We start from the raw sequence: 72,089 nt of genomic DNA, 5'->3' as shown, positions 1-72,089 counted from the left end.
CTGCATCGGGCTCACAGGTCTGTGAGTTCGAGCCCTGCGTCGGGCTCCGTGCTGACAGCTCAGAGCCTGGAGCCTGCTTCAGATTCTGTGTCTCCCTCTCTCTGACCCTCCCCTGTTCATGCTCTGTCTCTCCCTGTCTCAAAAATAAATAAAACGTTAAAAAAAAAATTAAAAAAAAAAAAAAAGAAATGGTTAACAGAGTCCTGCAGAATGAAATGAAAGGACAGTAGACAGTAACTCAAAGCCATACAGAAAAATAAAGATCTCAACAAAGGTAAACACATGCAAGATTATAAAAGTTACTATTATTATAACAATGGTTTGTAATTGCACTTTTTGTTTTCTATATGATTTAAGAAACTAATGTATTTAAAGAAAATTTGTTATTAATGCAAAAGTTAGTATTACTTTAACATTGGTTTGTAAGTCTAAATCATATTGTCTATATAATTTAAAAGACTAATATATTGTGGGGCGCCTGGGTGGCTCAGCTGGTCAAGCACGTGACTTCGGCTCAGCTCATGATCTCCCAGTTCATGGGTTCAAGCCCTGCATCAGGCTCTGTGCTGACAGCTTAGAGCCTGGAGCCTGCTTCAGATTCTGTGTCTCCCTCTCTCTCTCTGCCCTTCCCCCACTCGCACTGTGTGTGTGTCTCTCTCTCAAAAATAGATAAACATTAAACACGTTTAAAAAAAAGACTATTTTTAAAAATCATTAATTTATGTTTTAGGGCACACAAAGTATAAAGAAATAATTTTGTGACATCAACAACCAAAAGGAAGAGGGAACAGAACTGCAAAGGAGAATAGTTTTTGTATGTTCTTGAAGTTAAGCTGATATAAATTCAAATTATAGTGTTATAATTTTTGGATGTTAAATGTAATCTCCAGTGTACCCACAATGAAAATAGTTATCGAATACACACAAAAGAAATGAGGAAGGAATGTAAACATTTCACTACAAAAAGTCAACTAAAAAAAGAAAACAGTTATATAGGAAATGAGGAACAAAAATAAGCTACTGAGTATGTAGAAATCAAATAGCAAGTGACAGAAGTATGTCCCTCCTCATCAGTAATTACTTTAAATGTAAATGGATAAACTCTCCAATCGAAAGACAGAGATTGGCAGAATGGACAAAAACACATGCAAGAGACTCATATGAGGTCCAAAGACACAAAGAGGTTGAAAGTGCAGGGATGGAAAAAGATATTCCATGCAAATAGTAATCAAAAGAGAGCAAAAGTAGCTTTAATAATATCAGACAAAACAGACTTTAATCAAAAAAGTTTATAAGAGACAAAGGAGGACAATATATATTAATTAAACTTTCAATACAGCAAGAATATATAATAATTATAAACATTCATGTACCTAGTGACAGACCATTAAAATATATGAAGCAAAAATAGACAGAATGGGAGGGCAAAATAGACAGTTCCACAATAATAGTTGCAGACATCAATACCCCACTCACAATGTGGATAAAGCAATCAGAATACAAGTAATGAAATAGAGGATTTAAAGAACACAATAAGCCAACTAGATCTAATAGACATACACAGAATGGTTAACTTAACAATAACAGAATACACATTCTTCACAAGTACACATTGGACGTTTTCCAGATGATGCTAGGCCACAAATGGAGTCTGAATAGATTTAAAAGATGATGATATTCTGTAGTATCTTCTATGACCACAATAGGATGAAATTAGAAGTTAATAACAAAAGGAAAACTGGAATATTCACAAAGGGGTGGAAATTAAACAATGCATGTTTATATACCCAATGGATTAAAGAAGAAAATACAAGGGGAATTAAAAAATACTTAAAGATTAATGAAAGCAAAACCACAGCATACCATAATTTATGGTACACAGTAAAAGTGGTGCTAAGGTGGAACTTTATAGCTATAAACACTTATATTAAAAAACAAAAAAGATTTCAAATCAACAACCTACTTTATAACCTAAGGAACTGGAAAAGAAGAACAAACTAAACTCAAAGCTAGCAAAAAGAATGAAATAATAAAGATTAGAGCAGAAATAAATGAAAGGAGAAACAAATAATACCAAAAGTGTATTCTTTGATAAGATCAGCAAAATTGACAACACTTTAGCTAGAAGAACTAAGAAAAAAATAAAAAGAGAGAAGACTCAAATTACTAAAATCAGAAATGAAAGTAGTAACTATTCTGTAGAAATAAAAAGGACTATAAGAGAGTACTATGAAAAATTGTACACTAAACAAGTTGAACAACCTAGATAAAATGGACAAATTCCAAGAAAAACAAAATCTACCAAAACTGAATCATGAAGAAATAAAATCTGGATAGATCTATAACTAGTAAGGAGTGAATCAGTAATCAAGAATCCCCACAAAAATAAAAGCTTTGGACTTGCTGGCTTTACTTGGTGAATTCTACTAAACATTAAAAGAGGACTAGTACCAATCCTCAAATTTTCTGTAACATTGAAGAGGAGGGAATGCTTCCTAACTTAGGCTATGAGGCCTATATTACCCTGATGCCAAAGCTGCACATGAATATCCCTTATTAGCTTTGATGAAAAAATAGTCACTAAAACACTAGGAAACAGAATTCCTCAGCATATTGAAAGGTTTATACACCATGACCAAGTAGGATGGTTCAACATATGAAAATTGATCAATATAATGTACCACATCAAGAGACAAAGGAAAAACTACCTGATCACTTCAATTGCTGCAGGTAATGCATTTGACAAAATTCAACAGCCATTCATGACAAAAGCATTTAACAAGTGAGGAAAAGAAGGAAACTACCTCATCATCATAAAGTCTAGAAATGAAAAATTAACAGCAAAAATTATACTCGATAGTGTACTCGATTGTACCCGAAAGCTTTTCCTGTAAGGTCAGGTTCCTTGTCAGGAACAAGTCAGGGATGCCTACTTCCACCACTTCTATTCAACATTGTACTGGAATGTTGCAGACTATGAGTCTAGAATTCTCTCTTGTCCAACAAGAGAGCAGACGCAGCAATGAAAACCAGAGAGGCTAATGTCCAGGAGGAGACAAGAGCCCCGAACAGAGGTTTTGTCTCCGTATTTATTGAGCTCTCAAGATTGTACATATGTGGTGAATGTGCAGAAGGAAAAGATGAGAGTGACCATTAACTTGTGTGTGTAAGAAGCAAAGGGTTTGGGGGGCAAATGGCGTTTGAGGTTGAGATAAAGCACAATGATATACTGGCACCAGATGGAAAGTGTTTTTCTGTAGGTGATACAGCCAATTAGCTATTATCTCTAAGGTTTAAGATTGCTGGAGCATGTAACCTCAGGGTTAACAAGGCATTCTTCTCACTAGCTAACCTTGGACACTTTTGCCCTGCAGCTGCTTTCTACCTCTACGGTAAGTCTTACTTAATGACTGGCCTTGGGCACTTTTGCCTGTGGCAGCTTTCTGCCCTAAGCCTTGTTAACCTATTGGTGTAAGCTATAGAATTCTTAAACTTATTTTCCACACTGGAAGATCTAGCCAATGCATTTAGACAAGAAAAAGAAATAAAAGTTATCCAAACTGGAAAAGAAGAAGTAAAATTATGTCTGTTTTGGATGATATTATCTAATATGTAGACATTTTTAAAAAAATTTTTTTAATCTTTATTTTTAAGAGACAGAAAGACACAGAGCATGAGCAGGGAAGGGGCAGAGAGAGAGGGAGACACAGAACACAGAATCTGAAGCAGGCTCCAGGCTCTGAGCTGTCAGCACAGAGCCTGACATGGGGCTCAAACTCACGAAATGTGAGATCATGATTCAAGCCGAAGTTGGACGCTTAACTGACTGAGCCACCCAGGCACCCCTCTAATATGTAGACATTTTAAAATCCTATAGAAAATGGTTAGAACTAATACGTGAATTCAGGAAGGTAACAGGACACAAAGCCAACAGACAAAAATCACTTGCATTTCTATGTGCTGACAATGAACAATCTGAAAAGAATTACAAAAACAATTCAATTTCTAACAGCATTAAAAAGAATAAAATACTTAGAAATTAACCAAAGAGGTGAAAAACTTGCACAATGAAAAGTATAAAACCTTACTGAAAGAAATTAAAGAAGACATAAGTAAATGGAAATTAAAGTGTCAATACTACCCAAAGTAATCTACAGATTCAATTCAGTCCCCAAAAATTCCAATGATTTCTTTTTCATACATAGCAAAGCTCATCAAAATGAAATGCCCAGAGTCTAAGAGACCCCCAAAAACGAACCACCAGAGTCCAGAGTCAAAGCTAAGCAGCAAGGGTCATTTATTGCAGGTTCGAACCTGGACCTCTGCGCCCTCGTTGCCGGTGACGCCAAGAGGTCCTGAGAGAGGTTTTTACACCCCTTTTATAGACAGGTACAAACAAGTCATGGGGAAATCAGGAATTTTCCACAGTTACAGAGCTGCGATTGGTTGGTGTTTAAAGTTGGACACTTAACAGTATTCGATTGGTTCCTGCCTTTAGGTCAGACCACAACCGGGGGTATGGGTATCACAATGATTGATCAGGAATACACGGATGTGCCAGGCAACAATGATTGATCAGGAGTACACGGATGTGCCAAGTAACAATGGTTGACCAGGAATATACGGATGTGCCAGGCAACAATGATTGATCAGGAATACATGGGCGCGCCAAGCAATTGTACAGAAGCGGAACAAGCTGGTTAAGCTTGGTTAGGTTTCAGTTTCCCGTAACTTAAGCTTTTAAGTTTTAATTTTCTCAGGCCTCTCATTCCCCCCTTTCTCAAGTACCTGAGGACCCAATCTTGGGTCCTACAGTGCTACCTAATCAAACTCGCTTTCCATGTCGAGGAGCTGATACTGTGGTCTAAGGACCATAACCTGAATGGTGTTTAATCTATCTCTGATAAAGTTCATTATTCTGTTGAATATAATAGGGCCGATGGTAAAAAGGAGGAGGAGGCCTAGTAGGAGGCCCAAAAGGGGGAGAAGGTAAGGGAGAAACCCATGGAGTGCTGACCACAGTGGGTTCTCGGCTAGTTCTTTTCGTCGGCGTGCGAGGTCCTCTTGGAGCTGTTTAATTTTGGTCCGAACTATTCCTGATTTATTGGCATAAAAGCAACATTTTTTTTGTAGGGCTAAGCAGATGCCGCCTTGTTCTGCGGTTAGCAGATCTAACCCTCTTCTATTTTGTAACACCACTTCTGCTAGGGAATCTAGTTGATCTTGCAGATCCTGGATTGTCCCTGACAAGGCCTAGACATCGTTAATTAGTTGCCGAGAGAGTCCCAGATAGGAGTGTATGGAGACTCCTAATCCCACTGTCCCGGTAGTTAATGCACCTGTAATTTCTAGGCTTGTCAGGAGGGGGATAAAAACCACAGCTCGTTTGGATCTGCCAGTTGCAAAGTTTAAACTAGGGATGGGCATGGGGGTTCCAGCGGATGGCTTTTCCAACTGAGCCACGGCAGCCAGCTTGAAGTTGTATATTATTATCACTAGCTTTTGCTGCCCTGTTACTCTGTAGGATAGCTGTAAAGTAGGTAGTGGAGTTGTCTGGCCCTATACATTGCTGATAGGAGTCATAACAAGAGCTATGCATCGACTCCTGGAAAGTAGAGCGAGGACATTCTGCTGTGGGGGGACAGGGGCTTAGGTTTGTCAACACATAACCACTGCTGTTTTGGGGGTCCCGTGATGTCATAGGTCTGGGTTAAGTGAGCAATTGTGGTCCCACAGTCTTGGGTTTGAGTGTATCTTCGCTAATAGTGACCACCCCTTCCTACAGAGCCGGCTACTAGTCTGTTACCATGTGGCAGGGTGAGGGTTCTAACTACGCCACCTCTGCAATCACAGGGCCTTCTATACAGAGCTCCGTACAATTTCTGTTTGTCAACGGGGGCATTTAGTCCTCCCTCCAGGAGGTTGAGGTTGAGGGCTAGTAGGACAAGGGTTACTATCTTGAACATGTCTAGGGGAGGCACGGCGCAAGGTTAGTTTGAGGGGGTTTTTTCTTACTCCGGTCTACAGTCCAAGTAGTATTTTTATCAGTGTGTCCCACGAGGTCAGACAGCGGGTCGACAGGCTTCACGTGGGTGTGGTGAATCCAGGTGGGGAGGTTATCTACCTTGATGGCGGTGGGAGTCGTCAGGATGATTTGGTAAGGTCCTTTTCACCTGGGTTCAAGGTTCTCCTGCCGGTGTCGCTTGACGAGGACCCAGTCTCCTGGACGATACTGATGAGGAGTGGGTGGGGGCCCCGTCTCATACAGTTCTTTTAGTTTAGGCCACACGGCCTCATGAACCCGCTGTAGAGCCCTGAGAGAAGACAAGAGGCTGTTATCTTGGTCTAATTGAATGAGGTAGGTATGATAGGCGTGGGTCGGCCAAACAGGATTTTATAGGGTGTAAAGCCCAACTTGTATGGGGAGTTGTGAACCCTGTACAGAGCGTAGGGGAGTAACTTTACCCAATTAGCGCCAGTCTCCATAGTCAATTTAGTAAGGGTCTCTTTTAATGTTCTATTTATTTTTTTTCTACTTGTCCTGAGCTTTGGGGCCGGTAGGCACAATGTAATTTCCAATCTGCCCCAAGTACAGAAGCCAATCCCTGACTTACCTTAGAGACGAATGCAGGTCCATTGTCTGACCCTATCATGACTGGAAAACCATACCTGGGCAGGATTTCCTCTAGGATCTTTTTGGCTACTATCTGTGCCGTTTCCTTCTTGGTTGGAAAGGCTTCAGTCCATCCTGAAAAAGTGTCTATGAACACTAGTAAGTATTTATAACCGTATTTGCCGGGCTTTACCTCGGTGAAGTCCACTTCCCAGTGGGCTCCTGGTATGGTTCCTTTTTTTCGGTGGCCTTGGGCTGTGGTGTGTGGGTGCGCGTTTTGGAGTTGACGTGTGGAACAGGCTGTCACAACCCTTTCTGTCTGGTCAGAGATGTTTCTTAATACCAGTTGAGATCGTCTGAGGAGATCCTGAAGTCTTCGGGGCCCCAAATGGGTAGAGTGGTGTATTTTTGTCAGGATTGCGTGGCCCAATTTTTTGGGAAGGATAAGGCGGTCTCTAGAGTCCCTCCACCATCCATCTGTAACTTGGGTCATGGGGAGCTTGCGCATCCAAATAAGATCATCTTCTGCGTATTCAGGCTCTGGGGGTAAATCTCGGGGCCCTGGGTCTGGTAGCTGCGCAGGGAGTACTTGAATGGGGTTTTGTGCTACCTGGCGTGCAGTCTGGTCAGCGAGGTTATTCCCTCGAGAGACTGGATCAGTTATTTTTTGGTGACCCAGGCAATGTACTATGGCCAATTTTTTTAGGGGCCCAAATAGCGGCCAATAGGGCCAGAATTTTATCTTTATTTTTGATGTCTTTGCCTTTAGCAGTGAGTAGTCCCCTCTCACAGTATATTGCCCCATGTATATGGGCCGTGGCAAAGGCATACCGGCTGTCTGTATATACAGTCACTTTGCGGTCCCGCCCCATTCTTAGTGCTTGGGTCAATGCAATTAGTTCTGCCCTTTGGGCAGAAGTCCCTGGGGGCAGAGCCTTTGCCCATATCACTTCAGTCTCAGATGTCACTGCTGCCCCCGCATACCTCTGTCCTTGATGGACGAAGCTGCTTCCATCAGTAAACCAGGTGACCTCAGCATCAGGTAACGGCCGGTCCTGTAGGTCTTTCCTTGTTCCATGGATCTGCGCTAGGATGTCGGCACCGTCATGGAGCGGGGAGTCCAGGTCAGGGTCGGGTAGCAGCGAGGCCGGGTTTAGAGTTCGGGGAGGGGTGTATGTGGTCCGCAAGGGATTTAACAGGAGTCCCTGATAATGGACCATCTGAGCATTGCTCATCCACCTATCGGGGGCTGCTTGAGTACTCCTTTGATGGCGTGGGGTGTGGTGACATGTAACTCTTGACCCAGGGACAGCTTATCGGCGTCTTTAACCATTAGGGCTGTAGCCGCTATTATCCGGAGACAAGGGGGCCATCCTGCGGCTACAGGGTCCAGTTTCTTTGAGAGATAGGCCACTGGTCTGGGCCATGGACCTAGATGCTGGGTTAGCACTGCCTTGGCTATGCCTTTATGCTCATCCACATATAAGTGGAAGGGCTTAGAGATATCGGGCGGTCCTAGAGCTGGGGCCGATAGGAGAGTTTTCTTTATCTCTTGGAATGCCTAATCAGCTTCCGCAGACCATTCAAATGATGGTTGGTTTTTAGAGACTGCGTAAAGGGGTTTGGCCATTTCAGCAAAACCTGGGATCCACAACCGGCAGAATCCCGCAGACCCCAGGAATTCCTCAGTTCTGGGTAAATAGGATGGGGGCCGCTTTGGTTTGCCATGGCTCTGACCCCGAGCGCAGTTGCTTCTTCTTGGGACAGTCACGAATCCAATGTCCATTTTTTTTTTTTTTTTTTTTTTTTTTTTTTTTACAGTAGGCGCATTGGTCTTTGTCTAGGGGGCGCCTAGGGGGGCGAGTTTTCTGCTTATCCTCTGGAGCGTCCCGATTATTATATACCCACTGAACAATGCGGAGTAAATCCTGGATCTGTTTTTCTTCTAAATTCTCTACTTTTTAGAGTTTTTTTTTGATGTCAGGGGCAGCCTGGTTTACAAAAGACAGATTTTCAGGGGCCTCAGGGTCCATGGGAGTGTACTGTCTAAAGGCTTCCATTAACAAAAAGTTGGCAGGCCTCTCTGTCTTACCTTGTATTACCGAGTACACCTTGGCCAAATTGGTGGGCTTGCGTGCTGCAGCCCGGAGACCCGCCATTAGAGTCTGGCGATAAATGAGCAGTTGTCCCCTACCTTCTGCCGTGTTGTAGTCCCAATTAGGCCGAATCAGGGAAAATACAGCATTAGTGAGGTCAGGGTTAACAGTGGGTCGACCATCTTCCCCGGGGACCAGCTTCCGCGCCTCAAGTTGAATTCTCTCCCTTTCTTCCGTGGTGAACAGGATTCGCAAAAGCTGTTGGCAGTCATCCCAGGTAGGCTGGTGGGTGAACATTATGCTCTCTAGGAGGGCTATAAGATCTCTAGGGTTATCAGAAAACCGAGCATTTTGGGTTTTTCAATTATATAGGTCACTGGTGGAGAAGGGCCAATACTGGAGTCGGGGATTGCCCGTTTCATCGGGGGGGTCCTATTTCCCACAGGGGTAGGGCTACAGTGGAGTCGGGGAGGCGAGAGCTTGGCTCACACTGGGTGCGCCGGCGAGTTTGGCCGGCTGGCCCTTTAAGGTTGGTTACATTTTCAATAGGGCTTGGCACGGCTGCTGCCTGTAGCCTCCCTGGTTCTGGCACAGCTGCTGCTTCCCACCCCCCGCCCCCGTTCCCCTTGAGGGGCAACCAGCGGGGCAACAGGTGGGGCGGCCGCTTCGGGCAGGGCCTGGGGTGCAAGGGGAGGGGGAAGATAGGGTGAAGGGTTTTTAACAAGATCTTGCCAGACGAGGATGTAGGGAACCTGGTCTGGGTGGCCCTGACCTTGGCAACTATAGGCAAACAAAAAGTGCCCTCAGTAGGCCAGCCCACCCCAAAAGTGGGCCACTCAGACTGGCAGAAAGTGATGAGTCTCGACCGGCGGATGTCCAGGCTTAGGTTATGGCCTCTCTCCCTTCTTCCAGCCTGGACATCCTTGAAATTAGCTAGAAGAAGGGAGAGAGGTGTACTCTGTTTCTGTCCCATAGCCTGTATAGGAAAAAATAAATGTTAGTTTATGTTCTGGAAGCGAGGTGGATATACCTGCAGGGGAGAGAAGACAAGTTAAATCGCAAGCGCGGCGGCAAACAGAAAGTGCCTTGGAGAGGAGACCAGATACAGAACGGGTGTCCGTAACCCGAACAGAGTTCTGATGGGCCAAAATAGTGCCCCAGACGGGAGCCAGAGGACGTCTCCTACTGGTCCCGACTGACTTCCCTATAGCGCGTCCGCCAGGGCTAGGTCAGTCACTGATACAGATCCCGCGCGGGAGAGCCAGAAACAGACAGACAACTGACACAGACACAGACACAGACATAGACACAGACACAGACACAGACAGAGCCGGCTCACTCACCGATCGGTCTCAGAAATGACCCGTTGACTTGGGGTCTGGTGGGTTTGGGGGGGGCCTTCCCGGCCAATGCACCAAATGAAATGCCCAGAGTCTAAGAGACCCCCAAAAACGAACCACCAGAGTCCAGAGTCAAAGCTAAGCAGCAAGGGTCATTTATTGCAGGTTCGAACCTGGACCTCTGCGCCCTCGTTGCCGGTGACGCCAAGAGGTCCTGAGAGAGGTTTTTACACCCCTTTTATAGACAGGTACAAACAAGTCATGGGGAAATCAGGAATTTTCCACAGTTACAGAGCTGCGATTGGTTGGTGTTTAAAGTTGGACACTTAACAGTATTCGATTGGTTCCTGCCTTTAGGTCAGACCACAACCGGGGGTATGGGTATCACAATGATTGATCAGGAATACACGGATGTGCCAGGCAACAATGATTGATCAGGAGTACACGGATGTGCCAAGTAACAATGGTTGACCAGGAATATACGGATGTGCCAGGCAACAATGATTGATCAGGAATACATGGGCGCGCCAAGCAATTGTACAGAAGCGGAACAAGCTGGTTAAGCTTGGTTAGGTTTCAGTTTCCCGTAACTTAAGCTTTTAAGTTTTAATTTTCTCAGGCCTCTCAAAAACAGTGTAGTACTGGCATAAAGACAGATATATTGACTAAACAGAATAAAATAGGGACTGCAGAAATAGACCCTCACATATATGTTCAAATAATTTTTGACAAGAATGCCAAGTTCACTCAATGGGGAAGGGACAGTCTGTTCAATAAATGGTGCTGGGAAAACTGAATATCCACATTAATTCAAAAATGGGTCAAGAACCAAAATAAGACCTAAAACAATAAAATTTCTAGAAGAAAATAGGACAAAAGTTTCATGACATCAGATTTGGCAATGATTTCTGATATGATATCAAAGGCACAGTGACAAAAGGAAAATTGGAGAAATTGGACTTCATGAAAATTTAAAAATATTCTGTATCAAAAGACACTATCATCAGAGTAAGAAGGTAACTCATAGGGGCACCTGGGTGGATTAGTTGGTTAAGCATCTGACTATGGCTCAGGTCATGATCTTGAGGTTCATGAGTTTGAGACCTGCTTTGGGCTCTGCTCTGGTGGTGTAGAGCCTGCTTGGGACTCTCTCCCCACCCCTCCACACCCCTGCCCATCCCCCACTTTCACTCTCTTGTCTCAAAATAAATAAACTTAAAAAAAACCCTCAATGACTTTCCATCTCTTAAAAAAAAAAAAGGAACTCACAGAATGGGAGAAAATATTTGCTAATCGTATATCTGATAAAGAATTAATATCCAGAATATATAGAGAACTCCTAAAACCAACAACAACAAAAAAACCTGATTCAAAATGACTTGAATAGGTATTTCTCCAAAGAAGAGATAAAATATGCTCACAAAAAGGGGTTCAACATCACCAGTTATTAGGGAAGTGCAAACCAAATCCACAGTGAGACACAACTTCATACCCATTAGGATGGTTACCATCAAGAAAACAGAAAAATGTGTGTTTGCAAGGATGTGGAGAAATTGGAACCCTTGTGCGTTATTGGTGGGAATGTAAAAATGTTTAGTCATTATGGAAACCGGTATGGTGGTTCCTCAAATAATTTAAAATAGGATTACCATATGATCCGATAGTTCCACTTCTGGGTATGTACTTTATATAAAAGAACCGAAAGCAGGGTCTCAGGTATTTGTACACCACTTTTCATAGCAAGATTATTCACAACAACTAAACTGTGGAAGCAGCTCAAGTGTCCATCAATGGATGAACGGATAAGACTTAAATGTTTAGTGGTAAAAGGGGAAGACATTCTGCAATATGCTACATATGGATGAACTTTGAGGACATTATGCTAAATCAAATTAGCCAGTTACTGAAAGACATATACTGCACGATTCCACTTATTGGAGGAACATAAGAGTAGTCAAATAATAAAGACAAAAAGTATACTATACTTTTGTTCTTTTGGCAGGGGGTAAGGGAGAGTTACTGTTTAATGGGTATAGAGTTTGCGTTTCACAAGATCAACACAGGGGATGGATGGTGGTGATCATCGCACAATGTTACCGTACTTGACACCGCTTAACTGTGCACTTAAAATCATCAAGATGGTAATGGAAGAAACACCAAAAAAGAAAAGAAAAAAAAAGTTTTGCTGCCTCTTTGGTCTGGGCCCAAAAAGAACCGAGCAGGTTTCACGAGGTTGCGGTGCGGCCAAGGAGAGGGACAGAGCACTCGGTGAGGCCCCCACCCCTTTCCCCCTCAGGCCTCGCAGGTCCCGAGCACGGCCTAAGGTCATCTCCTCCTGTTCGCAAGCTCCCAATGGCCCCGCAGCGGAGCAAGGCAGAAGTCCGAGGGGCAGGCTAGAGGCAGCTCAGGTTCACGGCCAGCCCTGCGGCCCTCTAGCGGAGCGGAACGCTAGAGCCGGGCTCTCCCAGAAGCTGGCGGGAGACAGGGCCCCTCCCCTCCCAGCCCCATTTGCTCTCCCCCCACCCCCTCGCCCCCGCGCGCCCTCGCGTCCTCCGGCGCCGCGGCCAATCCGAGCCCGGCTCCCGCCTCCTACAGCAGCGCGGTCAGGTGGCAGCAAGGCGGCTGCGCGCAGAATCCGAGCTTTGTGCCCCGCGGCAGGTAAGGCTCCCGTCCAGGAGTGGGGGTCGCGGGCAGCTTTGATAATGCCTTCGGGTTAGGAGCTTGGAGAGCGCCGCCCCTGGAGGCCGGCGCCGGCCCTGCGGTCTCGGTCCCAAGCCCCAAACCTCAGGCGCAGCCTCAGCGCCTCCTAATCTCGCTCCGCTGGGCCCAGAGGGAAGCTAGCAGTCCGGAGGCTTGGTGATCGCGACGAGCTCCCTCGGGAAGGGGCTTCCTCCAAAATGCAAGAGTGTTTAAAAAATCTGTATTTTATCTAAGAAGAGTTTATGGTTTCGGTTTTTACGTAGACTGGTGCTGCGTACATGTACGGTGTAGCCTAGGGGACTGAGGCTGAGCCAGTGGTTCTGTCGAGGCAGCTCCAACGTGGGGGAGACAGCTCGGCCCACAGGAGATGTGCGGGGCCGGGTTCTGCTCCTCGGGTACGAATCCTGCGCAAGCCCCGTAGCTTCTCGCCACACTTTCCTCTTGGGAAACTGGGAAGTATCAGGTATTTCACAGACCCCTGTGAGGGTTACGTGAATTAAGTGCGCTCTAAAAAACTAAGGCTGAGCTCTCAGCAGCAACAGGGTTAAATATATACACAGATATTTCGAAGTACTGATACCCTGAATTGTTTGACAAATAAATTAACGTAGTTTACGACAACATCACGTAGAATAGTAACACATAAATATAAAAAATAAATGACTAAGATACTGGGGACAGAGACGATGTAAGAACAAAATAAGTCTGGGTGAAAAAGAAAGTATGTCAGTGCTGTCCAATAGAACTTTCTGCGGTAATGGAAGTGGCCTATATTTAACATTTACATAGCTGTACGTGTCAAGTGGCTACCTTATAGCACAGGCAGGTCTATATTGTTTTGCGGGCTGAGTATCCTAGGACGGTTAACTTCAGTTACACAGTTCTAGTCATTTGGTAGTAAAGCATGCTAGAGACTTCTTCCCACCTTCCCTCTGGCAACCACCGCTTCGTTTTGTGTATGTAAGGACTTTTTTAAATGTTAAAAACAAAAAGTTAACTCCTACACGTTTTGCCTGTGTGGAAGCTTTGTGTTCCTTTGCCCACCCCCACTCCTCAGTTGTGCTGTGGTCAGCTCTTCAGTAGTTCATGGTTTCCTCCTACAGAAAGAACTAGTCTTTCAGTAAGAGGGAGTCAAGGTTCAGATCTTTCTGGGGGATCAGTGCCTAACAACATGTATGGGCCCAGAATGTCCTGATCTCAACCCGATTTTGAAACTGAGTTGCACATTGCTTGCAATTTGAATTAATAAGTCACTTAAAAAAAAAAAAAAAAAAAACATGGATGTATCCTTACAAGTTTCAATACAGTAGACGTTTATTCCTTAAAAGTATTTTGACTTCTGCTATCTCCTTTCTCTCTTATTATATCAAGACCACTTTAAAGAAAAGGTAGAAAGTTTTGAAATGGTGATGAGGAATAGGAGGAACATTGAGCAGGAGGGGCAAGAAGGTGGGATGGGGAAGAGAGTGGCTTAGGTTTAGAGGGAGTGTTCAAGAAAGCTTCCCTGGTTCTGATAACCCAAGCCTTGTCCCAGTTTACTTGTGTACAGTTCTGCCCATGAGAGAACCAGGAGAGAAGCTAATAACCTCCAGTTAACCAAGACAAACACTGAGGAAGCTAAGGCCAGAGGAGAAGAAAAAATAGAAGTGAAATGGGTTAGAATTATAGCATGTCAGCACTGAAAGAGAGCGTAGAGATCATCTAAGTTTGTGTAAAGTTCATCTGCCCCCATTCCTTTCTTGTGGTGCAGAAACCAAGGCAGTAAGAGGCCATGTACGTTGGCCTTGGTCAGAGTGGTAGTGGGTGCCCATGCCAGGTGTAGAATTCTGGGCTCTTGAGTCACAGGCAGGCTCTTATCCCCCAGAGGGATAACTTGTCTGTGTGTACCTCAGTGCCTCATATTTTGGGGTCAAAGCTCAAACTCCACCTCTGTTAAGTTAGTAGACCTGCCACAGTAGGGGAAAGGAGAAACCTACTTTAAATTGGTTTAAGAAGGTCTTTTATGCAAAAGTGTTGCCTTTTTTCTTTATCTTTCTAGTGAACCACTGCAGCCTGAACTATCATTTGTTATTATGTGGTAATTCAGGAACTAACTCAAGATTCTTCTGTTTTGTAATTTTTCTTAAAGTGCCTGCTCCTAGACAGGCATACCATATATTTCTCGATGAGAAAACCTATTAATTCACATTAATTTAATTTATACGTTTGATACAATTATAGGCACAATCCCAGTGAAATTGTTTTTTGTTTTTTTGTTTTTTTAACTTGACAAAGATATTCTAAAATTAATCTGGAAGTCCAAACAGGCAAGACTAGATAGGAATACTCTACAAGTTAATGAGAGAACTTAAACTGCCAGATAGCAAAACATTGTTAAGCCACAGTTATGTAAACAATATATTATAGGCATGGGAATAAAGGTCAGTGACACAGTAGAGGAAGTGAAAAAAAGAATAACTGTGTTTATAAAAAGTTATGTATGAATCATTGGGGGAAAGGATGAAATATTCAATTAATGATTTGGGAACAACTCAACTATTTGGGGGAAAAGTATAGTTAGAGTCTTATGCCATCACCACAATACTATTTAGATTGATTAAAATATAAAAGTATAAAAGAATTAAAAATCAAGGAAATAAGAATGTGTCTATAAGTATTTCTAAACATAATACTAAAAGTCAAAAACTTAAGTTTTTTTGGCCCAACTTAAGTTGGACCATTTAAATATTAAACCCTTGAAATAAACTAGCAAACAAACCTAAATCTTCTTGTTATAGGATTAGGTCTTAGATATTTAAGAATATATTAAAATATAGAATAAAATTCTCCCTGGCTTCTTTTCAAACCTTAACTAGTCTTGGCAAGACAGTGGGGAGGAAGAGAGAGCTGTGTGATGAGCAGGGAAGATGTGGAAAGGCAGAGCCAGATCTCACCTGTCCAGGGTTCTGCCTCCTGATAGTGCCATCTTAAGGGGAGTTGAAAGCTGGATGGAAAAGAGCATGGGAAGGATCCCTCAGTTGAATGTGCTTTATACATGACAGTGCTATTCATCCTAGGTGGTAGATTGCTAATGCCTAATGCAGTAGATTTCTAAGTGGGATTGTTTCACACATGTGCATTTCTCCAAATCATTTTTTTTTGTTTGTTTGTTTTCTTTTGTTTTGCTTTCCCAGATTCTTTGGGGAAGCAGTCAAGTTTATTAACAATGTTTTGTAGACATTTTTTATAGGAAAACTTTCCTGGAAGTTCTCATGTGAGAAGCAAGTAGTAGCAATGTTTCTATGAAGACAAAGGACTTAGGGCAGTTTAATTTCTCTTGAATATGATTTGGGGATTGGAGACAAATTGGAAGCAGTGGAATGGCTATGTCAGAGGTTGCCTGAATTTAGATTTGTAATAGACATTGCTAAGCTGCCCACTATAGAGATGATACCCATCTGTAGTCCCCCTGATATTGTCAGAGAGTCTATTCCCCACACTTTGACCACTGCACTGTGGCAAACATTTTGATCTCTGACAGTCTGATAGAGCATCAGAAATAATTGTGAAATAATAATTTGCATTCTGTGATCATGACTGACTGAGGTTGAGCATTGTTCCACCTATTTTAAGAGTTATCTGAATTTCCTTTTGTGGAAATCAGAACATTTTAGAGCTGGAACAGACCTTAGAGATGAAGTCCAGCCACACAGCCTACGATGAATCTGTTTGGACCTGGCTGCTTGGCTAGCCCATGACTGAAGCAGGGCAAACACTCATTCTCCTGTTTGTCATAATAGCTGTCTGACAGGATCTGTAAAGTTCTCCGGAGCACTCTGGAATTTGGCTCTAGAACCAGAAAGTCTGAAAATTACAGTGCAGTGCTACAGTGCCTTGACTGTGAAAGACCAAATGCTTTTACCCACCCTGCACTTCGGGTATCTCATCTGTAAAATGGAGTTAGTGTTGGCCTTTTTGTCAAGGGTTTTATGGGTTAGTGTTAATATAAAGTAGTTGACACAAGTAAGCTCACAACTGTTATTATCCTCATATGTTTGCATTTTGTTATCTGACTTTTCCACTGACATGTAAGCTCTAAGCAGGCTTAAACTAAAGTTGTTTAGAACATAAGTAAAGCACAATAGAGTTTAGGATAGGGCATCTATGCAGGGGAGGGCAACCAAGTGTGTTCTCTGGGGAGTCCCTGTGGTCAAGACTGTTGCTTAACACACATCCTTGCCTTAGTTTTGGCTTTTTTCCCTGACTTTGCTATCAGTGTGTTAGTCATACCTCTGAGATATTTTATGCACAAGATATTACACCTATACTGACTCCCTGGGATCTGAGAAGAAAGCTTACCCACTTTGTCACTTCCTGCTTTTTAGGGTTTGTCTTCTAGCAGTTCCCTTTTTCATATTTTTTCAGGAAGCATGAAACCTCCAGATTATTAAAGGAAAGATTGCATGTGTGCTGGCTAGGTTGGGTCATGAGACCCGATCTCAAAACAGGAGGAATGAGAAGAGAGAAGGGAGGGGAATTACTGAAAATGGGTTATTTTCAACACACAGCCTAGGTGACCTCCCAGGTGTTCATAGGATTGTCAGGAGTCAAGTTTTTTTGTTTTTGTTTTTTAAATTTTTTTAATGTTTATTTTTGAGAGAGAACGTGCACGAGCTAGTGGGGGGAGGGCAGAGAGAGAGGGAGACATAGAATTGAAGCAGGCTCCAGGCTCCAAGCTGTCAGCACAGAGCCCGACGCGGGGCTTGAACTTCAACGGAGAGATCATGACCTGAGCAGAAGTCAGACACTTAACCAACTGAGCCACCCAGGCACCCCTGTTTTTGTTTTTTCAAATAATTGATGTTATTATTTCATTGTTCTTATTCATGGTTATCATCAGTGTGCTCAACTCTTTCTATATCTTGAAAGAGGACAAGATCAAATTCAGGGATGGGTCCAAGGATTGAGGCTACCATGGCCTTTTCTTCCCAGAGGACTTGGAGAGCCCTCCTTCTCCTCCAGCTCTGAGCAGTCATCTGCATTGGCTTCCTGGACATCCCACGCAGGTAGAGGGGCTAGAGAGGCTTTAGCTCTTTGTCATTTCTGGTTACCCAGTCACCCTGCCATTGCCTGCCCAAGTCTTAGTTGAAATAAAGTGGCAATTCTAACAGCTCTGAAAAACAAATGAAAAAGTTAAGTTTTATAGGCCTCTCTGTTCTAGTGTTTCTCCAAGTGTGGCATGATCTCTTGGATGACTGTTGAAAATACCCGATTTTTAGTGTCCCTTCCCCTGTAGACTTCCTGAGTCAGACACTGGGGGTAGAACCCAGAAATACGCATTTTCAACAAGCAGTCCTTGGAGTACATTAAAGTTTGGAGCCACTATTATTCTGTACTAGTTTTTTATTTCTTTTCCTTCTCTCTCCTGTTTCTCCTTCCCTTCCCTTTTTCTTTCCCCATTTCTTCCGACTCCTGATGACTTGTTTGTTCCTTCCTTCCTCCTCCTTAATGCTGCAGGTTCAGATTAGCCTATCAAACTGTTCGTAATAAATTTAATCCTTTAGAAAGTCAGCTGGGAGGAAAAAAAAAAAGAAGTGTGTATTTCCTGCTGCCCTGCTTGTCTCCATAAAAGAAAGGCAGACCGGAAGCTATCCTCTCCAAGCACTAGCCTTGGGACAAGCATTATTCTTTTAAGTACACATGGCATTGTGTTTATCGTCCCTCATCTAGTATAGGAGGTGTGCCTGGGGGTTGGAAGTGTCCTTCTTCAGAGAAACATCACGGGCATGACATCCCAGGGGAATCCACCACCAGCAGCCTCAGAATCAGACACTGGCCTGGGTCCCCTTACTGGAGGGCTCAAGGTGGTGGAGGCATTTGGGGAAGATAGGGCCAGTGGACAGTAAGTAGTGTGGGAGAGAGTGGGGTGGCAGCGGGGAGTGTCTGCCTGGAGTGTGGGGCAGGTGTCATGTGAGTCCTGACCTCTGCTTTTGTCTTCACAGCCACTGAAGGAAGGGACCAAGATGAATGCAGAGGTAAGTTCTTTAAAAGGACCAGTTTAAGGAATGCTTTTCTTGCAGTATTCCTCATTTCTCTTTCACAGAGTGTCTTGTCTCCCTAGAGAGCTTTCAGAAACATCTGCACAAACTTGAAAACATTTCTCCTCCAACCTGCCCACGTGCACATGGTTCTGGGTGATATAGGAGGAATTAGGCTCCTCTGAGTTCTTATCTGTGTCTGTCCAGCCTCAGTTAGATTAGAATTTATCTATTGCAGTTAATCCTGAAACAACAGTCAAGAGCTAGGCGTGGAGTGGACAGCGGGGTGGCATTGGGGTGCTGGGCCTAGAGCCCTGCTTTGTGTTATTCTGGGGACACTTACTCTCTGCATTGTCTCCTGGGGGTTCTCCATTCCACTGTCCCTGTTCTTTGATCTGGTGAGATGTCTAGTCACTTGGCTGTTTTGTTCTTTTTCCTGACTAACCAGCTTCTTCCTGTCTTTACTCCTTTCCAAGCCACTGAATTGTGGGCTCCATCTCTTCAACCACTCTTGGTCTGATGTCCCTAACTTTTCTTTTCCTCTTGTCCTGTTGATCCACCAATCCAAACCCAGGACAGTGGTCTGAGGTGAGTGGTATAGCTTCATGCTGTTTACAGCTTGCAGCTATCTCTAAACCCTCAAGTGGGTACTCAGCACTGCCAGCCTGGCCCCCATGTAGCTGCAGGAGGCCCCCTTTCCCATTGCCCTGGATGGCCAGGTCCAGTCTTCTCACCCCTCCCTGCTCTCTCCTTACTGTTAGCATCTGGACCACCTTTTACCTTACAGAGAAAAATTAGAACCATCAGACATCATCTCTCTCAATTCCTACCTTCCCATTTGTCTTACTGCTCTTCTCACAGTGGAAGGGATGTCTGTCAGTGAGAGAGTTCCAGGCTGTGAGCATAGGGAAACCCAACTTCACGTGTTTTTTTATCTTGGAAGTCCAAATGGAGGGCAGGCTTCAGGGCTGGTTGATCTGGTGACTCGGCAATCTTGAGGATCCAGGATCATTTCACCGCTCTGCTTTTTATCCAAGTGTTAGCTTTATCCTAGAGATGGTTCCCCTTATGGTTATGGGATGGCTGCCAGTTACCCGTTGGGGCTACATGCTTCCTCATTCACTTTGAGCAGGAGAAAGAGATAACTTCCTGTGGCTCTCCCAGAAAAGTAGGAACTTCTTCTTTTTTTTTTTTTTTTTTGAAGTCCTACCAAATGCCTCCTTAGGTTTTATTAAGAATTATGTCACATGCCCACTCCTTGAGTAATTATTGGGTTAGAGGAACCAAGATTTTGCCAATTGGCTTAGACTAGTCAGGCCTGCCCTCAAGCAGTTCCCCACCCCATACTTTGGCTGGATATAGAAAGAAAAAAGGAAACCTATAGCATCCAGTCCGAGACATTTCTAGTGTCCCATGAGACTCCTGTCCATACTCTGAATTGCAAATTCTGCTGCCTCTTCAGACCTCTTATGGTTTCCCTAGTTATCTCCCTTACCACCTGCATTATTAATCTCATTTCTACTAATTCGTTCTCTTTAATATTTCAAAATGCCTTAGTTTTTACTTTCTTCAGAATAAAATAACACATGACATCTTGTCAAACTACTGTAATCTTACTGTTCTCAATCTCTTTCAAAGGGAGGCTTGAAAGAGATGTCCATGGGTAATTTCCCCATTTTATTCCTCTCTCCCAAGTCATTCTCAACCTGCTGCAGTCGGGCTTCTTTCTTACCATTATACAGAAATTCATCGTAAATAATAATTTTTAAAAATTATTTTTGTAGTAACGTCAATACAAACACCTAGTACAAAACTCAAAAGCTACAAAATGATAAAAGTCAAAACTAAGTCTCCCTACTGCCTGATCCCCTGGCCTTCCTCACTTCAGGGCTGACTTCTCTTAACCACTTTCTGGTGCCTCTGACCCCTTATTGTGAAACCCCCTGTGACTCACTTAAATTCTTATGGTTTTAGGAGTCCTGAAGAAAAAGTAGGAACTTTGCATTAATATTAAGCCTAAAATGCCTGGCCCAGCAACAGTGGCTTTTTCCTGTCAACCTTTGAAAACGTTCCTAGACCTTGGATTCCCTTTAACTATCTTCACTTCTCTTCTGCCTTAAACACTCATGGTTCAGTGTCTGTGACCACTTCCTCACTTCCTTTTATGTCAGTCTCATTGCAGTCTGACATGGTTCTCACTGTCCCACCACAACTTTACAGCTGAAAGTCACCAGTAGCTCATATTGCCAAATTTTGTGGAAACTTTCTTCTTGAGGCATTTGACACTATCGGCCATGTTCTTGCAATGTTCCCATGATATCTCAGGATTTCTTCCCATCTCTCTGCTCACTTCTCATACTTTTTCTTGGGCTTCTCTTCTGCCTGCTTCTTAAAACTTTGCATTTCCCAGGACACTTCTCACCCTACCATTGTCCTGGGCTGCTCATCCAGTCCCACAGATTTTATTGATCAGATTTAAGAATGCCCCCGATGGATCTTTTCAACCAGATCCTACTCCTCAACGTCAAATCCATCTATCTGGAAGCCTGGATTGCTCATCTTCATTGAGAGGTGCCACAGGCACTCCCAGCTCAGTATCACCCAAGCTGGACCTGCTGTTTTTCACCTGACCCACGTAAGCTTCTCTTAATGGGGCCCTGTACGGAAGGGCACTAGTGCTGTCCATTTCCACGGCCTAGAAGCCTGACATCCTCCTAACTCCTTTCCCACACTCCAACCCGTAAATCCTGCTCTTTTCTTTATTTTGATCTAAAATTTATGAAACAGTACATTGTACCAGACTCTACATTTGGCTTTATGCCTATAATGGTAAAAAATACAGATGTGGTACTTGTACTCATGGAATTTGCTGAGAAGTGAGACCATAATATCTTTCACATCTGCCCTTTTCTTGCTTGACTTTCTGCCTCCTTATCGCTTCCTCACTTCTGTACTTATTCTCCTTTCCATTTTTTTAAATGTTTACTTATTTTTGAAAGAGAGTGAGCACATGCACACAGGTGGGGGAGGGTCAGAGAGAAGGGGACAGATGATCCGGAGTGGGCTCTATGTTAACAGCAGAGAGCTCAAGGCGGGGCTCAAACTCACGAACCCTGAGGTCATGACCTGAGCTGAGGTTGGACACTTGACTGACTGAGCCACCCAGGTGCCCCACTGTCCCCTCCTTTTCTTACCCTCTTCTAGGTCTTTTGAGGGGCAGAGGAGGAGACCTTAGGCATAGAACAGACTTCTCAGCCTCTGTTCGTGACATGTTGTCTTTGTCGGTCTGTGCAAGGCTCCTCTCTTGTATGTATGTTCTCATTCCTTTTGGTCTTCATCCCCATTCTCACCCTCAAAGACAGCTGTTCTAATGTATTAAATGATTGTCTTCTTGTTTTCATGTATTTAGGAAACTATATGTCACTGTCTTTGTATAAATACCCTTCACATTTACATTTGGTGAGATTAGCTTTTTAATTTTTTTTGGTGTACAGTTCTGTGAATTACCACAATCAAGATTTAGACCCTTACTCCAAAATATTCCTTTCTGTTGTTGCTCCTTTGTTTGTCACAGCCTTCCCACCCCTAACCCCTGGCAACCACTGTGTAATATACTTTTAATTTTAGTAATTGTATTATGTTACAGTTTATATCTAGTTCTCTTTCTTTTTTTCCTACTCAGCACTACATTTTCAAGATAAAACATACAGTTAATCTGTTGCACAGTATCCCATGATGTGCATCTGTTTAATCCTAACAAGACACCTAGGAGCAAGATGCTATTATTGTCTCAGTTTTGTAGATGAGGAAAATGAGGGTTAAGTAAATTGCTCAAGTCACAGGGTATTGGGGGCAGAATGGTGATGCAAGCCCCGATGTCTCTGACTCCATGAATGTCTTTCTTCTTGTGTATATTCAGCTAATCCTGTCCATCCAGTTCAAATGTTGTTACTGTTGCATGAAAAGTTTCTCAGGGCTTTCTCTCTAGAAGTGGTATCTCCCTCTCCTTGATTCTCATTGCTCTTTACTTTTTGGTTACTTTCCATTCTCTGACCTCAAATATGGCTGTCTGTGTATCTTGTTCATCTTAGTATACCCACAGCATCTGGCATGATGCCTCATACTTAGTTTGTCCTCACCAAGTGTCAGTCATCATTTAGTCAAATGATCAGATGGTTCAGAAACTGTTCAGTAATCCTGTAATGCAATCCAGAACTTGGGTGGGTTAGAGAAAATGTGGAGGAAGGAAATCATATGACAGAAAATTTCGAGGAAAATTTGCTGTGATTCAGAGTCTGGCTGGAGTAGAAGGGCGGAGAAAGATTGTCAGCCTCAGCGAGCCCTTGGATCTCAGAGGAACTTTGCTGAGTACAGGAATGACTCCCAGGATTTTGAGCATTTCAAGCTGGGTGCCTGATAGGATTTGTAGAGCCATTGGCATTTGCCCAGAATTTCAGAGCATAGCCAGTAAGGTAGCGTGGATGGCTGGCATCTAGCACAGAGCGGGATGATCCAGGTCAGAATGAGATGGCCAGGTGGAAATTGGAAATGCCCAATTGGCATTTCTTCTTATGATTGGAACTTGGAGGAAAGAATGGCTCACAGCTCAGGATGTTGGAGTCTTCAGCATAAAAGTGGTCATGGTGAAGGGACTCCCCCCTCCCCCAACCTCTGGGAATATGGGGAAGAGAGGAAAACAGAGGGACAAGTATTGAGTGCTGGGAATTATGCACTTCCAGGGGGCAGGGTGAAGAAGGAAAGTGAAGTATGAAAAGAAAACCTCAGTATGAGGTGAGAAAAACCAAGAAAGGAGGGAAGGTCCATTTGAATTTTAAATAGGTCTGAGGTCTAGGGGAATTCAGTAGAGAAAAAGCCCTTGAATTTAGCAACGAGAAGGTCTCAGATCTGTGATGAAGCAGAGGAGCATTGAAAACCAGATTACGACTGGGCCAGAAAGTATGGGTGGAAACAGCAGTTGTGAGGAGTCAGATGATTGGGGACATTGGACAGGACACCGTCAGGGGCAGAAAGTCCCCAACATGGGACAGCAGAAGATTCTGGGCCTTATAGAGGGAACTCCAGGAAGGGAGATGGGAGTAAGCCAAAGAGTCCATAAGCTGTCAAGTTCTTATCTACTTGGAGCATCCCTTAGATATTTGTATGTATTTTAAGTGTTTTTATTTTAGGTAACTAATATATTCAGTTGATTCAAAATTTTAAAGGCTTTAGAAAAAAATTCTCTTCCCTCCCAGCTATTCTGTTTCTCATGCTCCCACGTAACTTTGTGTTCCTGGAATCTTTCTTTCAGAGAGATTCTAAACATATACAACAAATATTTTTTTTCTCTCCGTATGGCTCCTTCTTTTTTGTACAAACTATAGCACACAACTTAACACTGATCTGTTTTTTGCTATTCTCACCTAGCAATCTATCTTGGAGATCAGTCCCTTTAAATACAAAAAGAACTTCCTTGTTCTTTTCTATAGCAGTGTAATATTTCATTAAGTTTTTTTTAATGTTTATTTATTTTTGAGAGCAAGAGAGACAGAGCATGAGTGGGAGAGGGGCAGAGAGACAGGAAGACACAGAATCCGAAGCAGGTTTCAGGCTCTGAGCTGTCAGCAAAGGCCCGATGTGGGGCTCGAACTCATGGACTGCGAAGTCATGACCTGAGCCAAAGTTGGCTGCTTAACCAACTGAGTCACCCAGATGCCCCTGTAATATTCCATTTTAAGAGCATACCAAATGTACATAACCAGCCTGCTATTATAATATATAATATAACATATAATACAGTCCACATGTTATTTTCGATCTTTTGCTGTTACAAATAAGGCTGCAATAAACTTAAATCATCTCATTGTGTATCTCTATAGGATGCATTTTTAGAAATGGATTTATTGGAGCACAGAGAATTTGCATAAGTATTTCCAAATTGCTCTCCACAAATTTGCCCATTTTTCTCTCCCACTTGCAGTGTATGACTATACCTCTTTTTCCACACCCACCAATGTGCTGTCAAACTTTTTGATCCTTGTGAACAGTGGATGAAAAACATTAGATTGTTGTCCCTGATTATTTGGAATCTCCTTCCCCCCCTCCCAGAGTGGTAGTTCAGCACGTGTCCCCATGTCTCACCTCTCAAGGTTCCTGTAAAATTATTTTACATTTTCTCTTACCTTTTTCATCTCAAAACAAGTTTTTTCTAAGTTAGCAGAGCGTGTTTTCTTAATCCTGACTTCCTTCAAATGCTGTGATCAGATCTGGAGCTCCAGACCCCAGCTTCTCTGACTCCAAAAGAGGGAGCAAGTTCATTCCATGACTGTGATTTGGCTCTGAATTTTTGAGTCACTTTGCTGTCCTGTATGTGTGTCCTTTTTCTGCTGTCTTGAATCTGCTCCTTTTCCTCTACTGTAGTGGCATTTACCCAAAGGTTCAAGATAAAGTAAAGCAAACAACCGAAAATGGAATTTTAGATATCCTGGTTGCTAGAAATCCATTGCCCACCCTTACTGGCTCCTTTCTGTTACCTTCAACCTCCTCAACCTGTGTGCATCTTCTCTTTCTGCTCCTTTCTATTGCCCTTTCCTCTGCCTTCTGCTAGTTCCCACCCTCTAATTTCTTATATTACAACTTTATGCTAAGAACACTTAGAATGATTTATTTTTTTTAAGATCTGTTCCTAACTGATACCTTGTGGAGTTTAATCAAAAGTAGAAGTACATTGAGGCACTCGCTCTGTGTCTCTTTCTCTCAAAAATAAATAAAAACATTAAGAAATAAGAAAAAATTAGAAGTACATTGTGTAAAAATGGTAGTATAAAGTTTGGGAGAGAGGAGATGGAAGTATAATATTGTAAGAGTCTTATATGTGAAATGGTATATTGTTTTCAGGTAGCTGTGGTAAGTAAAATATGTATAATATAAAAGCCTTTAAATAACCACTAAAGAGAAGTTGCAGCTATAGCCAATAAATGAGGTAAAATGGAATCATAAGAAATACTGTATTAATCTAAAAGAAGGCAGAAAAAGAGGGACAGAATAGATTGGACAAATAGAAGACAAACAATAAAGTGTTGGTTTAAACCTAACCATCTCAATGATTATAATGTAAATTGTCTAAACACTTCACTGAAAGGCAGAAACTGTTAGATTGAACAAGACCTGACTATATGCTGCTTAAAGAAACTCACTTTAGATATAAAAACACACAAAGGTTAAAGATAAAAGATTGGGGGAAAAAAGTACTATGCTAACACTAATCCGTGGAAACCAGAAGTGGATTGTTAGTATCAGACAAAATAAATTTAAGGGCAGAAGTATTAACTGGAAAAAAATGGTCACTTCAGAATGATGAAGGAGTCCATTAATCAAAAAGACATAACCAACCTAAACATTTATATATCTAATAACAGAAGGTATTATGGAAAGGTCCACCCAACAACTGTAGAATATACATTCTTTTCAAATGTGCCTAAAACATTTACCAGGATAGGCCGTATTCTGGATCATAAAGCGTGTTTCAAAATTTTTTTGATGATTCAGATCATTTAAATAATTTTTTTCTTTTTTCTTCCTTTCTTTCTTTCTTTCTTTCTTTCTTTCTTTCTTTCTTTCTTTCTTTCTTTCTTTCTCACTTAAAGGATGTTTTGTGACTGCAATGCAACCGAATGAGAGATCAATAATAGAAAAATATCTGGAAAATCTGTAAACATTTGTAATCCAAATAACACATTTCCAAATAATCCATGGGCAAAGAATTAATCAAAAAGGAGATTAGACAATAAACTGAATAAAAATGAAAGTGTGGCGTTTTACAATTTGTGGGATGCAGCTAAAACATTGTCATCCCAGAGAAATTTATAGGACTAAATGCTTATTTTTGGGGGGGAAAAAAAAAGAAAAAAAGGGTTTCAAATCAGGGACCTAAACTCTTATCCTCAAACTAAAAAGAAGAGAGCATGTTAAATTCAAAATAAGCAGAAAATTTGAAGTAATAAAAATAACAACAGAAATCTATGTAATAGGAAACAAACAAACAAAAACAATTGGGAAAATCAGGGAAAGCAAAAACTTTTTGAGGTCATTAGAATTTATAAACCTTTAACTTGGCTTTGGAAAAAGAAAAGCCAGAAGTTAACAAATATCAGAAGTGAGATTCACCCTGTCTGTTTCCAAGCTGTCCACCTGCCAGGTGGTGCCTCCCTCCAGAGTTTTATCTCAGTTGCCACTGTGTTTCAAAAACCCCACACTGCGGAGACACCTGTGGCTCATGTCCACGTTGATCCTCTGGGGGAGGTTCTTGCCATGCTCTGGCCAACACTTGCTTGTTCCAGAAAATGTTAATGTGACCGTGCAGTGGCAACAGCTCAGAGTTTATGGTAAAATCACAACACACAGCCTGTACCAGGGTTTGCTGCCTTCAGCCTGTGTCTTTGTTCCTATACCAGTGAACAGGCAGTTCTATGACACCCACTGGGTCTTTTGCTCATGGAGAGGCTGTATCACCTCTACTGAATGCACTCCTAGCAGTGGAGCCACTTCTCCCTATGAAACCTAGGGGATCCTCAGACTGTGCTGCCTGCTCCCGAGGCTCTGCCCTGCTTCCTTATTGGAGCATGAGTTCCAAAATTTCAGCCTGAGCTCCACTGTTTGCAAATAATTGGCAGTATTGAAACCCTCTCTTTTTTCCCCATCAATGGTTTTGGGAAACAGTTTTCTTGTGTAGTCCCCTGCTCGTGTTTTCATTCTTTCTGTCTTTCTTTCTCTCTACCTACTTGCAGGGGGAGTACTTTTCTTGCATGATCCCAATGCAGTGCCTTATCTCCCCCTCTCTCTTTCTCTTCTCCGTGAAATAGCTCCATGAAAACAGCTCCTGCCCCTCCACGACAGCATGGCTCTTCTCTCCCCCAGTTCACCTCTCCACACCACATACCTGCCACATTCTTTCCCTCAAATTATGCAGAATGTTCTGTTAATCCTTAGATCCGTTTCCTAGGTGTTCCAGATGTTTCGATGTTGTTGTAGCTGTGTTTGAGGGACAAGACATGCCCAGTGTCTACTACTCTACTGTCTTCTGGAAAAAGTTTTTTTTTTTTTTTAAGTTCATTTTGAGAGAGAGCTGATAGGGAAGGGCAGTGAGAGAGGGGGAGAGAGAATCTCAAGCAGGCTCTGCACTGTTAGTACAGAGCCTGACATGGGGCTCGATCTCACAAACCATGAGATGATGACCTGAGCTGAGATCAAAAGTCAGATGCTTAACCAACTGAGCCACCCAGACACTCTTGGAAAAAGTCTTAATAATAATAATAATAATAATAATAATAATTAATAATTGAGCATGTTTTCCAAAATGAAGATTCATAATAAACTGAGTTTATCAAGTGTCTTAATCTAAAAGAAAAACAATGGGCAACTTTAATGTATGTATATTCCAACTATACCTATTAAATAAGTTGAATCGTTTTTAACTAAAAAATGTTTCTACTGAGAGAAATTCTGCTGGATTGAAGACACAGGTTGCTATGATGGGCACGCCTATGGAGAGGGACATTTGTCAGGGAACTGACGGTGGCTTCTAGGACTTAAGGGACTCTGTCCTACAACTGTAAGGAACTGAATTCTCTTGGCAATCATAGGAGCTTGGAAGAGAACCCTGAGCTGTTATGGATGAGAACATAACGTGGTCAACTCCTAACTGCAGCCTTGAGACTCTGAGCAGAGGACCTAACCCATGGTAATTGTGAGATAATATATTTGACAAAGGGTCAGAGATCGGTGTGTTTGGGCAGACTCCTTTCTGGTCATTTGCAGCTGAAAGACATCTGAAAACAAAATGAGTGTCATATAGTTTATCATTTGTGTACTTAGTGAACTCCTGTCAGTTTCCAAAACACAGTACCAATAGAGAAAATCATGAAGTGTTGGCATCAGCAACAATTCCAGTTCAAACAACTCAAGATCAACCTCTCCATCATCCAGTTAGAAACCTATGTTTAGAGCTGCCTATTTTTTCTCAGATGGATTAAGACAGTGTAGGCAAGCTATGGTCAACCTGACCATGGTCGAACTTGCTTAGATGAGTTCAACTCTGTACCATTCCAAAAAGTAATTTTCAATTATTTCTTTATTCTAGAGTAAGTGACATATGTATTTATTTGAAACCACTTACCTAGGGTTGCCTAGGTGGCTCAGTTGAGCATCTTACTCTTTATTTCGGCTCAGGTCATGATTTCATGGTTTGTGAAATCTGTGCTGGCTTGCTTCAGATTCTCTCTCTCTTACTATCTCTCTGCCCCTCCTCTGCCGGTGCTCTCTCTCTCCCCATCTCTCTCAAAATAAAAATAAAACCACCTACCTATAAAGCATCATAAAATTACAAATAGTTCATCACGAAAAGGCAAACTCAAGTAATCAGAATCATGTGTTGCATGTTCAATAAATACTCAAGAGACCATAGCAGACAGATGAGTCTATAGGCCTGGAAGATTTGTTCAGGGCCATTGCAATGCAGATTTTTCTCCACCTTTCTCAAAAGCCATGGGACTATATAATAAAACCTGAAGTTCGTAATTATCCTAAGGCATTGTCTAATCCAGTGGAAAGTAAACCAAAAAAAAAACCCAAAAACAAAAAAAAAAAACAAAACAAGGTTTTCTGGAATATCTAGAATATTCAGTTGTTCAGAAACAAAAATGCCCCCTTCCTGGATAAATGAAAAGTCTAATGTATTTTTTCCTTTCAAATTGATTAAATGACAAATATTTTCAATTCTTAAGTGTTACTTCCTTAAAAGAGGAAAGTGGTATCTAATACTGGCAAACGTTTTATTGCCCCAGTTTTGCAATAATTATAAGTGAAAAAAAAGACGAGTAAGAGAAGATAAACAGTACAGAAAAACAATAAAAGCATTCAGACTTTTCAATTGTGCAAAAAATTTTGTATACTTCTGTTAGTTGTAAGCAATTGCCACAAAGAAAACAGAGTACATCTTCTTGTGGTATCTATGTAACCTGAAAATTTGTGGAGGGAAATGTTATAGAATTTAACTTGTAATTAATATTAAACATTATGTTTACACTAATGAAACACATAATTTATGGACTATGAAGTAACATGTATACAATATTTTTTAAAGTTTATTTATTTTGAGAGGGAGGACCAGAGGGAGAGGGGGAGAGAGAATTCCAAGCAGGCTCTGCATTGTCAGCTCAGAGCCTGATGCAGTGCTCGAACTCATGAACCATGAAAACATGACCTGAGCTAAAATCAAGAGTCAGATGCTTAACTGACTGAGCCCCAATATACATACAGATTTTTAAGATATAGCTTGAGACTTAAAGAAGCTTAGTTTTTGTGGCTGTGGGTTATATTCCCAGACCCCTAAGCTTTTATTCCTTTTATTGTATAGAATAAAACTTTGGTGGGAAACTTTGAGAAGCATGTCTTAAGATATTAGATAATCCTTTTAAAAAACACCTTTATTGAGGTATACTCGATATATAATACACTGCACATATTCACCGTGCAGTTTGATAAGTTTTGATGTATGTATACATCTGTGAATACATCCTAGCAATCTAGGTAATGAGGTTATGCATCACCTGCAGAAGCTTCTTCATTTTCCTTTGTAATTTCTCTCTTCATCCCTCCTCACCATCTGTCAACTAGGCAAGTGATCTCTAATCTGCCTTCTGTCAGTATAGATTACTTTGCACTGCCCAGACTTTTGTATAAATGGAATAATACACTATGTGTTTTTTGAGGGAGTGTGTTAAAAAAAAAAGGAAAGAAAGAAAGAAAGAAACCTTGTTTAGAGCTTCCAGTACTTCAGAAGGATTGAGACAGTGCACGCTTCTACAAGCACAAATGGACCCTATACAGAGTTACCAGTTCCCACATGTAATGTAAAGAAATGGAGATAGCTAGTTTCTCGGGCAAACTATTCCACCTAGATTCCCAGTGTATCCTGCTTTTAGCCCCCCTGCAAGTGTTACGATGACAAATACGTATGCTCATTAGTATTATGTGCAATATCGAACAGTAGTTTCAGCTCAGGCCACATCAAATGCCAACCCAGCTCAGCCTACTGCTTCACAGCCTCTACATTTGGCACATGTTCCTGGGGAGTAATCTCACCAGCTCCAAATCTAGTGGTCAAAGAAAATGGATCCAAAGAAGGATGTTCAAATGAATGCACAGGGAGGGTCAGTGCTAAATGAAAATGTCAGCTGACACTGGCTAGATTGGAGGTACATGTTTTCATAAGGTGCAGTTCCCTTCAGCACAGTATATTTCTTTTCTTCCTTTTTTCAGTTTATCATGGCAACGGAAGTCATGTTACTAGTTTATGTACAGCAAGTTGGATGATTTCCTGTTAGGCAAGAAAGAGGTCAGCAACAGGCTCCCTGTAACATTGTCACAGTTAACAGTGATGGGAAACAAACATGAAAAAGTAGATCATTGTATGGACGATGGGCTTAATGGTGAGGGTTGTGAAGGTGCAGATGAAGATGACCATCAATTTAAAGACCTCGAGGGCCGCCTGGGTGGCTCAGTTGGTTAACTGACCGACATGGGCTCAGGTCATGCTCTCGCAGTTTGAGTTTGAGCCCCACGTCAGGCTCTGTGCTGGCAGCTCAGAGCCTGGAGCCTACTTTGGATTCTGTGTCTCCCCCTCTCTTCCCCTCCCTTGCTCACGCTCTGTGTCTCTCTGTCTCTCAATAATAAATAAATGTTAAAAAAAAAAAAAAAAAGACCTCGGTTAATGGCTTTTGCTTGGTCTTTTATCACTGCGTTCTGTACCTAATACCAGAGGGGCTTCCAGATGTCAGCAGTTAAGCATGAAAAGTTATTGCAGCTGAAGAGGAGGGTTTGACTTTAGGAAAGTGTTTTAAATAATAGTATAGTGTGTGTGTGTGTGTGTGTGTGTGTGTGTGTGTGTGTGTGTGTGTGTGTAAACACACACATACATGTTATATATAATTAAATATATAACCTTTTTATTACGTACAGAGGTTTTTTTTTGTTAAATGTAAGCTTATATATATGAATACCATAAACACAAATGGATTGCTAATTGTGTGATTTTTAAAGATACTAACAGAACATAGTGTAACAACATTGATCTTCCAAACTTTATTCATCTCAATTATATATATTATACCAAGACAGACATATTTATGAATCTTATTTTTTGTTTTAAGTTTACTTATTTACTATTGAGACAGAGACAGCACGAGGAGGGGAGGGACAGAGAGAGAGAGAGAAAGAGAGTGAGAGAGAATCCCAAGCAGGCTCTGCAGTGTCAGTACAGAGCCCAATGGAGGCTTGAACTCCTGAAGCATGAGATCATGACATGAACCGAAACCAAGAGCTGGATGCTTAACCAACTGAACGACCCAGGTGCCCCTATGAGTCTTATTTCTTTTTTTTTTTTTTTTTAACGTTTATTTATTTTTGAGAGAGACAGAGCATGAACGGGGGAGGGTCAGAGAGAGAGGGAGACACAGAATCTGAAACAGGCTCCAGGCTCTCAGCGGTCAGCACAGAGCCCTACGCGGGGCTCGAACTCACGGACCGCGAGATCATGACCTGAGCCGAAGTCGGACGCTTAACTGACTGAGCCACCCAGGCTCCCCGAGTCTTATTTCTTAAAAGAGCTGCTTTGTGTATAAATATCTATGGTTAGTAGTTCAGCGTGTGTACCATTCAGTGTGTAATTTAATATACTTTCTATGAATTATTCTGAAAGTTTTAAGTGGATGATCTCACAGTTTTTAATGAAGAATGTTACTGAGTTTAAAAGTGCTACTAGCTTCTTGTCTAGCCATAAACCAAGAAACTTAGCAGTGATCTTAATTTTATTAGGTAAGGGACACCTATTTTAAGAGCATGTATCATCTATTGGAGTTAGTACCTTAAAGAAAAGATTGCTCTTCAGTGGCATCAACAGTGGTATAAAATATTTTATAAAGGCAATATAAAAGAGAATACTTTTATAAAATCAATTATCCTAGAAATCATTTTACATTACAAGAAAATTACGGACCAGTAACTCTCATGAGCATAAATGCAAACACTCTTAATAAGATTTTAGTGAATAGAATCATCAATAAATAAAAAGGATAATATGTGATGGCCAAGTGATGTTTATCCTAGGAATGAAAGGCATCATCAGATCCATAGACTTTAAGAAGAAAAAAAATTATATGATCATCTCAATAGATCAGAAAAGGAATTTGATTAAACTGTTTTTAGTTTTAAAAACCATAAAAACCATTTATATTTTTAAAAAACAGCAAAAATATGAATAGAAGGAAATATTCACATCATGATAAAGGGTATCTACAAAAAAATCTACAGCTAACTTAAGTTTTCATGGTAAAAGACCCAAAGTTTTTCCCCTTAGATTAGAAAGTAGGCAAGAATGTCTACTGTCACTAATCCTAGTCAAAATCATAGTGGAAGACCCACCCAGTGCAATAAGGCAAGAAAAGTAAATAAAGCACTGCAGATTGGGAAGGAAAAAATGAAACCATCTCTATTTATGTCTGACTTTATGGTCTATCTAGAAAATCTGACAGAATCTACAAAAAAAGCTGCTAGAAGTAATGAGTTCAGCAGGATTACAAGATCCAAATTGGCATATAAAAATCAATTATATCTTTGCAATAAACAATGAGAAGTGGAAACTAAAAAAACATAGTATTTACTAGCACTAAAAATCATAAATACTTAGGTATAAATTTAACAAAACATGGCAAGATTCATACACTGAAAATGATAGAATGAACGAAGTCAAAGAAGACCTAAATAAATGGGGATATATACCATGTTCATGGATTTGAAGATTCATTATTCCAGGATATTTGTTTTTCCCCCCCCAAACTATATTCAATGTAATCCCATTCAAAATCCTGGCAGTTTTTTTTCTTTTTGGTAGAAATTGACAAGCTCATCCTAAAATTTATATGTAAAGCCAGGAAAACTAGAATTTTTGAAAAGAAAAAAAAGTTGGAAGGTTGACAGTAATTGATAGTTAGGTTTATAGTAAGTTTATAGTTAACTTTGTAGTAAGGTTAAAACTTACTATAAAACTACAATAATTGAGACAATATCCACCCCCAAAAATGCAAAGGCATTTAAATGGAAAAAGAATAGTTTTTCTCAATAAATTTTTGTTGGAACAATTGGATATCATATGCAAAGAGGAAAAAAAAAAAAAAAAGAACCTTGCTGGCCTCCAGAGGAGATGGCACATGAGCTGGGTGTGAAGTCTGGGTATATTTACATACAAGCCTGGCATACTTCTGCCTCATTGTAGACAGTTGGTATAGAGCCTGTGGAATACACATTCTAGAGGCTGCATCTCTACCTATCAAGAGCCCTTGTATCTACCTTAACACCATATATAAAAATTCAAATCAGAATATAAACTATAACATAACTAAAACTGTAAATCTTAACTATAAAACTGCTAAAAGAAAGCATAGGAGAAAACCTTTGTACCCTTGGGTTAGCCAGAAGAATGATATATTAAAATTTTTGTGATAAGTTGGACTTCATCAAAATTAAGAACTTTAACTTTAGCCTCTCAAGAGCCATTCTTAAGAAAATGAAAAGACAAGCTACAGACTGGAAGCTGTTTGCAAATTACAAATTTGATAAATGAACAAAATGAATATATTAAAAACATATAAAGAACTCTAAAAACTCAATAATAACAATCCAGCAGAAGGTGGCAAAAGATTTTAACAGATGCTTTAACAAAGAAGATACAGACATCTATAGGCAGATGGCAAATAAGCACACAAAACAATGCTCAACATCACTAGTCATTATGGAAATATATGTAGAAATCAGAGATACCACAACATACCAATTATACTGGCTAAAATGAAGAAAAGGAGAAAAACCTGATGGTACCAGGTGTTGGTAAGAATGTAGAACTCAGACATTGGTGGTGAGAATGCAGAACAGCACATATAGCTTTGCCAAGGTTCACTTCAGTAAATAGTTTCACAATTTCTCATAAAATTAAACCCATACTTAACATGTGACCCAGCAGACATAACATATGTATGACTTAACATAATTCACAAACATATGACTTAACATATGACCCAGCACTCTTATACCTAGGTATTTACCCAAGTTAAATAAGAACTGTGTTTATACAAAAACTAGTCCATGATTGACTATAGCGGTTTTATTCATAAAAGAATGAATTATGAATTCATTCGAGCTTGGAGCATCAGAAATGTTCTTCCTTTGCTAAATGGATAAACAAACCAGGATATGTATACAATGGACTACTACTACTTAGTAATAAAAAGAAAGAAATTACTGCAACATGTAACAACATAGATGAAAAATGCATTGTTCTAAGTTGAAGCCAGACTCAAAAGACTATATACTGTATGACTTCATTTATATGACTTTCTGGAAAAGGCAAAACTGTTGACACAGTAAGCCAATCAATGGTTGCCTGGAGTGGGAGTTGGATTTGACTTTTACAAAGGACGTAGGTAATTATGGAGGAGGCTGATAGAATTATTCTATATCTTTACTTGTGGTAGTAATATGTATGTTGGTCAAAACTCATGGAAATGTACACTAAAATGGGTGAATTTTATTAGATACAAAAAATCTAACTGATAGCATCAAAAAGGGCTTCGTAAGATCCTTGGGTCTTGAAAGTTTTGAAGGTGTCCTGGTGGGGAGTAGGGAGGAGCTCAAGGGACAAAGGATTTGCAAAGACTTAAAGGTAGCAAACAGTGGTGCCTGGGTGGCTCAGTTGGTTAAGCATCCAACTCTTGATTTCGGCTCTAGAGACTTGAGATTTGAGATTTTTGTGAGATTGAGCCCTGCATTAGGCCCCACACTGTCAGCATGGAAACTACCTGGGATTCTCTCTCCCTCTCTGTCTCTGCCCCTCCCCCGTTCATGCTCTGTCTCTCTCTGTCTCAACAATAAATAAACGTTAAAAAAAAAAATTAAAAAGAATAGAACAGGGCAAGAAGTAAAGCAGTTATAAAAGCTGTGGGAACAGTCCAAAAGAGGAGATGGTAGCTTGGATTAGGGGGTAGCAATGAAGATGGACAGAAGTAGATAGAAGGCTTATGGACGGATCTTGGCCACTTATGGGTGAATTGGGTATGGAATGTGGGGCAGAGAAAAAAGGCCAGGATAACTCCCAAGTTTAAGGACCTGAGCAACCTAGTAGATGGTGGTGGCATTACTGAGATGGAGAGTGAGGGAAATATACCTTGGGTGAGGGGTTGGAGTAGAGAATGAAAAACTTCCCATGTTTTTGTTCCATGAACACCAAGGGGCAGAGGGTTTGTTTTTTTTTTTTATGTTAAAGTATTTTTTTTTGTTGAGATATAATTGACACATAATAATACATTAGTATCAGATGTACAGCATAATGATTGAGGATTCTTTTCTTTTTTTCAACGTTTTTTTTTTTTTTTTATTTTTGGGACAGAGAGAGACAGAGCATGAACGGGGGAGGGTCAGAGAGAGAGGGAGACACAGAATCGGAAACAGGCTCCAGGCTCCGAGCCATCAGCCCAGAGCCTGACGCGGGGCTCGAACTCACGGACCGCGAGATTGTGACCTGGCTGAAGTCGGACGCTTAACCGACTGCGCCACCCAGGCGCCCCAATTCTTTTCTTTTTTAAAGAACTTGGGCTTTGGTATTTTTCTCTCTTTACCTGGTGTCTCAGTTTAGGCTGCTATGATAAAGCAAAGAAAGTACCACAGACCAGATGGCTTATAAACAACAGAAGTCTATTTCTTACAGTTTGGGGGCTAGAAGTCCAAGATCAGGCTGTGTGGTGGGGTTCTGGTAAGGGAGCTCTTCTGGATTGCAGATTGCTGACACCTGGGCAGAGAGCAGGACGAGGAAGCAAGGTCTTTTGTGACTCATAAGGGCACTAATCCCATTCATGAGGGCTCCTACCTTATGCACTCCTCTAATCCTAATTACCTCCCAAAGTCCCTACTTCCTAATACTGTTATATTGGGGGTTAGGATTTCAACATATGAATTTTAGGAGGACACAGTCAGTCAATAACAGGAAAATGGAGGCTTTAATCAGGGGAGGGACTTAGTTTTTATCTTAAGCAACTGCTCTGGCAGGCCTGTCGAGACATGGAAAGGGTGAGATTAGGAGTGAGAGCAGTTGGTGATTTAGTGTGGCATCAGGTGGAGACAAAGAAATCCTGGGTCAACACTAGAACAGTTTACACAGGAAGGGGCAGAATTAGTGGGAAATGGTGATACCAGATATCTCAGGTGACAGGTGAGTCCTAGGTGATGTTCCCATTTGTATGCTGAGAGACATCCAAGAAGAACTGGGTGTAAGGGATGTGTAGATAATTTTTTATCAGTTTGGATTATATTTAGTGGCTCTATACCTTTAAAGAACTGACTTGATTTTTTCATTCTGATACTATTTGCATACAGCACCCAGCAGTATACCTGAGTAATAGGTAAGCTACCACAGTACCGTGGGAGTGAAGTTGGTTGGAATGCAGACAGCCAATGTGGAATCTGAACAAGGTGACTGCTCATGGTTTTCCCTGTGTTCTGTGTGCCAGCATCTCACTAAGTACCTGTGGCCTCGGAATGAGTCCCACCTGTATCAGATTTGTATGTCCACTGGAGGAAGGATTCAGGGAGTACAGAGGTACAGCTTAACGAGGAAAATCTCTTATCTTTGGAAGGGTGGCAAAGTGGAGAACCAGATGTGAGGAGCCTTCTCCATGGATGATACACTTGAGCTCCTGTAGAAATATATCTTGGGTGGAGCTGACTTCTCTCCGAGCTCTCATTTCAGGGAGTGTCCTATTTGCCCCTTGTATGCTGCAACTTTTGGTTCTGGGTTGGCTCCTTTCCTTCCTTGTCTGGACTCTGACTGGTCCTGGTCACAGGTCTTTGTTTTGCTGTTCTCTGCTAGATGCATGGACTGTTTTTCAATCCTACCGTGGTCCCGTGTTTTTCAGCCTGAGAGAAAGTTTGGAGTGGTGGTGGTTGGCGTTGGCAGAGCTGGCTCAGTGCGGATCAGGGACTTGCGGAATCCACATGCTTCCTCGGCGTTCCTGAACCTGATTGGCTTCGTATCCAGGTGGCTGGCATTTGTCTTGTGCCTTGTAATTCATGGGAAGACCAGTGAGAATGGATTAGGGCTTGGGACATAGAGACTCTCCAGACCCAGGAGAGAGAAAGCCAGCTCTGGGGTCATTCCAGAGAACTGTGCTCAGGGTCAGCCCCACAGGATCTCAAGTTTGGATGGCTTTGGGGTCTGGAGTTCTGGGCCTGCGGCTGGGGTGTAAGGCGAGTCAGCCTTGATGGGACTGTGAAGACAAAGGCAGAGAAGATGAGAGCAGTGCCTAATAGTTACAGAAGGGTCACAGTGAACACATGTGGATTGGCTAAAAGAAGGCATTAGGTGTGTACCAGTTAATCATTATGTCAGTTATGATGGCCATCTATGTAGTGGCCCTGGGTTTTATAAGCCTTTTCAGCTATTTGACATAAATACCATTATCAACCCTACTTTACAGATACAGAAACTGAGCCACAGAGGGGTTAAATAATTTGACTATGGACACACAGCTGGAAAGTCTAAGACCTGGATTTGCATGCATGTCTATTTGATTCCAAAGCCCTTCATCTAAGCAACATGTGTTATTTTCCTTTTGATAATTTTGAGCCTTACTTTTCTTTAAGGTTTCGTTTATCTCCTATAACTCAATCAAAACCAGACTTCCTACCATGTTTCTTCTTCCCTGACCCATAGAGAAGGTGCTCAGCACCTTCCTTCACCACTTACCACTTCCTCATACACACCATTCACTGAACTAACACCATATAACATCATTTAGGAGTGTTAATTTATGAGTGAACAAGATGTAGGCACTTTCTTGGCTAAGGAGAGGGGGTGGCATGCAACTTAGACACGTCTCTGCTTTCTAGCGCTTTAGAGAAATCAAATAAATAGTGGCACAAAGCATGTTTTAACTCCTGTGATGGTCCCTGCAGATGTTTTTTCCATATCTTAATTCATGGGACCTACTTTCCTCCAGTTGACCTGTCTCAAACCTGGCTTTTCCCTTAAGGATATAAAGTGGGTTTGGGGACAGTAGAGAGACCCAGAAGTGCTAGGAGTCTGCCCTTGGGCACTCTTCTCCTCTCAGTAAGATTCTAAGGGAGTTGCACACAAATGGGATATCAAAATTATTATTAGCACTGTAACTCCCATTGCACCCCTGCCTGAAGCCAGGTTGAACACAACACTTGGGCTCAAGGCTGAAGCAGGGCCTCTCTTTGTCCCATAAGCCCCAGTCCCCTGCTAGCTGGCTGCTGTGACTGATACAGTCGAAACTCCTAAGCTACCCAAGTCAGGAGGGAAGATGGCCTGCTTTACAGTCCTGCCATTCTCACACTGTTCCCCATTCTTCATGACCTACCCGCTGTGTTGTAGCATCTCCCCTGGAAGCCTACTCTGAAACCTTAAAGTGGATATTCCCTGCCTTCCTTGAATTACCCACCTATACCCCCAACACAACATTTCTCGTATTAATGTTGTGATGGTGCTACATTTATGCATGTGTGCCTTCCTTCCTCTTTTAGACTGTGAATGAAGTCTGGTATAGTCAGTGTTTGGCCAAATGCTTGGAGCTGGCTGTGATCATAGAGACCACTTCTCATGAGATAAAAGGAGATCAGTTGTTTTTATTTTAGAGATGGAATAATTCAAAGACCGCCATGTCATGTAGGCTGTTAGCAGTAGTGTTGGCACTCAGTGCCAGATCTCTTGACTTAAACCCTGAGGCTGTTTTTCTCACTCCATGTTGGAAACTGTCCTGGAAATGGGACAGAGGAAATTAATTTCTTTATATCCAAAAGCTAATTATCAGGACATTGTTGGGAGGAGAAGAGAAGGATAAATTCAAATAAATACAAATATAAATATAAATATAAATATAACATATATATATATATATATATATATATATATATATGTGGTCATTTATTTATTTGATATTCTGTGTACTTTTGAGTTGCATTTCTGTTATTCTTAACTAGACGAGAGCTCGGGAACATTGATGAAGTCCAGCAGATTTCTTTGGAAAATGCTCTTTCCAGCCCAGAGGTAGAGGTTGCTTATATCTGCAGTGAGAGCTCCAGCCATGAGGACTATATCAGGTGGGTTTTCAATGTAGGTATTCTTTGCCTTCCACAGTAGTGCAGGAGTATAAAAATGACTGGGAAAGCTGAAATCTTGCAAAGAAGTTTTAATAATCAAAGGGAAAAGGGGCACCTGTGTGGCTCAGTTGGGTAAGCGTCCAACTTCAGCTCAGGTCATGATCTCATGGTTGGTGGGCTCGAGCCCCGTGTCAGGCTCTGCGCTGACAGCTCAGAGCCTGGAGCCTGCTTCGGATTCTGTGTTTCCCTCTCTCTCTGCCCCTTCCCCACTTGCACTCTGTCTCTGTCTCTTGAAGATGAATAAATGTTAAAAAAAAAAAAAAAAATTTTTTTTAAAAGGGAAAAATTACAGTGGGGCCATTACCTTTAAAAATTGTCAAAATCCTAAAAACTCTTACTATTGGTTATAAAAATATAAGAAAATGAAAATTATGTAAAACTAAAATTTATTTAGTACACTGTAATTTAAAACAATAGAAACAAAGAATTAAAGAGTTTTCTTTGTAAAAAACTGACAGTAGTCTGAATAGTGTTGGTTTCTTCTCATGGTAGGATGTGGAGCCAGCATCTATTCTGTGCCTTGGCAGATTGTTGTAATCCTTTCTTGTGCTTTTAATATTGTTAAATATCTCCAGGAGTTCCTTTAATATGAAGTATTTTTGCCAAGAGGTGAGGAAAGAAGTAGTGGTGGCATCGATATCATAGAGCAAGGGAGGTGACATGTTCCTCTGCCCCAGCTTCAAATGCAAAGCTTAGAGCCCTTCAAGCATTGGGTGGTACTGACCCTGGAAGGAGGAGCCCCACACAGGATCTGGCGGCTAACAAGGCAGTACCAGTCGCCTCCCTGAATCTCACTGCCCTCTTAGGTCCTTACATTAAATTGAAGCTGCCACCGTGCTATTCCCCAGGAGTAAGCTGCTCCCTCATTGTCACTCCAACTCTAGTGTGGAAAGAAACACCTTTCCTTGGTTCCCTTTAACCCACTTTGGCACCAGAATGTATTTCCTTAAAAAGGTAATTGTGTAATTTTCATCTTATAAATGTTTGTACCTTAAGAGTATCTAGAAAATAAAATCCAAACTTCTGAGTGTAGCATTCTGGGTTCTTCACAGTCAGACTCTCAGCTACTTTCATGATTTTGTTTCCCTCTCGTCCCTGAGTCCGCTTCCCTGCCATGCCGAAATTCATACTATTATCCAGATGGACAAATTTCCCATAAATATCCACGCCTCTGCATATGCTGCCCAAAGTGAAATTCCCTCATCTTGCATGTTGCACCTGGAAAATGCCTCCTATTTCAAGACCCAATTCAGATGTAGTTACTGAAATCTTCTCAAACTGCCTCAGGCAGAGCTGCTGTCATGGGTTCATGGGTTTGGTAGTCTTTATTTATAGCTATCATGTGGTAATAGACAATTTTCATATTAATGTCTTTTATTTCTCCTCCAGAGTAGCTGATAAATAGTGCCTAGTTGAATACATGAGTAGTTGAATGGATGCATGTTCAAATTAACACATACCTGGAAAGTCATTCTTCTCTAGCGCATTAGAAAATAATAGGAAGTACAATTCATCCTCCTTATCCTCTGGCCCCAGTTCTCACTGATTCTCATCTGTAGTCCTACATAACTTGGAGATTTATGTGTATTTATAACATTCCATTCTCTGTTATGCAGGGCATTTTAGTGAAGCTTACTTGAATATATATTTTCTCTCTCTTTTTTCCAAAGGCAGTTCCTTAATGCTGGTAAGCATGTCCTTGTGGAATATCCAATGACACTGTCTTGGGAAGCAGCTCAGGACCTGTGGAAGCTGGCTGAGCAGAAAGGTGACGTATGTTCTGTCTGGAGCACAGACCCTCTTTTAGAGTTTCTGCCTGTAAAATGTCTTTGGTACCATCTTTATGCCTTTAAAACTTAACCCTATGTCAGATATGTTACTGGTCCTGTGGGCTCCCAACCCCCTACTCATCCCCAAAATTGTAGGCGTGCATAAGGAGCACGTGTGGAGGGCCAGCAGGGTGGAGGGATGCATGGGAATTTGCACATTTTTGTTAGAGACTTATCAGAGTCTTTGACTCTAATGAAAAGCATGAATTAGCTTTGCCCTGTGCCAGTGCCATGATATTATTTTGGTGTTATTCATATGAAACATTGCTAGTAGAAAAATGCCCAAGTCAGAGTAATGCATGCCCAAGTCTTATATGCATACTTTTTAAAATTTTTTATTCAAAAAAATTTTTGTTAATGCTTATTTATTTTTGAGAGAGAGAGAGAAAGAAACAGAGTGTGATTTTGGGAGAGGCAGAGAGAGAGGGGGACATAGAATTCGAAGCAGGCTCCAGGCTCCAAGCTGTCAGCACAGAGCCTAAGGTGGGGCTTGAACCCGTGAGCAGTGAGATCATGATCTGAGCTGAAGTCAGACGCTTAACCGACTGAGCTACCCAAGTGTCCCTATTTTTTTTATTTTTAATTAATTAATTTATTGTTTAATTTACATCTAAGTTAGCATATAGTGCAACAATGATTTCAGGAGTAGACTCCTTAATGCCCCTTACCCATTTAGCCCATCCCCCCTCCCACAACCCCTCCAGCAACCCTCTGTTTATTCTCTGTATTTAAGAGTCTCTTATGTTTTGTCCCCCTCCCTGTTTTTATATTCTTTTTGCTTCCCTTTCCTTATGTTCATCTGTTTTGTATCGTAAAGTCCTCATATGAGTGAAGTCATATGATATTTGTCTTTCTCTGACTAATTTCATTTAGCATAATACCTTCCAGTTCCATCTGTGTACTTGCAAATGGCAAGATTTCATTCTTTTTGCTAGTGCTGCTATAAACATTGGGGTGCATGTGTCCCTTCGAAATAGTACACCTGTAACCCTGGGATAAATACCTAGTAGTGCAATGGCTGAGTGTAGGGTACTTCTATTTTTAGTTTTTTGAGGAACCTCCATACTGTTTTCCAGAGTGGCTGCACCAGTTTGCATTCCCACCAGCAGTACAAAAGAGATCCTCTTTTCTCTGTATCCTTGCCAACTCTGTCGTTGCCTGAGTTGTTAATTTTAGCCATTCTGACAGGCGTGAGGTGGTATCTCATTGTGGTTTTGATTTGTATTTCCCTGATGATGAGTGATGTTGAGCATCTTTTCATGTGTCTCTTAGCCATCTGGATGTCTTCTTTGGAGAAGTGTCTATTCATGTCTTTTGCCCATTTCTTCACTGGATTATTCACTTTTTGGGTGTGGAGTTTGATAAGTTCTTACAGATTTTGGATACTAACCCTTTATCTGATATGTCATTTGCAATTATGTGCATACTTTTCTAGTTTGTGTTGTTTCTCAAGAGGAGTATTTATCAAATGTCTCCTACATGTTAGGAACTTGGGAACTCTACTACGTGTTTCATATATTATTTTGTTTAATTCTAGAAACCCTTGGAGGTAGGTATTTTCTCTTATGTATAGGAGCTTATGTATAGGAATCCATGGCTCAGAGAAGTTAAGTAATTTGTGCCAGATCACAAAGCTAGTAACAGGACTACTAATTGGAAGATAGAGAGTTGAATTCAGTCCTTTCCAGCTCTGAAGTCTACATTCATTCCTCTAAGCCATACTGCCTTCCAGAGATTTTTGTTTTTACATTACCTGCACAAGTCCCTCTATGGAGGCAACAAGAATTAACTATAATGTTTAATGATTAAGGGACCTAGTTACATGAAGTTTAAATTAAAAACTCTTTGTTTCAACATTTGCTATTGAAAAGCTTTAATATATGAGCAAAGTATCATGAACAATTGCATGAAAATCACCAAAGAAAGCACCTTGTGCTTATCACCAGTGTAGACTGGTCAGACTTTATTGAAACTCTTGTAGCACTCTGTAGCACTGGGATGTGCTGCTGAAGGACAGAGCCCATCGCCACAGCAGCTAAGCAGTGCCTAGAACTGAGTAGACCTTCAGGAGGTGTTTGAATGAGGAGATAGAGAATTACTGCTGTGAGTAAGAGGAGCTTTGAGGCCATCACCTTTGTATATTATTTTCTTATAGCACAGATATCCATGGACAAAGAACAAGACACCAAAGCATACACCATAGATTTCTTGCTAACTGCAAAGGAAAGAAAAAAAAAAAATGTGCCTTTACAATGAAGAGCTCTGTTGTTTTCATCCTAACCGAATGATTGCTGATATGGGTCAGTCTGATGATACATACCATCTGATGTGATGTACACAGTGTCAATCATATAATTGAGACTTACAGGACATGCAAGGATAAAGGAGCAAATTAAATGGCACTGTAAAAAATCAAGCAAACTAGAATGTGGAACATGCTACAAAATAACAGGCTAAATTTTCTCAGAAAGGTAATATCCTGCACATAGTGACTTCCTTCCAAAGTGTAAATATAGAAAGGAGGGGAAAAGAGTACACTTTACACTAGAGAAACCAAACACTACCTTAGCTAGTTGATCAAAAGTAACATCAGCAGTGGTAAGTTATGATAACAGAATGTATTCTTGATATGATATGATGAGAATGGTTCATTACCTCTGTAGTTTTCCTCCCCTATCCATAACCCCAGTGTGATCATGAGAATAACATCAGAAAAATCCCAGTTGAGGGGCATTCTACAAAATTCCTGGCCAATACTCTTCAGAACTGTCAAAGTCATTAAAAAACAAAGGAAGTTTAAGAAACTTTCTAACCGAAGAGGAGCCTAAGGAGATATGATAACTAAATGTGATGTGGTATCTGGAAACAGAAAAAGCACATTAGGTGTAAACTAAGGAAATCTGAACAAAATATGGACTTTAGTTAATTAAAAATAATAAGCTTAGTTTTTTAAAAACTAAGGATAAGTGTTATATTAGAGCCTTGGTATTATCTCCATTAGCAAGCACAATCTGGGTGGATATGTTTAGATCATTAATGGCTTTTAAAAAGAAAAACGTTCTTAGCAATGAAACTGACATTTTTTTCTCTAGGCAAGTATTTATAACTCAGAGCGTTTATTAAGCAGTTTTTACACAATAGTTGTTATGTATGAGATACCGTACTTATTAACAATAGAGATAATAAAAAGATGACCCTTGCTTTTGAGGAGCCCACATTGCCATATGTTCACAACTAGGTAAGATTAATCTGCTGAAAATGAGTTGAAAATTTAACTATAACATTTACATTGTAGCCCAGGGAAGTAATAATTTTATTCAACTTGGAATACCTAAATGCAATATCAGTTTGTATGGCAAAAGTTAAGGATAATTTGGGAATAATGTCAGCAAGATGGTGGAATAGGAAGCACTAGGACCTCATTCTGCCGTGGAGACACTGACTTAAGAGCAATATATAGACCATATTGCCTTTGTGAGAATTCCAGAAACAATTTAAATGGTTGTAGTCACCCAGGCATACACAAAGCCAAGAAGAGCTGCGTTGAAGCCGGTAACAAGGTTCATTGCATTTGCTCACCTTCACCCTGGCAGAACAGGGTGTGATCAGGACAAAACTCCCAAGTCTTAGCTTCTCCCTTGGGGGAAAAAAGATGAGTGGAACCTGCATCTAGTGTTCTGGTTTTGCAAGGGCTGCTTGAGAGACTGGTTTCTATCTCTCTTGACTTGGGGTGCTGAAGGAAGCAGTAGTGTACTTTAGATGCGAGATTAGAGGCTGCCAAGAACAAGGCAAACTCTGTGATTTGTTATAGCAACAGAGAGACTGCAGTACTGCATAAAGAAACCAGGGTGAGCAAGATATTAGGTTTTTGAGAACAGGGGCAAACCTCTTTCACTTGGAAATTATACACATAATCCCAGAGAAGATACATCCCCAGGAAGGATTTGAGAGGCTCGTTGAATTGCTAGCCTGCCTGGAGAAGGTCTTTCCTTATAAAAAGTCAGTCTGTAAAGACTGGGAGAAGTGGCTGTTTTTCCAAATATTCAGATCTCAACAAGTGATCACAAGGCATAAAAAGAAACAAGGAAAAATTGGCCTCTTAAAGGAACAAAATGAATCTCCAGAAACTAATCCTAAAGAAATAGAGAACTATGAATTATCTGATAAAGAATTCAAAGTAACTCTAAAAGATAGCTAAAAGAGGACACAGACAAGTGAATAAAATCAGGAAAACAGTGCATGAACAAAATGAATATATCAACAAAGAGCAGTAAACTATAAAAAACAAAAAAATTCTAGAGATGAAGAATAAAATGACTGAATTGAAAAATGTGCAAGGGTTCAACAGCAAACTTGATCAAGTGAAAGAATTGGTACATTTGAAGATGGGTCATTTGAAATTTGAGTCAAAGGGGCAAAAAGAAAAAGAATGAAGAAAAGTGAAGAAAGCTTAAGGGATTTATGGTACACCATCAAACAGATCAATATATGTATTATACAAGTCCCAGAGGGAGCAGTGAGCTTATTTGGAATAATCATGGCTGAACACTTCCCAAATTTGAGGAAGGAAATGGAATACAAATTGAAGACACTTAATGAACTCCAACTAGAGTAATTCCAGAGATCCACACCAAGACACATAATCACACTGTAAAGACCATAAAGGTAGAATCTTGAAAAAGGCAAGAGAAAAGTGACTTCTCAAGGAGCTCCTAATAAGCTTATCAGCAGAATTCTCACCAACCTTGTAGGCCAGAGGGAGTTGGATGATATATTCAATTTGTTGAAAGAAATACAACTGCCAACCAAGAATACTATATTCATCAAAACTGTTCTTCAGAAATGAAGGTGAAATTAAGACTTTTCCTGGAAAAACAACAACTGAGGGAATTAATCACTACTAGACTTATTCTACAAAAAATGCTAAAGGGAGTCATTTAAACTGAAGCAAAAGAGGGGCGCCTGGGTGGCGCAGTCGGTTAAGCGTCCGACTTCAGCCAGGTCACGATCTCGCGGTCCGTGAGTTCGAGCCCCGCGTCAGGCTCTGGGCTGATGGCTCGGAGCCTGGAGCCTGTTTCCGATTCTGTGTCTCCCTCTCTCTCTGCCCCTCCCCCGTTCATGCTCTGTCTCTCTCTGTCCCAAAAATAAATAAAAAACGTTGAAAAAAAAAATTTAAAAAAAAAAAAAATAAATAAATAAACTGAAGCAAAAGGATTTTAAACAGCAATTAATCATATGAAAATAAAAAGTACTCTGGTAAAGGGAAACATAAAAAGAAATATAGAATCCTGTAGTATTTTGTTGGTTCATAAATCATCAAACAATTTTTTTAATGTTTATTTTTGAGAGAGAGAGCAAGAGCATGAGCAGGGGAGGGGCAGAGAGAGAGGGAGACACAGAATCCGAAGCAGGTTCCAGACTGTGAGCAGTCAGCACAGAGCCTGTGTGCGGCTCAAACTCATGGACCATGAGATTATGACCTGGGCCGAAGTTGGACATTTAACTGACTCAGCTACCCAGGCACCCCAATCATTTTTAATTCTAGTATGAAATTGGAAAGACAGAGCATAAGAAATAACTATAAATCTATGTTAATGGATATACAATATAAATAGATATAATTTGTGATATGAGTAAAATTAAGTGGGAGGTTGGAAATGTAAAGGAATAAAGTTTTTGTATGCAGTTGAAGTTTTTATTAGTTTAAGGTAGATTACTATAATTAGAAGTTTTATTTAATCCCCACAGTAACCACATGAGATGTGCAAAAGGAAATGAGAAAGGAATCAAAACATGTCACCAAAAAAAAAAAATCAACAAAACACAAAAGAAGGCAGTAAGAGAGGAAAAGAAGGACAAAATACTGCAAGAATTTATAGACAACAGTTAACAAAATGGCAGTAGAAGTTTTTTTTTCTGTCAGTGATTACTTCAAATGTAAATGGTTAAACTCCCTAATCAAAAGACTTAGATTGGCTCAGTGGATTAAAACAAAACAAAAACAAGGTCCAACTGTATACTGTCTACAAGAGACTTCAGATCTAAAGACACATATGCACTAAAAGGATGGAAAAAGATATTCCATGTAAATAGTAACCAAAAGAGCAAGAAGACATAAATTTATCAAACAAAATAGGCTTTAAATCAAAAAGTGTCATAAGAGATGAAGAAGGACGTTATATAATGATAAAAGGGTCAGTTCACCTAACATTAGAGCTCCCAAATGAATGAAGCAAACATTGTTGAAGGGACACAATAATAGGAGACTTCAGTACTCCACTTTGAGTAATGGATAGGAAAACCAGCCAGAAGGTCAATATATGAAACAGAGGACTTGGACAACACCAATTGAACAGACATATAGAGAATACTTCATCCAATAATAGCAGAATACACATTCTTCTCAAGCACACATAGATCGTTCTCCAGGATAGACTGTATGTAGGCCACAATAAGTCTTAACAAATTTAAAAAGATTGAAATCATGCTAAGTGTCTTTTCAGAACACAGTGGAATGAAACTAGAAATCAACAGCAGAAGAAAAACTGGAAAATCCACAAATACATGAAAATTAAACAGTATACTGTTAGTTAGCCAATGGGTGAAGGGAACAATCACAAGAGTGATTAGAAATATCTTGAGAAAATGAAAGTGAAAATGCAGCATACCAAAATATGTGGGATATAGTAAAAACAGTACAAAGAAGAACATTTATGGTGGTAAACACATTAAACAAGAAGGAAGATCTCAAGTCAACAACCTAACTTTACACCTCAAGGAACTAGAAGACTGAACTAAATCAAAAGTTAGCAGAAAAAAAGGAAAATTAATAAAGATTAGAATAGAAATAAATAAATAAATAAATAAATAAATAAATAAATAAATAAATAAATAGAAAAACAATAGAAAATTTCAAAGAAACTAAAGCAATTGATTTTTGTAAAGATTTAAAAAATTGACAAACTCTTAGCTAGATTAACTAGGAAAAAAAAGATTCAAATAAACAAACTCAGAAGTGTAAAGGAGACATTATGACATGCCACAGAAATAAATGTATTACAGGAGACTACTATGAACAAGTATACTCCAACAACTGGATAACATAGAGTAAGTGGATAAGTTCCTAAAAACAGACAAAATACCAACTGAATCATAAATTCTGTACATACCTATAACTAGTAAGAAGACTGAAACAGTAACTTCCTAACTAGAAAAGCCCAGGATCAGATGGCTTCACTGGAAAATACTACCAAACATTTATAGAAGTAACAACAATTCTACTCAAAACTTTCCAAAAAATTAAAGAGGAAAGAACACTTTCAGACTTATATGAGGCCAGCATTGCCTGATACCAAAGCCAGACAAAGTTAACTACAAGAAAAGTAAAGACCAGTATATCTGGTTTCTGCAGATGCAGAAATTCTCATCAGAATGTTAGCAGCCTAGATTCAGCAGGACCAAGTGGGATTTATTCCTGGGATGCAAGAATTGGGTCAACATATGAAAACAAAGAATGTGATATACCACATTAAAAGAATGAAGGACAAAACCCACATGATCACCTCAGTTGTTGCAGAAAAATGCATTTGACCAAATTCAGCACCCTTTAATGATAAAAACATTCAACAAACTAACAATAAATAGAAGGAAACTACCTCATGATAATAAAAACTATATATGACAAACCGCAAAACATTGCTGAAAGATATTGAGGTGATTGCTTCAGATACACAGACATCAATGCAAAAGCCATCAGAAATAGGAAAAAAAACAAGCATGACATTATCAGGAACACAATAATTTTCTAATAACTGACACAAAAGAAGTGGAAATCTACAAGTTACCTGAAAATTCTAAATAATTACTTGAAGGAAGCTCAGCATGATTCAAGAGAACAATAAACAAACTCAGGAAAACAATGTATGAACAAAATGAGAAATCATAAGACATAAATACATTTTGGAGCTTAAGCATATAAGTGAATGAAATGAAAAATTCAGTAGAGAGCTTCAACAACAGGCTCAATCAGGTAGAAGAAAGAATCTATGCATGTGAAGACAGGTCTCTTGATATTATCCAATCAGTGGGAAAAAAGAAATTAAATTGGAAAAGAGCAAAGAAAGTGTATGTGAATTATGGGACAACGTCAATTGAAACAATATTCACATTATGGGAGTCCCAGAAGGAGAAAGGAGAGCAAAAGACAGGGAAAACTTATTTGAAGAAATAATGGCTAAAAACTTTCCAAAACTAGGGAGAGATACAGTCATCCAGGAACATGAAGCTCAAGTGTCCCCAAAATGACTTAATCCAAAGAGATCACATTGTAGTCAAGCTCTCAAAAAAATCAAAGAATTCTAAAAGCAGCAAGAGAAAAAAGACTCACCACATACAAGGGAATCCTGATACAGCTGTCAGCAGACTTCTCAGCAGAAGGCCCAGCAGGCCTTCCATGTGCTCAAAGAAAAACACAATCAACCAAGAATACTTCAGAACTGTCAATCACAAACTTTAGAAATGAAGGAGAGATAAAGTCTTTCCCAAGCAAATAAAAGCTGGGGTAATTTATCATCATTAGATCTGCCTTATAAGAAATGCTAAAGGGAGTTCTTCAAGCTGAAAGGATGTGAATTAGTAACATGAAAATATATGGAAGTATAAAATTCACTGTTAAAGGTAAATATATAAATATATAGTTAATTTTCTGAATATTGCAATAGTGAACTCTAGCACATAGGTTAAAAGACAAAAGTGTTACCTATCAATGATGTAAATGACTTACATTCTCCACTAAAAGACATAGGGTGGCTCAATGAATTACAAAAAAAAAAAAAAAAAGATCCAAGTATATGGTGCCTATAAGAACACTCATAGACCAAAACTAAAAGGATGGAAAAATATTCTATGCAAATAGAAACCAAAAGAAGCTGGAGTAGCTATACTGATATTAGACAAAATAGACTTTAAGTGAAAAGCTGCAGCAAGAGATAAAATAAAGGGATCAATTCACTGAGAGGTTGTAACAATAGTAAATTTTTAGGCATCCAATAGGGGCACCTGGGTGGCTCAGTTGGTTGAGCTTCAGATGTTGGGTCAGGTCATGATCTTGCACTTGATGAGTTTGAGCCCTGTGTCAGGCTCTGTGCTCACAGCTCAGAGCCTGGAGCCTGCTTTGTACTCTGTGTCTCCCTCTCTCTCTGCCCCTCCCCAGCTCATGCTGTGTCTTTCTCTGTCTCAAAAATAAACATAAACATTAAGAAATATATATATAGACATCCAGTATTGGAACACCTAGATACATTAAATAGTTTATAGATCTGAAGACAAAAGTAGATAGCAATGCAATAATAGAGGATTTCAATACCTTGCTTTCAACAATGGGTAAATCATCCACATAGAAATATAATATGGAAATAATGGATTTGAATTACACTTAGACCAAATGGACCCAATAGACATGTACAGAATACAGAGTATTTCAACCACCAACAACAGAATATACATTCTTCTCAAGAATGGAACATGGAACATTCTTCAGGATAGATCATATGTTAGGCCACAAACAACTGTTAACAAATTTAATAAGAGTGAAATCTTATCAAGTATTTGACCACATGATATGGTATAAAAGTGAATAATAGGAAAGCTGGAAAATTCATAAATATGTAAACCGCACACTTCTGAAAAAACAGTGGGTCAAAAGAAGAAATCGAAAGGGAAATTTAAAAAAAATCTTGAGATGAACGAAAATGGAAACAAACATACCAAAAGTTATTGCATCTAGCAAAAACATTTCTAAGAGGAAGATTTATAGCGGTAAATACTTATATTAAGAAAAGAGAAAGATCTCAAACAACCTAATTTTACATTTCAAGGAAGTAGAAAATGAACAAAGCAGAAGAAAATAATAAAGATTAGAGCAGAAATAAATGAAATAGAGACTAGAAAGATGATGGAAAAGATAAATGAAACTGAGTTGGTTTTTTGAATAGAAATACAAAATTGACAAACCTTTAGCTGCACTTACCAGGAAAAAAAAAGATGACTGGAATAAGTGAGGGAGGAAACAGTATAACTGATACCGCAGAAATACAAAGGATCATAAGACTACTATGAACAATTTTATGCCAAAAAATTAGATAACTTAGAAGAAATGGATAGATGCATAGAAATGTAATTTACCAAGATTTAATCATGAAGTAATAGAAAAATGGAACAGACCAACAATGAGTAAGGGATTAGATGATGATGATGACAATAATAAATAATAATAAATCCCAACATATAAATGTCCAGGATGAGATGGCTTCACAGGTGAATTCTACCAAACATGTAAAGAATTGTTACCAATCCTTCTCAAACTCTTACAGAAAATTGAAGAGGAAAGAACACTTTCAAACTCATTTTATGAGGCCAGCATTACCAACATACCATGATCCAAGACAAGAACATTAAGAGAAAAGAAAATTACAGGTCAATATCCATAATGGACATAGATGCAGAATCTTCACCAAAATACTAGTGCCAAATTCTAGAACACATTAACAGGATCATACACGAGGATTTAATGATGTTCCTCCCTGGGATGCAAGCATCATTCAGGGTATGTAAATCATTAACATAATGAAGGATAAATATATCATCATCTCCATAGGTGCAGAAAAAGCATTTGGCAGTTCTTTTGTGATAAAAAAAAAAAAAAATCTGAACAAATTAGGTTTAGATGGGATGTTTCTCAGTATAATAATATATTGAAAAGCCCACAGCTAACCTCATACTTCGTGGTGAAACACTGAAAGCTTTTCCTCCAAGATCAGGAACAAGACAAGGATGCCCACTCTTATCACTGTGTTCTGTTTAACGTAGTACTGGAAGTCATAGAGCAATTAGGCAAGAAAGAGAAATAAAATGCATCCAAATTAGAAAGAAAAAGTAAAATTGTCTCTGCAGATGACATGCTCTTATATGCAGAATACCCTAAAGACTCCACCAAAAAACTGTTTGAACTAATAAAATAAGCAAGTAAAGTTGCAGATACAAAATTAGCATGCAGAAATCATTTGTGTTTCTATATACTAACAAATTATCTGAACGAGAAATAAGAAAGCAATCCCATTTGTAGTACCATTAAAAACAATAAAATACTTAGGAATAAATTTAACCAAGGAGGTGAAAGACATGTACACTGAAAACTGTAAGACATTGATGAAAGGGATTAATGAAGATCCAGCAATTGCACTAATAGATATTTACCCCAAGAATACAAAAATACAAATTCAAAGGGATACATGTACCCTGAATGTTTATAGCAGCAGCATCTACAATACCCAAATTATGGAAACGACCCAAAGGTTCTTTGACAGATGAATGAATAAAGAAAATGTGGTATATTTATATACAATGGAATATTACTCAGCCATAAAAAAGAATGAAATCTTGCAAAAAAGGACGTGGATGGAGCTAGAGAGGTTTATGCTAAGCGAAATAAGTCAGTCAGAAAAAGACAAATACCATATAATTCCATTCATATGTGGAATTTAAGAAACAAAACAAATGATCATAGGGGAACAAAAGAGAAAGAGAGGTAAACCAAACACACACTTTTAGCTATAGAGAACAAACACATGGTTACCAGAGGAGAAGTGGGGGAGGGGGGTGGGAATGGGTTAAATAGGTATTGAGGATTAAGGAGTGTACTTGTAATTGAGCACCATGTGTTATATGTTAAGTGTTGAATTACTAAATTGTACACCTGAAACATACAGTATAATGAAACTAACAATACACTGTATGTTAACTAACTGAAATTTAAATAAAAAATTTTTAAAAACAGATTGAAGAAGACACAACTAATTGGAAAGGTACCTCATGTTCTTGGATTGGAAGGATAGATATTTTTAAAGTTCATACTTTGTAAAACAATTTATAGATCCAGTGCAATCCCTAGCAAAATTCCAATGGCATTATTTTTATAGAAATAGTAAAACCATTCTGAAATTTGTGTGGAACCATAAGAGACCCTAAATACCAAAAACAATCTTGAGAATGAAGAATAAATCTGGAAGCATCACACTTCCTAAATTACAATTTATGATACAAAGGTATAGGAATCAAAACAGTGTGGCACTGGCATAAAATCAGGCACATAGACCAGTGGAACAGTATAGAGAGCTCAAACATAAACCCATGCATACGTGGTTAACTAATATTTGACAAGGGCACCAAGAACATACAGTGGGAAAATGGTAGTCTCTTCAATCAGTGGTGTTAGGAAAACTGGATATGCACATGTAAAAGAATGAAACTGGACTCCTGTCTTACATCAGTCACAGAAATTGTCTTGAAATGTGTCAGAGACATATGAAATCATAAGAAAAAGAGACTTACCTGACACTGTAAAACTCCTAAAAGAAAACATAGGGGGAAAATCCTTGACTTTGTTTTTAGCAGTGTTAGCTTGGATAAGACACCAACTTCACAGGCAAAGAAAGCTAAAATAAACATAAACACATCAAACTAAAGAGCTTCTACACAGTAAAGGAAATATTCAGTAAACTGAAATGGCAACCTATAGAATGGGAAAAAATATTTGCAAACTATATATGTCATAAGGGGTTAATATCTAAAATATAAAGAACTCACACAGCTAATAGGGGAAAAGCAAACAATCCAATTAGAAAATTGGCAGAGGAATTTAAGAGACACATTTCCAAAGAAGATATACAAACAGGTATGTCAACAGATGTATGAAGAGGAGTTCACGGTCACTAATCATCAGGCATACCAAAACCACAATGAGATATCACCTCACATCTATTATGGTAGCTATTTTCAAACAATGAGGTAACAAATGTTGATAAGGATGTGGGGAAAAAGGAACTCTGATGTACTCTTGGTTGGAATGTAAACTGGCATATCCAAAATGGAAAACAGTATGACGGGTCTTCAAAAGATTAAAAACAGAACTGTCAGATGATCCAGAAACCCACTCCTGGGTATATATCTGAAGGAATTGAAATCAGTGCATCGAAGGGATAACTGCACACCCATGTTCATTGTAGCATTATTCACAATAACCAAGACATGGAAGCAACCCAAATGCCCATCAACAGATGAATGTTAAAAAAAAAAAAAAAAGATGTGGTACATATATAAACTGGAATATTATTCAGCAGTGGGAAAAGAGGATATCCTGCCATTTGCAACAACACGGATAAACCTTGAGCACATTATGCTAAGTGCGATAAGTCAGAGAAAGACAAGTACTATATGATTATCACTAATTTGTGGAATCTAGAAAGTCAAACCTATAAAAAAAAAAATAGCCAGTGAAATGGTGATTACCACCAGGGAATAGGATGTGTGAGGGGTAAGATTCATAATGTTTAAGGGCACAAACTTGTAACAAGTAGTAAATAAGCCAGAGAGATATAAAAAATAAATAAAAATAAAAGGGAAATACTGAACAAAACATATTTGAACAAAAGAGCTTTCTTATACTTTAAGTTTTTCCTGAGTTTTGTTTTGTTTTGTGTACCTAGAGAGGTTGGTGATATGGAAGGAATATATATTTAAAAAAAAATAGTCATGTGGGATTAGTTGAAAATAAAGAACTATTGAAGAAGGGGAACCAGTGCTGGTATTTTATGAATCTTCTAACCTAGGTAAGAAAAAGCCACCAGAGCAAAAAAAATTAACAGCTTTCTTTTATAATCCAAAATTTTAGTTACGAATAATTATCTATCCACCCTCCAACCTGGGTAATTTGAAAAAGTCACTTGGTTCTTCCAGTTTTTGAAATAAAGAGTCTAATTTTAGCTTCTCTTCAGTCCTCAAAATTCCTTTTCTTCTCCTTGTTTCTTAGATTTTTATGCTGCACTGCCCCATTCTGGCTAGAAGAGAAGTTAGCACTCAGCTCAGATACTTCCCAGATCTCATCTTGCCTTTGGGGCAGGTAGATATCATGTTGCTTTCTTAGACTTTCATTTCTGTTGTAAGTTGAGAACTGACATCACCTCCAGATGGGGTGTGTAAGGGTATAGTGGTACCCCAGGTGGTTCTGCAGTCGCTGTGTCCTTCTGTGCTGGTAGAAGACAGACCTAGACTCTGGGATGCACATCTATACATGACTGATGATGACTGCCTTTTTTACTCCCATTTTTGTCATGACAGGAAAGGTCTTGCATGAGGAGCATGTTGAACTCTTGATGGAGGAGTTTGCATTCCTGAAAAAAGAAGTGGTGGGAAAAGACCTGCTAAAAGGGTCTCTCCTCTTTACAGGTCAGTTTGAGGTGGGATCACAGGTCATGTGTAACTGGTGAGGCCAGAAAGCTAACTAGGTTCTTTCCTAGTTCTCTAGGATGTTAATTTGGATTCATTTTTTCTAAAGACTGTCTGACTGAAGGCCAATTTAATATAATCTTCCCATGCTTCCACAAACAATAAAAATAGCCATTTTTTTTTCTTTCCTCAAATGAGATTTAAGTGCTTGGTGGACCTTAGGTAAAAGTATGTTAGAAATCTTAAGCTTACAAATGCTTCTGTCCCAACCTCTTAGATAGAATTTTCCTCATTAAATCTTAACAAATTGGAGACTATTTTTCCACAGGAGGTTGAACATGGACTCAGGTTCTTGGAGAGGAGAATATTTTTGTTCTCTTTGCAGAGTAAACAATATTCATAGCCCCTTTCTTCCTCCAACACATTACAAGGACATGGGCAGCCCCCAGAATATTTGGTCTACACTATATTTGATTATTTGCTCTATGTTGGTCATTATTTGAGGAGCTCCATTAGCAATAGGATATGAGCATCCTGGAGCCTCCTGCTCTTTGGATTGCCTTCTTATCTGGCTATATCCTAGAGTATTTGGAACCTTTCCTGAGGGCTTTCCTTATAGAAGCAAAACCTTGACATGGTCAGGCATTGCTAAGTGGTAAAACCATTTATCTCCTAATGAATTTTCAGAAAATAACAGTGAAACGCCTTTTTAAAATCCACCTTCATCTTTTAAAATAATGATAGAGTTGTAACAATAATAACCATGAACCTGTACAAGGAACTGTGCCACGTATGTGAATGTATTAATTAGTTCATGTTAATTCATATATGATAATCCTATAAAGTGAGTATTTATACCCCCATTATACACACAGAGAAAAGGAAGCTCAGAGAGGTGAATAGCTTCACAAAGTTGTCAAAAACAGCTTTGTGGCAGAGCCAGATTGGAGCTCAGGCCTCTGACTTCATGGCTCAAACATTTGATGGCTGCTCTGTCCTCTCCAAAAAGCCCAAGAGCAGACAGTAACCAGCTGAGAGGGAGAAACCTTTCTTTTGTAACTTTGATATTTAGGTCCTAGTGACTTCAAACCATGTTGTCTATGAAACTTATAATTTTTTTTGCTTTTATTTATAGCTTGTTCTCTTTTTTAAAACATAGTCATAATATGAATTCCTTTCAAGTCAGTATCAAATTTGTAAGGAATTAGTTTATAAACAACGTAACAGGTTATGTAGCCTTTTAAGTTTGGGTTATGTTTAAAATTGGGGCTGGAGAGAGTCGGGAGCAATATCTTAACCACACGTATTTCTCACACAGATATTTTTTTTAATGTACTTTTGTGTAGGAGATTATGAAGACTAAGGAAACACGTAACACTGTATCAGTTTTTTTTTATATTGACATAGTTTATAGGTATTGCTGTTTTCTTCATAGCTATCATGGTGCCTTCACCCTATTGTCATTTACCCTAATGTTAGTTATATGGTATTTATAGGAATATAGGCTTGGGGGCCTAAAATACCTTGATTCTTTTTCTTTTATAAGACTTCTTTAAATCACTAACTGAAGAGGGTATGTATGTATGTATGTGTGTGTATGTTTACTATATGTAAACCACATGTGCATAGTAGAAGCCTGAAATATTTTTATTATCCTATGGGCTAGATGGACTGCTGTTTCCAATAAGATGTTTTATTTTCCTAAGAAAATTGAATCAAGTAAACAAGAAAAAAGAGAAATGCTTCTATGAAGTTTTCATTCAGGCACCTAAATATTAGTAGTCATCTTGCATATCATGCTGTGAGGCAAGGTTGCTTTGTCTTGAGGACCTAGCCACACACCTGCCCACTTGCACCCTCAGCTCTCCAGCTATCAGTCCTTACTTCCCACTTCCCATGGTATTTGTGATTCCCCACAGCTGGCCCATTGGAAGAAGAGCGGTTTGGCTTCCCTGCGTTCAGTGGCATTTCTCGCCTGACCTGGCTGGTCTCCCTCTTTGGGGAACTTTCTCTTATATCCGCCACTTTGGAAGAGCGAAAGGAAGATCAACATATGAAAATGACTGTGTGCTTAGAGACAGAGAACAAACGGTAGGTTGTGAGAAACTGTGAGGAGGAAACTTGAGGACATTGTCATATGTTCACAAAGGTGAATCTAGACCGAGCCCAGAGGGCCTAGACCCCCAACCCCAACTCCAGAAGGACTGTCTGCTTTTGTAGACACAGTAGGTGCTGGGATTTCACTTATGTTGCCTTATTCATCCTCACAGCAGCCTTGGAAGGTAAATAAGACGAACATGATCCCCTTTGCCAAGAAGTACCTAGAGGCTTACAGAATTTGAGCAAGTTGCCTAAGCCACACAAGTGAGCAAGATCAGATGAAGTAACAGAAATCCAGTTTACCCCTGAGACCTGAATTTTTTCCAACATTTTATTATGAATGTTTCAGACATATGGTAAAGTTGGAAGAATTTTGCAGTGAACACCCATACAACTACTACCTAGATCTTGCCATTGACATTTTATCCTGCTTGCTTATCACGTGTCCAAATATCCATCCCTCATTGTGACTACAATTTAAGGTTCTGTTTCTCAGCTTTATCTTATACTGTCATACTATTCCCAAAGTGTTCTGATTCTTTATTTTTTATACCAAGTCTTTTAAAACAAAAGCATATTCATAATTCTCCTTGAAAAGCACTTGGGCTCTATAAAATATTTAAAATAACAAGTGTTTTGGAGTGTTTCTAAGTGTGCTTCCAGCTGGTGGGGCTCTTGGTAGTAAAAGAAACAGACCATTGGGTATTTACAAAAAGAGAAAAGTATTTGGGTTCCTGAATGAAGCCTGATCTTTGTCCATTTTGAGGAGTTTCCTCTTTGCTGGGGAAAGGCAGAGGTCACAGATGAAGGAAGATAAAGCACGCGGAACCTGCAAGTGCTGCATTTGGAGTAATAGCACTAGCGGACCCTGACATTGTAAGTGTAAGAATTGCAGCTCTGGTCTGACCATCCCCACGGACAGGTGCTGTCCCCAGTAGCCAGAGCTAAACATAGCTCAGGGTGCTTCTGGAGCACAGAAAAGGGGAATGTGGAGAGGTCAGGTCATGCTTCTCAGAGGAAAGTGTGCTCTTCTCAGTCCTTGACAGGAAATAAGATGTGAGGGAAGCAGAGACTAACTCATTATTGCAAAGGCGGGGCAGGCATCAGATGAGAGGTTGGGACAGATGGCAAACAACATATTATAATAAGTTGTTAATTACATATAATACTTTCTACTTCACAGATTGTACTTTTACTGTCACACCACCACAATAGCATAGGTGAAGCTGTATATTTATTAGTCATGTCCACTGATTAGGAAATTGAAACAGGAAACATCCTTGATGTTTGGCATTTCCTCAGACTTTAAGACTCCATGTTCTATGGAAGGATATGAGAAATTTTCTTAGGTAGATCAGAACCTTTGGAATATCTCAAATTTCTTTTTGTTCCCTTTAAAAAAAAATTATTTATTTTATTATTTATTTTATTTGAGAGAGAGGGATAGAGAGCACGAGCAGGGTAGAGGGGCAGAGGGAGAGAGAGAAGATCCCAAGCAGGCTCCATACTCTGCCTAGAGCCTGATGTGGGGTTCAATCCCACAACTTTGGGATCATGACCTGAGCTGAAATCAAGAGTCAGATGCTCAACTGATAGAGCCACCCAGGTGCCCCTGTCTCAAATTTATTTGTATCCAACGTTAAAGCAGTGAATAAACAGCATTAATGTTCATCTTTGTTATCAAATTCTGGAATGTTTTAAAGCGTGTACCATGTGCTTTTAAAACTAGCCATGAGCTGAAACTAATACAGTGTTAATGTCACCTACCTCAGTTAAGTAAAACAAAACTAGCCATGGAGATTAATGTTTTAGAAGTGAGACCAACTTTTTGATAATAGAGTTTGTAATAATTTATTTTTAAAAATTGGAGTCATAATCAAAAATTTTTAAATGATAGATTGAACACCTTAGTTTTACTAGTTTACTAATCTAACTACTATCTTTTAGACTCTGTCTGACCTGAATATGAATTTTTTATGTATGGGCTATCATTGATTTATACATGAATCATTTTATCATTTTAATGACTTCCAGAATAGACAACTTGGTGAAATGTAGCTCTTCAAAGCAAGTAAGTCCCTGCTTGGTTTACATGCCGCTTAGTATAGTGTCCTCTGTGACAGAGAAAGGCCATCTTATCCTGTAAATGCAGTTATGGCTTCTGACTGTGCTTGGGAAGAATGCTTGGGATCTGTGGGCTTCTTTTCTCTCTCTCCCCCAAAACTTGACTCAGTCTGCAGGCCTGAGTTTCAGCTTTCAACTATAAGTAGATGTCTTTCTAGGGTTGTTAACTGCACATTAGGAGCCTGTGCCAGTTGTTTCCAGACACAATTTTTTAAGTTATAGCTACCTTCAAACAATAGAGTAGAATAGAACAGAACCATAACTGGGAATAGGGAAGGGGGGGGGGGGTGGGAGGTGGTGGGAAGCATGATTTTGAGAGGTCACAATAAAAGGACTAGCCAGACAGGGATCATTACTTGAATTCCTGTTGTGGAAGTGCTGGTGTTAGAGACTGTTTACTGAGTGCTTACCGTGTGCCAGGCACAGGCCTAGCCCTTTAACAAGGATTTTCTCATAGAATCTTTATGCGAACTCTCTAAGTGGGAATTATTATGATCACCTGGGAAACTGAGGTTCAGCACTGTTAAGAAACTTGCTAAAGGCACAGAACTAAGTGTTGTGTGAGAATCACACTTAGGCAGCCTGTCTCCTGTCCCCAGATTGTGACACCTTCTCCCCAAAACTGCATGGGAAGGGCACAAGAAAGGAAGGTCTTAGAAACCACATCAGGTCTCGTCTTTCCCTTGTTGCAGTCTTCACCTGCCAATGACCTGGGTGTCATTGTCTTAGAGCCCAAGGTCATCCAGATAACCCTAGTGCAGCTTAATTCTCAAGCCCGTGTTCTTTCCATCTTACCAACAGTTTTCACACTTTGTAAAAATAAACAATACTTTTTTAATGCAAATGTCATGTGGATAGTCAATGTATAGAAGAGTTACATGTTTCAGCTCTCCTGTCAAAGACAGCTGGTAGGAGTGTGGTCCCTGCCTGCTCATCCTTAAGAGCCTGGGGAGAGCAGTTAGAAATCACCACCTCCACTGGGTTTGCAGATGCAGGCTGAAACTCGGGATATGGATGTGGTTAAACACCTCCCTGTGGAAGGGGAGACCTAAGAAGCTTTTTGTTGGTAGTCTATGCCCAAGTTGACAAATGCAAATATTTGCAAATGAAAGTTCTCGCAGAGAGAAAGAGTGGAGGAGCTGTCTGTGAATTTAAAACTTGTGTTTTGGGTTGGGATGTCTGGAGCTAAGTGTTGTCCAAGCCCAGAACGTGTGTGGACAAGGTCCCATCCTCAGCCCTACTCTATTCAGTTGACAGTAAAGTGCCAACAGTCAGTATGCACACACCGGATAATGTATGGAAGTGTTTAATCACTATATTGTACGCCTGAAGCTAATATATTGTACACTGTTAAGTAACTGGAATTAAAATAAAAACTTTTTTAAAAAGTTACAGATAAGACAGTCACAAGAAAAAACAAACATGTTCACACAAAATCATTGAGTGAATTCCCTTTCCTGATGGCAAAATTAAATGAAGGACTGTTTGGCCCTGAAGTTGGAAACAATCACCCAAGGCCTTTGGGAGGCTGGTAGAGGTCAAGATGCCACCTGAGCCACTACATTGAGCAGCAGCTTCAGGGAAGATAGGTACAATATGCAGACCTGTTACCAGGTTCTCACGGGCTAGCAAACATCCACCTGCACTCTCTTGTAATCTCTAACATTTATGATTCTTTTGTCTTTGCAGTCCGCTCACATGGATTGAAGAGAAAGGACCTGGTCTAAAACGAAACAGACATTTAAGCTTCCATTTTAAATCTGGGTCCCTGGAGAATATGCCAAATGTAGGAGTCAATAAGAATATTTTCCTGAAAGATCAAAACATATTTGTCCAGAAACTCTTGGGCCAGTTCTCTGAAAAGGAACTGGCTGCTGAAAAGAAACGCATCCTGCACTGCCTGTGGCTTGCAGAAGAAATCCAGAAATACTGCTACTCAAAGAAGGAAGAGAAGGAAACATGCGGCACATCTAAGATGGGACCATAGTTTGCTTTTTATGACGAGTTGACCTCTATCTCTATTCTTACAATTAAACATATCTTGGGCAAACAGGATTTGCTTACTGTCCCGAGCTGTGTTGGGAGTGATATTTGGGAGTTGGGACACATGTAATAGGGATGAGAGAACTAACCTTGGTAGAGCTGAGCCAAGTGCTTCGTATGCCTGATTTAATTTACTCTTCCCAACAACCCTATCAGATGGGTATTACCAGGTTTGTTTTCATTAGCATATTGGAAAATTTTATTTGAAGTCACCCAGATAGTAAATACGAGAACCAGCCTTTAAATCTTACTCATGCACTGAACCACTGCAAAATAGCCTCTTCCCTGCTTTAAGGAGTTATGTTTCACCCAACAAACTGTCACTGGGCGAGTATGCTAGGTGCTAAGGATTCTAAAAATGAATAAGACATAGCCGCTTTCCTCGCTAACTTTGTCGAAAGCAAACCAGTCATACAAACTGGTCACTGTAATGTAATAGGTCCAGTAAAAGAGGTATGCCCCTGGTCATCTGGAGGAAGGTTTGGGGAAAACCTACAAACCAAATCTTCATAACTAGGTTAGTTGTGTACAGGTGAGAGGAGGGCTTTTCTTGGCAGAGTGCTGACATGAGCAAAGAGAAGGAAGTGAGAAACAAGCTGGTGAGTACCCTGGGAACAGTGTTGCTAGAGCATTGTGTCTGGAGGAGGGAGTCCCACAGATTAAATCTGTGGGGTCCCTATAAGCCAGATCAAGGAGCTAGGGTCTTATTTCTTAGGCACTGAAGGCTCTTATTTAACAGGGGAGTGGCATGGTCAGTTTTCTAGTTTAGAAATGAAAACTTCCAGGAGGAAATGAGACTTGAGGCCAAGGAGGAGGCATCCCGTTAAGAGCCAACAAATGTGTTCATACTTGCAGCCCTTGGCTTATCTAGACTCACTGCTTCTGTTGAGACACAGCTGACTTGAGGCAGAGCTGATTCCCAGGAATCTTCCCTTTCATTTCATTGGTTGTCCTGTTGCATTTTCTTTGAAGCTTGTGTTAGATTTCTTGCCTTTGTGAATGTCTCCCTCTTGCTTTTTGCCTACTACCTTCCCATTGTGAGGTTTAGGAGCTGGGAAGTCATTGGTGTCAGCACTCTATTTTCTACCTCGATTTCCATGATTCTGTCACCATATACCTCAAGGTAGGAACCAAAACTCCTTAAGGTTCTTTTATTTGCCATATAAAACAGTTTAATAAATATTGGTCAGTTGGTTCTCTTGTTTTATTATTCACATCAAATATCCTTTGTGGCCAGGAAATATTGTATCTATTTTTGTGTGTTGTACAGCATCTAGCATGAGGCAAATATGTGATTAGAATGTAGTGCAATGGCATCTCCCATTTGGGCCTGATAGCTCTGCTATTTCAAAAATATTGGCCGTATTTGGTATTAGAGGTGGGGGTGGGTGCCAAAACCAGAGCTGGATAGTAAAGTGGTATAAACTGGTTTTATTTAATTAAGACTTGTGATAGATGAAAACAGATCTCAGTATAGAACCAGGCTCAATTCCAAATTGTATTTTCAGTGGATGGAAAATTACTAAGAGGAAACATGGGGAGGGAATTCTGTCTAAACCAACTTGATAAGGTTCTTGCTGAAGGCAGGCCAGTGTACTCAAATACCAGGGCTGGGGGACAAGGGATTTGATCAGATATTGATTCTCATGGAACTGACTTAAGAGTTTTGCTAAATTGGGTGATGCAAAGACAGACGTGGAAATCCAAAGTTTGAGGCCCAGTTTGAGAAGAGGGTTCAGAGGAGCCTGACTAAAAGTTTGGTCAAAGTCTTTGTCATGGGTTATGTGATTACTAATTGATGACTACTCATCTTAAGCTTGTTTTGTGTGTGGTCAAGAGATTAAAATGAAAACATCCATTAGTTTTACTAATTGGTAAGAATTGCAGAAGGAGAAGGAAAAGATGGGAGAAAATAGAATCTGGAGAGATGGAGCAGGAGTCCTTCCTCTGCTATTTACAACTGCCCTCATCATCCTTTGGGGCTACTGGAGCCATTCTGGCCCCAGCCAACTGCAGCATTTCCCAAATACTCCTTCCTCTGAAACCCCACCCCCACCCCCACCCCCAATCATCACTGTCTTCCAGAGCTTCACTGAAGTAAAGCCACAAGTATCCCCTGCCATTTGTTTACCCAAAATATGGTGACCTTTGTTTTTTCCCTTGACTTTCATGGAAGGCTTAGTGAGAAAAGAGGGATTTGAAGTCTGAGATTTCAGAACAAATTAGGCTTTTTGTCCAACTAGAAGAAAAAAGCCCTTTATCCCACTGTACTAATGCTTTGTGTTAGAGGGTCTTCTGGAAGGAAAGTAACATAGTAGTGCCCTTGATCCCTCTCTGCTCCTCACCCACTTCTGTGGTAGGAGCAACCTGCCTTTAGTGATAAAGCTGAAAAAGAAACTAAGCAGCAAAGCCCAACCTCCCTCTAGGTGCACCTGAATTCTCCATTTGTCCATGTGGTAGGTGACAGGGGTAGGCTCTTCCTCTGTAGTGGGGTGGCTTGAAGCTTTGAAAGAAAGTTACTCTAAGAGCAGAGTAGCAAACCTATTTGGGTTTGGATCCCAGCTACATTTCCCAATCTTTGTCATAATAAAGCTGGTACTTTTTTAAAAAACTTAGACTCTCTCCTATGTTTATAGCTGAATTGGTCCCCAGAATTGGGAAGGAGAAAAAGGAATGCACCTTGCTGGCACCTTAAATCCTAACAATAGATTCTCTCCTTAGGGTTTACTGCGTGAAGGAATCAAGTGGAAAAAAAAAAGAGGGTGGGGAGGAAACATTTTAGTCAATGGCTCTACGGTTCCTCAAGAGAGGGCTTCTGTTTGGGAAATTCCTTGCTAAGCCAGTCCATAAGTAGTGGTGGTGTTGGAGATGGAGGGGGATTGACTGTAATAAAAGGAGAAGCTTTGGGAACCTAGGCTGATGGGTTGAAGGGGAAAAAAATAGACACTCCTCTCTGCAAAAGTAATTAATAGGATTTAATGGGAAAGAAGGGAATAAGAGGTCTAGGATAATGAAGCCCTTGATACTCAAAATGTGGTGTGCTGACCAGTAGCCTTGGCTTTGGCATGGCCTAAAAACTTGTTAGAAATGCAAATTCTGAGGCCCACCTTAGACCTACTGAACCAGAATCTGCATTTTAGATTGCATGGTGATTCCTGTGCATATCAAAGTTTCTTGGAGCTTGTGGACTAGTAAGGAAGAAAAGTGTTACTCATAATAAATGTTAAAGCACAGCTATGAATAATGCTAAAGGAGGATTTTAAAATCTTGTTCTAGAGAGAGTTTTTCTAGTCAAGAATTTAGGAAAACCTTCCCTAAAGAATGCATTGAAATCTGAACATTGAGAAAGACTTTTGGCAGATGTAGGCAGACAAGGATGTGGAGAACATTTCAGGTGGAAGGAATAGCACATGCAAAACCCTTATGTCCAGCTATGCCTGAGGCCAGCAATACCCCTGGATGTTACAGGTGTGGGCACCTTAAATTCCCTCTTGTTAATTCCATTTGGCTTTTCTAAACCTACCTTTTTTTTTTTTTTTTTTTTTTTTAAGTTGTGAAATGAGAATGGGCTACTAACATTGGAGAGTCTCTTTTACTGACTTCAAAAAAGTATATTACTATTTATTAAACAAGCAATATCCGGGCCTGATGCTAAGAGGCTTACATACCTTACTCCATTTACTTTTTATAATTCCTATAAAAGGCCATATGCAGTAAGCACTTTTCCTTCATCTTTTTTTTTTAACACATGAGGCTCAGAATTTAAGCTGCATGGCTGAGTTCCTTTACCTAAGTCAATGCAAAGTGCAGCCTACATGCTAGGTCCTGTGGCCCAGTCCCTATTTGTGTAGTTTTATGGGTAACACAGCATGCTCATTTATTTATGTATTGTGTATTAATACTATCATGCTACAAAGGCAGAGTTGAGTAGTTGTGACAGAGACCGTATGGCCCACAAAGCCTAAAATATTTATAGTCTGGTCCCTTAGAGAAAACATTTGCCAGTCCCTGTTCTAGGTGGGAGCTCAGGTCTCTCTGAGGAAAGGACTAGGGTACAGCAGTCCAATTCTGTGGGAACCTGGAATTATGAATAATTCCCCTTTGCTTAGACAACAGCTACAGAAGAAAAGGCTTCAATGTTTTTCCATAGAGAGTTATGTTACCAGTGGGTTTCTCCAGAGTTGCATACTATCATAAATGCTCAATTGGCCTTGGCTCTCTATCAGTGACTCACTGTGTTCTGAGATACTGTAGAAATGCTCTACATTTGTTGGAAGTCTTTGAGAGCCTAGAGGCTTCGGGAATTGGGTTGGTGAGGATTTGGGATAGGGAAGGATATGTCAGAGCACTGTACACTGAGTCTAGAGTCCAAGCACAATATCAGTCCTTGTTGGACACCCAGAGTCTTCATTTGGAATCAAAGGAGTCATTGTCCTGGCAACCTGAGGATGCCCATGAGCAAAGACTATATACTGGGGATGGACAGAGTAAGGGGAATGGCTGAAGCCTGAGTTCCCTTGCACAGTCCTGGAGTCTGTAGGTCCTGAGCTTTATCCTGGGACCTTAAAGGGCCACTACCTTCCTCTCAGTCACATAAAAGTGCTGATTTTGTTTGGGGATCTTCATGCCTGTGGCTCCAGTGCTAGTGCTGGACATCAGGGAACAGGCAGCCTCCAGTGTCAGTGGTGTCCACTGAGTTTTGCTGGAGAAACTGGACCAGGGAAAGGTCATTCAGAGGTCATTCTGGATACAACAGGAATCTCCCATTACTAGCAGCTATCTCCACAGATTAAGCTGGTCAAAATCTAGATGGAGTGTTCCATGGTCTTTCTATTTCTTCGTTCAGTAACTGTCCCAAGCACTCACCTTGTGCTTGGGGATCTGGTGGGCCTAAGTGCAAGGCTTACAATGACAAAGTGGTCCCTGCCTGCCAGGTATTCACATTTTGGAGGGGGAGATGAACAAAGGTATGAAAGACATGTGAAAAAAAAAAAAAAGCCAGAAATATAATTGTGAAAAGAATGAGTGTGATGTGAGGACAGGTTGGGGAGTCACTGGAGTATATGAAAGGCTGCACTGAGGTGACATTTACTGGAGCCAGAATGACAAAAGGAATCCACACTGCACATGTCTGCAGTGTGTCAGGGAGAAGATATGGCTGGTGCAGAGAATAGGAGACAAAATTGTGTTTGTCCATTAGAAACATTAGAAAGGTGGAAAATGTGCCTGTAGGATTCTGGAAGGGGAGAGGCAGGGAGAAGGCAGATCATAGACCAGATGCTGGGACCTATTAGACCGTTAGTTATCCATTCCTCTCTGACAGCATTATTCGAATACCTTGAATCTTAAAACTACGAATATTTAATAGCTCACATTTTTCTGGGAGAAAATCCAGGCACAGCATAGCTGTGTGATACTGCCTCAAAGTCTCTATGAAGCCAGGGCTGTGGTCTCAACGGAGACTGAACAGGGTGATATTTTACTCCCAAGCTCACTCACATGGGCAATATCAGAATTCAGTTTGAACTCAGAACCTATTTCAATCTTTTGACCAGGGAACGTATATCTTTCTCTCCTATATAGGGGTCTCATAGGGTAGCCCCTAAGTTAAGTATTTGATCTCCCCATTTCCAGGGTTCATGGAGAGACAGAGGGAGCAAATGAGGACAGAAAGCAGAGAGACACACACAGAGAGAGACAGAGAGAGTAGAGATACAGAAAGAAGGGAGGAGAGAGAAAGGGCAGGAGGGAGACAGCGGAGTAGAGAGGAGAGAGAGATGGAACAAACACAGGACAAAGTAAGAAGAAAGTGACAGAATTTTTGTCATGAAGTCTTGAAATTGATCTCCCATCACTCCAACTGGGTTTCACTGGTTAGAAGGCAGTCACTAACAGTGTAGTGATTTTATAAGGAGTGAAGTTTCTTGACTGGACATGCATCACTGTCTGCATCCCCTGGGAAAGTCCAGGAGAGTATGTTGAGCAGGCATACCCCAGAAGCGAGAACAGTGGCCATTTCCAAAATGGCTGTAAGTGATGAACGTCCAGCCTCACTCATTATTAGAAAAGTGAACATAGGACAATGGATTTGTCCACCAAACCAGCAAAAACGTTTCACCACTCCTGAAACTAGACCCCTTTTTGGGCATTAGAGCTAAGGGCACTTATGTTTCAGTAGTGAGAGGGACCTCAACTCTCTTACTGGAGGGTGATTGTTGCCATGATTTCAGTTGCCATCAGCTTTGATTATGGTGAGAGGTTCTGCTTTTAGAAACCAAAGACAGTGATTAGAAATTTTCACAAAGAATTCATGTAGGCATTTGTGATCTGTGCTTGACTCTAAGAGCCTTCAATGGGACACCTCCTTCTCAGACAGAGAGGATCCATTTCCCCTGGAAGCAGGACCATGACACAACCATTTAAAATGATGGTGTCAGACAGAATGTCTCACACCATTGTCAAAACACTTTAATGGACCATGACCTAGTAAGTGATCTGTTAAGACTTTCTTTTTCTTTTTTTAATTTAAATGTTAGTTAGGAGGTGCCTAAATTGCTCAGTTGGATAAGCATCTGACTTCAGCTCAGGTCATGATCTCAGTTTGTGGGTTCGAGCCCCAAATTGGGCTCTGTGCTGACAGCTCAGAGCCTGGATCCTGCTTCTGATTCTGTGTATCTCTCTCTCTCTCTCTTTCTCTCTCTCTCTCTGTGCCCCTCTCCCACTCATATTCTCTCTCTCTCTCTCTCTCAAAAATAAATACACATTTAAAAATTTTTCTTAAATAAAAAAAAGTTAACATGTTTTCAGAAGTAGAATTCAGTGATTCATTACTTACATATAACACCCAGTGCTCATCACAAGTGCCCTCCTTAATAACCATCACTCATCGAGCTCATCTCTCACCCACCTCTGTCCATCAATCTGCAGTTTGTTCTCTATCATTGTCTCCCTTTCTTCTCCTCCCCACCTTCCCATATGTTAAATTCCATGTATGAGTGAAATCATATGATATTTGTCTTTCTCAGATGACTCATTTCGCTTAGCATAATACATTCTAGTTTCATCCACGTGTTGCAAATGGCAAGACTCCATGCTTTTTGATGGCTGAGTAATATTCTCATCAAGATAAAAAGCATTTGCACAGTGAAGGAAACAATCAACAAAACTCAAAGCAGCCTGCAGAATGGGAGAAAATATTTGCAAGCAACATATCTAATAAAGGGTTAGGATCCAAAATCTAGACACGACTTATCAAACTCAACACCCAAAATTCAAACAGCCCAGTTATGAAATGGGCAGAAGATATGAATAGACACTTTTCCAAGGAAGACTTCCAGATGGCAAACAGACACATGAAAAGATGCTCAACATCACTCATCATTCGGAAATGCAAAGCAAAACCATGATGAGATTCCACCTCACACCTGTTAGAATGGCTAAAATTAACAACAGAAAAGACATCAGTTGTTGGTGAGGATATGGAGAAAGGGGAACACTCTTGCACTGCAGGTTGGAATGCAAACTCGTGCAGCCACTTAGGTATGGTTTATTTAAGGAAAATGTTAGAGAGTATTCCTTCTATGGTTACTTGTTGTTCTCATTTCTGTGTACTATTTAGGGCACTGTCATCAGGTGAAGATTATTCTTTATGATGATTAGAGTAAAAAAGGTTGACAACCAATATAAATGGATATTTAAAGATATGGACTTGCATTTACCCTGTTAAAATGAAAACAATACAATAACAAAAACAAACAAAAACAAAAACAGTTTACTCAACCAAATAACCTAATTCACATTGAGATTCCACTCTGAAAATAATGTTCATATGTAGAAAAATAACCTAGGCTGTGATTGCCTTCGAATGCCAGGATTTTTATTTTCTTCCTTATCCTTATTTTGTCTTTCTAAATAGCACATCAAGCTACTGGAAAATGTAACATGGTTTGTAAGCTGCTTAGAGTTTGGATTCAGGATCCACAAGATAGTGTGTGCCAAGGTTAGGCAAGGACCGTAGGCAAGGACCATCTCCTCCTGCAGTTCCATCCTGGTCATGGAAATGTTGTGGTGAAATGCTGGCTTCCAGGCTGAGATATTCCCTGTTATCCACCTGGACAAATCTATTCTTTTCTCAGACCTCGATGGCAGGTCCACTTAGGGTCATAGTCCAGGCTAGGATTAGGAAAAGCACCCAGGAGGCACTAGGAGTTGAACTACCAGCAGCACAGTGGTCTCCAAGGTGGGCTGGGTTGAGGGCGCATGGTCTGATACCAGTCAGGCTTAAGGTTTGAATTCCAGAGCCACAGGATTGTGTGGACCAGGATTAGACAAAGTCTTGGGATCCCCTCCAGCAGCTCTATTCCAGCCATGGAAATGTCATGGCAATATTCTGGCTTCCACACTGAGATATTCCCCGTTGGCCACTGGGACAACATCTATCCTTTTCCCAAACCTCCATGTGGGCCCCCGTAGGACCAGAGCACTGCCAAATGTTCAGGTTAGGTCCCAGGAGGCACCAGGGCCTAAAAGCTCAGTAGTGCAGTGGTCTCCCCAGAACACTGAGTTGAAGGCACATGGTAGGGTGTGGGTCAGGCTTAATCTTTGGGTTCCAGGGCAGGTCTTATCCATGGCAAAGCTTAGATTTGCCTTCATGATGCCCTGTGAGCAGTTCCTTCCCTGCTTTGGAAATTGCATAGCGATTTTCCAAATCCCATGCTGAATATTCTTGCACTGTTTGTGGGCCCCAAAACTGTTCTGCTCTTAGACCAAGGAATTGTACCCCCATCATGAAAGAGCATTGGCTAGTGTTATGGTTAGGTCCTGGAAGTTTTCAGGTACAGAACCATACTAGTCCAGTGATCTCCCAGAAGGGCATATTTGAGTGCGACTATTAGTGTGCTGGACAGGCACAGGATTTGGGTGCAGTGGATGGCCCATTATGTGTTCCATGCTTAGCACTTTGCCCCACTTTCAGGCTTTAGAAAACCCATGGTCAACTCCAGTGTTACTCGCTGAGTATTTCAATGCCCATCATGTGGTCCAAATCTGTTCTTTTGGTAAAAGGTGGGCCCTCTTAGAAGCAGAGCCAAGGCTAAGGTTAAGGATGGCTCCCTGGAAGTGCTAGAGACACAAACAACAACAATGCGGTCATCTGCCTTGAAGGCTGAGTTGAGGGTGCATGGTTGGGTACATGTCAACTTTTGGGTTTAAATACAGGAGCCAGAAGATTTGTGGGCCAAAGTTATGTAAGGTCTCAGCATCATCTCGTGCAGATCCACCCCTCCTTTGGAAATGTCATGGTGAAATTCTGACTTTCACCCTGAGATATTCCCCATTGGTCATTGAACCTAAATCTGTTTTTTTTGCACATGTCCATGTTGGGCTCCCTTATGGCCAGAGCCTTGGCTGGGATTATCATAAGGTCCCTGGAGGCTCCAGGGGCTGAAACCCCAACAGCACAGGGTTCTCCCTGGGGACTGTGGTGAGGGCGCATGTCAGGGTGCGAGTCAGGCTTTGCCTTTGTGTTCAAGGACCAGCCCAAGGTATGTGCCAAGCTTAGCTTTGGCCTCAGGATCTCCCTTGGGAATCTCCATCCCTGTTTTGCAAATGGTCTGATGAGTTTACAAGTTCCATGCTGAATAATCTTGCACTGGTTATGGGCACCAAAT

General features: G+C 40.4%; 1 protein-coding gene and 1 pseudogene across 6 annotated transcripts; both read left to right on the top strand.

The window, feature by feature from the left end:
- Positions 1-12,503: 12,503 nt before the first annotated feature.
- BLVRA (biliverdin reductase A) lies at positions 12,504-62,446 on the top strand. 6 transcript variants are annotated; one of them, XM_053898561.1, is made up of 9 exons: positions 12,504-12,707; positions 16,529-16,666; positions 18,731-18,763; positions 37,780-37,901; positions 39,866-39,985; positions 41,716-41,813; positions 56,047-56,154; positions 58,074-58,245; positions 62,068-62,446. In XM_053898561.1, the coding sequence occupies exons 3-9, from the start codon at positions 18,752-18,754 to the stop codon at positions 62,363-62,365; spliced, it is 930 nt and encodes a 309-aa protein (XP_053754536.1). In that variant the 5' UTR covers positions 12,504-12,707; positions 16,529-16,666; positions 18,731-18,751; the 3' UTR covers positions 62,366-62,446. The 6 variants fall into 6 exon arrangements, with proteins under 6 accessions (XP_053754536.1, XP_053754534.1, XP_019306606.1 ...); XM_053898559.1 differs by lacking the exon at positions 16,529-16,666 and adding an exon at positions 17,658-17,794 and having other exon boundaries at positions 12,592-12,707; XM_019451061.2 differs by lacking the exon at positions 16,529-16,666 and having other exon boundaries at positions 12,610-12,707.
- On the top strand, positions 30,503-31,461 carry LOC109267995 (homocysteine-responsive endoplasmic reticulum-resident ubiquitin-like domain member 2 protein; annotated as a pseudogene).
- Positions 62,447-72,089: the final 9,643 nt, after the last annotated feature.

The sequence above is a fragment of the Panthera pardus genome, unplaced genomic scaffold, assembly GCF_024362965.1.
Source record: "Panthera pardus isolate Hobbes unplaced genomic scaffold, ASM2436296v1 HiC_scaffold_8, whole genome shotgun sequence".
NCBI classification, from domain to species: domain Eukaryota; kingdom Metazoa; phylum Chordata; class Mammalia; order Carnivora; family Felidae; genus Panthera; species Panthera pardus.
Note: the sequence above shows the minus strand (reverse complement) of the source record. Positions and strands in the feature narration are given on the sequence as shown.

Excerpts from the sequence above, each read along its gene's own strand:
- BLVRA (XM_019451054.2), top strand. Across the intron at positions 37,902-39,865 it reads CTGATTGGCTTCGTATCCAG|ACGAGAGCTCGGGAACATTG; the intron begins GTGGCTGGCATT and ends ATTCTTAACTAG. Across the intron at positions 58,246-62,067 it reads TTAGAGACAGAGAACAAACG|TCCGCTCACATGGATTGAAG; the intron begins GTAGGTTGTGAG and ends TTGTCTTTGCAG.